Source organism: Taudactylus pleione, unplaced genomic scaffold, assembly GCF_031769625.1.
Source record: "Taudactylus pleione unplaced genomic scaffold, aTauple2 ptg000201l, whole genome shotgun sequence".
Classification (NCBI taxonomy): domain Eukaryota; kingdom Metazoa; phylum Chordata; class Amphibia; order Anura; family Myobatrachidae; genus Taudactylus; species Taudactylus pleione.
The window spans coordinates 50,008,408-50,063,981 of NW_028284603.1; the positions used below are offsets into that span (position 1 = coordinate 50,008,408).

At 46.2% G+C, this 55,574-nt stretch overlaps 1 protein-coding gene across 1 annotated transcript; it reads left to right on the forward strand.

Moving 5' to 3' along the window:
* The first annotated feature begins 1,913 nt into the window (after nucleotides 1–1,913).
* Nucleotides 1,914–32,033, forward strand: TTL (tubulin tyrosine ligase). Its single transcript, XM_088477376.1, has 7 exons — nucleotides 1,914–2,286; nucleotides 13,721–13,799; nucleotides 14,716–14,948; nucleotides 24,702–24,837; nucleotides 27,990–28,259; nucleotides 29,145–29,288; nucleotides 31,053–32,033. Exons 1-7 carry the CDS (start codon nucleotides 2,127–2,129, stop codon nucleotides 31,165–31,167), a joined length of 1,137 nt encoding a protein of 378 aa, XP_088333502.1. The 5' UTR covers nucleotides 1,914–2,126; the 3' UTR covers nucleotides 31,168–32,033.
* The last annotated feature ends 23,541 nt before the right edge of the window (nucleotides 32,034–55,574 follow it).

A 55,574-nucleotide genomic window follows, 5' to 3' on the forward strand; every position in this document is an offset into this window, starting at 1 on the left:
CCGTGTCATTGACCAGTGCCACCCATTTCTGGAAACGGAGTCCCAAGATACATCTAAGTTCTGGTAATTATTGCATTGGCCAGAGTCAGCAGATTAACCACATATAGTGATGTAAAGTTGGATGCTCAGGGATATCCCCAAAGTGACCTTTTTTAGGGGATATAGAACAGGAAAACATATCAGTTTTGTGAATGCCCTGGACAACTTTGGACCCAAATGACTGCACCCAAGCACTTTCCCAGAGGAGGTGCCAAAATGAGCCATTAACCATTTTGCATTTGGGACACCTGGAGTCTGTCCTACTCCCAACTCAGAGAAGACGGAGAGAAGTATAAAAAAATCCTATGTATAATATATATTGCATCTGGATATATCTAATACAGAAGCTAGTGTTTTCAACTCTAATAAGTTAAACATCCTATTTTTTTAGCAGTGGCCCAAGTTAGATTTCCTTTTAGCCCAAGGGGAGATTTATCAAACTTTCTAAAAGGATGAGTGCTGATGATGCCTATAGAAACCAATCAGATTGTAGATATATATCTAGTACATGCTATAAAATGATAGAATCTGATTGGTTGCTATGGTCATTAAAATGATATCTAGAATCTGATTGGTTGCTATGGTCAACACCTTTTCTTTACAAGCTTTATAAAGCTCTCCCTAAGGGAGAGAAGATCATCAGGGTGAAATATTGGAAGTATGTCTTAGTAGAGTTGAAGTGACTTACTAAAACCCATCCTACTAAAGAGCTTAATAACTGATGAGTGAATGGCGGGAGAGCTGCCCCAAACTGTTTGCCAAGGGTGAATCTGATTTGGAGGAAATTTTTAAAGAAATGGTATTGGAGACACCAAACTTCCTGCAGTTATTCAAAGAGATATGTGCTGCTGAGGTCACCAGGGCCTTTCCCAAGACCTATTACACACTTACCCAAACCAATTGCCAGTTTGGTAAGCTAGGCACACTAACCAATTGCCCGCTCGATGTGTCTGGCACATCACAACTGGGCAGGTATTTAAATGTCTGCCCAGTTGCGATGTCAGTGTGGGCGGTCCCTGCAGCCAGTGTACGGGCAGGAGGCTGGCCACCCGTACACAAAGCCGATATCGATATATCATGCATCAGCACGGACGACCTGATGTCTGTTAATGACGTCGTTCACAGACATATCGTGTGTACACACCTGCCGATTCACTAGTAATATATCGTTCCTTGACCAAACAATATATTGACAAGTGTGTACCCAGCATTACACACCCGCCACACTCCCACAAGACAGAATAGTTCCATGCAATCGCATGTTCGTCGTCCAGTTACTGCTCAGAACCGCCCATTTCACAGAAAGTGTCGTCCATCTCTGGATGCATCAACCCTAGCGCTACGGTCACCATCTGTACATGAGCAGGAGCCGATTTCATACTTTATGTGCAGTATGCTGAAATTACGAGATTCATGCGCATTGCCACTTGCATGTGACTCAGAATCAGCCACCTAGTCCGTATTGGCTGGTCCGCTGCACTATCCTGCAGGCCATAGCTAACTTCAGCTTCAAGCCCCACACCTCCCAGAGCCAAATAAACTAAATTCCATATAAAAATGATGCTTTCTGGAACTCCCAGTGGTTATTAGATACTGTATGTAATTCACGTTTATGTCCTGTGAGCCAGAACACCTGTGCCTATGGAGTGGATTGCAGCCAGTATAGATGATGACATGGATCTACATGACATGACGCCGTTTCAGCTTACAACAAGCCAGGGCCCTTCTCTGTAATGCCTTCTGGTAATTAGTGTGTGACTCAGTACTACAGACCCATGCTGCCAGGCTGCTTCCCTCCCATTGCTCCCTGACCCTGTGGCCCAGCCTCCAGTGCATGGGAGTGGTTACAACGTAACCAGAGCGATCCCCTGCCTGATATAGAAGAAGCTGAGAGGCTGCAGCTGTTTTCCTTCCTCCTATATGAGATCAGTATAGGAAGATCCCCATTAGGCAGCAGCAGTCGGGACTAGGTGACATCACACAGACAGATGGATCTGTTCCCTGAGCTTTAGCATGCTGCTGGGGAGAGCCTGGGATGCTGCACAGCAATAGCGACTAGGGTTATCAGCCAGCACTAGTGCGGTAGGATGATGTACTCCTTCGTGGTGAGGGATGAGAACAGCACAGTCTATGCTGAAGTCTCTAAGATCCTCCTGGCCACGGGACAATGGAAGAGGCTGAGGAGGGACAATCCCCGGTTCAACCTCATGCTGGGAGAAAGGAACAGGCTGCCTTTTGGAAGGTTGGGTAAGACACATCATCAGTCACTGGCATTCTCTTCTGTCTGGCTTCCTTTTGTTCGTACATGACCGAGTTACACTGATTTGCTTTGTAATGTGACCGATTAAACCACTTTGATCCCTTTAACAGCCCTTGTTCTACCACATGAGCTCAATATACATTAAAAGATTTGGGATCACGGAACAAAGTGACATCCTGCTGCATTCATTGTACTCCACATAAGTGCAAGGAGCTGCATTTGGGTGTTGCCTACTGCACCAAGAGAGGACTCTGCCTATGCAGCAGCAGTGCTGCCAGTGATTCCCTCCCTGTACTTTATAGCATCCAGTCAGCCTGTAAAGATTTATTGTCCTATATGAATAGGTAATATATACGTGTGGTACCCAACACCCCACACTACATTGATGCTATAATATAGCACTTTTATTGGAAACCGTTCCTGAGATATGTGACAATTGGTAGAGCTCTGTAAGGGCTTTCTTTCAAAAAAATATTATAGAATGATTATTAATATTTAAAGTCTGCAGTACTATCTGAGAATTCACTATAATGTGGATGGATGCTGGCATAATAGTTAAATCAAATATGAACAATGACACAGTTCAGTAAAGGCAGGAATCAGATTCCCAAATCGTATGAGATGGCATCGCTGTCAGAACGCGCAGCTCCATAAACATCATGGCTTGACTTGAATAATGCAACATTTACTTACAGCAAAAGCATAGTTATGCACTAAGTTTCAGGGGTAATTACCCTTTGTGGTGCAGATATAGAAGCCGATGCAAAGTTGAAAGCAAGTCGTCTGTAATTGCTCCCGCATTGTGCGGACAGAACTTAATGTATATATACGTACGTATGGAGAGCTGTGCCCAGACCACCCCTATCAGTACATTTGGTTTGATCGGGATGCGGAAGGCCCCCCGGGACTATGCAGATATAGAAGCCGATGCAAAGTTGAAAGCAAGTCGTCTGTAATTGCTCCCGCATTGTGCGGACAGAACTTAATGTAGATATACGTACGTATGGAGAGCTGTGCCCAGACCACCCCTATCAGTACATTTGGTTTGATCGGGATGCGGAAGGCCCCCCGGGACTAAAGATAGGTGTTGAAATGTCGATGCCTATCTTTAGCCACACGCCGAAATCCTGACGCCCGGCATCCCGAACGAGGTAAGCCGGGGACAGTTTAGGTTGTTGCCGGCAGGGGGAGGGTTAGGCACCCCCTGGGCAGGGTTCGGGTTAGGCTAGGGGAAAGGCGGGTTAGGTTTAGGCACCCCCCATTGGAGGTTAGGTTTAGGCACCCCCCCGGGGAGGGATAGGTTTAGGGTGCGGGGAGCGGGGGTTAGGCATTAGGGTTAGAGAGGGGAGGGTTAGCTACTTATGTGCCCCTGTTGTGATGTCCTCCAGTCGGGCTTCTGGCGTTGGTATGAGAACTGGCGGCTATTCTGCCGTCTGTATTTCCCACCGATTCTGTTTGATCACTGTCCTTATCAGTGCACACTTGCACCAGCCCTATCCTTGCTGTAAAATATTTAAGTGTACTCTCTACCCTGCATAGCCCACAATTCTGTTGAAACCCCCTCGCTTCACTTACACTACGTATGCACACCCCGTAACCACCAAGTTACGTGCCTTCAGCTGCAAGTGGAGATGCCACCCACCCAGTCGTGTACGTTCGGTTCCAGATCCTGCACAGTGTGAAAACACGCAAAGTACGTCCACAAAACTGACCTGCATTCAACTTTGTATCTGCCCCATAGTGTCATTAGTCACATATATATTGGATTGTTATTCATGTTTGCCATAAAATGTATCATTTGTTTTGACTTGTACAGCTTTGCTGGTCCCTTATACAGGATGTGTACGGGACGCCGGTGGTCAAAATCTTGACGCCGGCATCTCGGCAGGGTTAGGATACCGACACCTGTCAGTATGTATCCTAACCCTCTCCCTAACCCTCCCTCTCCGGAGCCTAAACGTAACCTCCCCCCCTGGTCCCTAAACCTAACCTCCCCCCCTGGTCTCTAAACCTAACCTCCCCCTAGTGCCCAACCCTCCCCCTAACCCCACTACTTACCTTTGGGATGACGGCGGCAGTATTCTGAAAGGTGTCAGGCTTCCGGCCCTGGTATTCTAAGTGCCAGCATACCCTGTGCCGGGATACTGAACGTCTCCCCCTTATACGTACGGTCAATTATGTTTTTATTTAGCTATGTAGAAAAGCTACTCAGGTATGCTTGTAACAAAAGATAGACCTCATGGAAACTGAAGCTGAAATTACAAAGCATTTTCATACTAATATTACTGGTACAGAGGAGCAGCGAGCAAGTTATTAATCTCTACAAAGTTACAGTGACTGGAACACCTTGCTAGTGTACGGCTGCTAAGTCTGCTTACTCTCCCTACTTACAAGTAATGCTATGGTCAAAGTAACAGGAGGGGACAGGGTGACAAAAGGTAGAACAAATCAACATTATTGCTGTCACTAAATTTACTGATAGTATAGAAAGAAGTCATATATTCACGTACCAGGAAAGGACAAATTAGCAAGTAGTAAAAATCAGGTCCCCTTCTATGGCAATACACACCGTGGGGCCTGATCCAGAGCCACACTCAATGGCGATGTTTATGTAGTTGAGTGATTTTTTTGCAACTGCGCATGTGCGAAAATTTCTGAAAAACCCCTACGGCGCATACGTTACACAGACGGAATCAGAAATGTGGTTGAAAAGTGATGGGCATTCCTGGGCGATGAATGGGAGGTGGCTAGTAGTGCACGCAAAAATGGACCGTTCAGTGGGCGTATAATGGGAGTGTCGCGGGTGTGTCAATACAAACTTCTGCGCGGCCGCAATCTTAGGAAGCCATGGTTAGATGGAGAAACCACACCAAGTTTTGTTATATCGTAATTAAACCTTGGCACAATCCTTCCTATACCTTCCAAGTCCTGCCTATACCTTCTAGAATTGACGCCATTTGCGTACGCAGTCATACAGTAAAATAAAAGCCTTCAGATTTTGAAATTTGTTTCCAACGCACAAAGGTTATTATTCAAATATAAAAACAGTAGGTTACACGCTGTGATCTAAAGACAATTTAGCTCAAAGAAATTATACAGACCCAAGGTACAGTTATTACATATGCATAAAACAGTGTTTAAACTTGAAACCATGAGAGAGAGAGAGCGCGCACATGTCCAAGATGGCTGATGAGGGGGTGTGCGTATGGGGTTGTTAGGGCCCATGTCCTATTGGTCTCCATTTTGAATGTAAGAAAACTCACATAATGTTGTAACTCTGTAAATCCTATATCCATTAAGGATTATATTTATAATAACTATAATAAACCTATCTGACCAAACTACAAACTTATTACATACAATCTATATAACCTATGAACAGGATAACACAAACTAGTTACAGATATCATATAGGCCAACCACTGTACAGTTTACTTAGCCATATTCCAAGTGTACTTAGGCCCTCATTCAGAACCGTACGCTCTGAGCATAGCGCACGCTCTGAATGAGGGCCGGCCTCCATGAAAATGGAGCGTCCTCCTGGACGCTCGTATAGCTGTGGGTCACCACCCACAGGCTATACGAGCGTGCATTTTGATGGCCGCGATGGTCGTGACCATCGCGACCATCGAAACTGCGAGCCGGAGCCTGCGGTTGAGGTTTTCAACCACAAGCTCCGGAGTGATTTTGGCTCTATCAGAGCCAAAATCACTCCCACTGACATCACTAGTGATGTCAGTGGGCCGGCTTCTGACGGGAGGCGTTCCCGTGGGAACGCCCCGTCAGGGAGGCACGCCTACCAAAGGGGGCGTGCTGTCAATCAACATCGACAGCACGCCCCCTTTGATCAGACACAACGAGCGAAGGACTTTCCTTCGCTCGTCGCGTCTGGCGCATGCGCACGACGGAGCTCCCTCCGTCGTGCGCATGCTCAGTCCAGAACATCGACCCACTTGCGAGCGGACAGCCGCTCGCAAGTGGGTCTGAATCAGGCCCTTAGTCCCATCTTGGCAGTCTTCTGGGGAGAAGTCTGCTGTCCTAAGTATCTCTCTGCAAGTGTGTGTCTGTCTGCGTCTGTGTCTGGTGTGTCCTTGCAAGCATGTGTCCACAGTGTGAATGCTATCCTGTGTCTCTGTGAAAAAGCTATTTTCCCAGCATTCAACCTCACCTGTCGGATCTTGCCCATAAAAGGACATTTCAAACCTTATTGTGTTGTGTAGGGTCTTAGGGCCTGATTCAGACCCACTCGCGAGCGGCTGTACGCTCGCAAGTGGGTCGATGGTCTGCACTGAGCATGCGCACGACGGAGGGAGCTCCGTCGTGCGCATGCGCCAGACACGACGAGCGAAGGACTTTCCTTCGCTCGTTGTGTCCGATCAAAGGGGGCGTGCTGTCAATGTTGATTGACAGCACGCCCCCTTTGGTGGGCGTGCCGGGGGCGTGCCTCCCTGACGGGGGCGTTCCAACGGGAACGCCTCCCGTCAGAAGCCGGCCCACTGACATCACTAGTGATGTCAGTGGGAGTGATTTTGGCTCTGATAGAGCCAAAATCACTCCGGAGCTTGCGGTTGAAAACCTCAACCGCAGGCTCCGGCTCGCAATTTCGATGGTCGCGATGGTCACGACCATCGCGGCCATCAAAATGCACGCTCGTATAGCCTGTGGGTGGTGACCCACAGCTATACGAGCGTCCAGGAGGACGCTCCATGAAAAAGGAGCCCGGCCCTCATGCAGAGCGTGCGCTCTGCTCAGAGCGTACGGCTCTGAATGAGGGCCTTAGGCAGGAAGTCGTCTATATGTGTGAATTGCTAAAGCTCCTAGCTAGGGTAAACAAATGCTAATTATGTTGTAGTTTCAGTTAGCCATTTCTATGTAAACTTGTTCTGGGACCTGACCCTCTGTACAAAATGCAAACAGGCAAACACAATCTCATTGGAGTAGCATTCAACAGTTTCTTGGTAATCTGTTACAGGACATTTAACAGGTCGATTCAAATGGACACAGGTCAGCTTCCAACAGCCCTTTTGTCTCCTTTTTCCGGCTGCATGCAAATCTAAGCTGCTAACATTACAAAGTACATTTTACTATTTTAACTCTCTACAGTCCATAAGTTGTGAACGCATGTCGCGATCTTCTCACCGATGACACCGGAAAGCTTTTGAGACAGAGTAGATCAGTACAACACCAAACACGGTTTACTTATCATATACTAAACCTTAGATATTAAATAATCTTTATTTCACAACGTTAATAATAAATGAATAAACCTTGAATATTACACTTTGAAGCTATGGAATCTTTTATGTGAGTGTGCAGTGTGTAAGTATTAGGGGTTTGGGAAAAGACGCTAGTTAGATATATGTAGTGAGGACTTTTAACTTGTGGCAGATGCGTACGCATGCAGCTAATAAACAGCATTCGCATGCAGGATATTATGCATTCGCTAATGTGCGTATTTTTAATGTGTGTGTGGGGTATGGTGAAATATGCAATTGCATGATGCTAATAATAGCATCGCTCTATGTACTTAAGTGTGAGTTTCTCAAAAATGGCACTGTCCGGCCATTCGCAAAATGGCGTCGTGCAGATTCTTATTTTTAAGATGGAGTCTGGTTGCCATTCGCAAGATGGCGTCGCTCCAAGCTAATTTTACACTGATTCTGTCTCAGCCACTAAACCAGCTTCGACAGTTTGGATGGCACGACTGATGGTGGTATGCATGTAAGGATGCACCGATCATAATTGCTGTGTGCACAGGCGCTAATACTGGGCACATTCGGCTGCACAGATATATACAGAGGAAGAACTTTATAGGCCATTTGCATAAAGTTACAAACGGGCGACCGCCAATAGACACTGCCGCTTGTGACAAAATCAGGCCCTATGTTCTCATCATAACTTGACTATGAATTTAGATAATTAGGGCCTGATTCGCAGTACGCACACAATCGGTTGATTTATTCGCACTGCACATGCGTGGGCATCGCAGTGCGCATGCGCCAACTAGCAATTGCAATGGTAACTGCGTTTGCAGTGGCTACGCAAGACACAGAGCAGAGTGATGGACAGGAAGTGGCGTTTGTGGGTGGTGATGGGGGGTGGGGTGGTCGGGCAAACGCAGGCGTGCCAGTGCGTTTCAACACCGTTGCAGGGGCATGTATAAATTAGAATGGTTTATTATGACTTATCTATAGACCTGTAATCCTTTCAAGGAGCATTTCAACTCACAATATAAGTAGGTTGTGTAAAGGGCATTGGTAGGATTAAGATAAAATAGCAAAGCATTTGTGGCACTGTTGAAATGAAGCCTGGAAATGCAACACAAGTCCTAGGCACCTGTTATGTATTATATAATGTCTATGAGATAAATGGTGAAGCTTTGAGTTGGCAGGGACCTGTAACTGGATATATTACATGTCATGAATGCTTACTGCTCCTTTCTTCAACACTTTGATTAAATGTGTAATCATATTAGTTGAAAATAAAGTTTCTATATACAATTATTTTGTTGATACTATTTGTAATGTGTAGAAATAAGTCAAATAAAAGTATTTTGTATCTTTTATTTATGACACTGACACAAATATATTTACTATAATTATTTTTCAGATTTTTTTTTTTTTTTAGAATAAAATATTTTAACCTTATACATTACTCTTATTTCTCACCTATATGAATCCTTCTGAGTAGTGACAGCTCTGAGTTATACTGAATATACTGAATAAGATTAATCATTATTTTCTTGTTTTTATTATCATTTTTATATTTTGTTTGAAAGGTTTTTTAATGTGTTTTCATTTTTTCTTTTCCAATTTATTCTTTTCCAATTTATTTCAATGACCATTCATTTGAATGTGGTTTCCAGCATTTGTGCAACATGCAGGAACCTCATAGGTATGAACTAAAAAGTTATGCTAAATAAATAAATGAAAATGTAGCGTTTTACCTGTACTTATTTCTTCTTCCTGCAGGGTGGTCACTTGTGATTGGCTCTAGACCTGCCAACCATCTCTTTGGGGCATTTTTGTAATAGATTTGTTCCCTTATTTTTATTCTTAAACAAATGTGAAATTTGAAAATTTACAATATTTTTATAAAATTATAAAACTTTACATAATTAACAATTCCTCAATCTTCCATCAACTCCTCTTTCTATGTATACTATTGTCAATGGCTACTAAATCATCCTTTCCTCGCCCTCCTTTTGGTCCTCCTACTCTTTTGTTTCCTCTTATTTGAAAAAGCTTCCTATTCTATCTCATTCATAATTTTATCAGTGATGCTACAATAGTCCGTCCTGGTTATAATGGACAATATTATGTTGTAGTAAGGTTTTTCTAACAAGACCACGCACAGACTATAGTAAAGGAAGGTCAGTGTCATGCCTGTAATTTTCAGGGATTCTGCTTACTGTCAGGATTGTGAACAAAGGGTGAGACAGAAACAGTGATAGCTTGAGACATTCCACTACATCTCAGCACAGTTCCATTGTATACACTGGTTGACTTGGCATCACATAACTTTCCTGACACTCAGCTGCTTAGCATCACTGATCAGCACATCGAGGGTTTGGCTCCTTGATTTATTGGTATCCAAACTTTTGATCACTTGCTCCAATTAAAAGTAGATTTATTTGTTTTTTAGGCCAAATAACTGAGTACTGAAGCTTTCTACCATCTGTTTTCCATATGAGAAACCCAGATCGCTAACGTTTGCAAGGATATCTGCTTTCGAGCACTGGTGGCACTATCCGTGCTTATTTTGCCTGATTTTTAATTTTGATTTTCTAAAATCTCAAGATCAATTTTGCTTTTGCTGATACCTGTTCTGGTGCGAATTTGGCAACAGTCTTAATTTATTCTGTTTGAAAGCTCAGCAAACACACTTTTATAACTATAAATAAAACACACAGAGGCCGCTGCAGAGTTGAACGCAAGTCGGCTATATTTGTTCCTGCATTGCGAGCCTATTTTTGACCGTGTGGAGTGTACGCATCTCTCTGGCTGGTCTGCATGTAATAAGCGCTTGTTTTGATACCCATCATCAGCATCGGTGATTACCGTCCCTATACTAGGTGTAAAGATCTGTCTGAAGACCGGTATATTTACACATAGTCTCAATTCTGCGTAGCCCACAGTTCCATTGACACGCCCTCACTGAACTTAGCCTATGGGAGACCAGTAAAGGTGCCCACACACATAGCGACATTTTAAAGGATTTGGCCGATTTCAACGAATTGTGACGACGAATCGGGTAAAAAAAGTACAAATCGTGAGTTTATACTCACGAGCACGATGCTGATGCGCGTCCCCGCTCGTCGTACATCGCATCTTCTGATCTGCCGTGCTGTAGGGCAGATTAGCCAATCTGGGATACAATGCATTGGCTGCAAGATAGATCTTTAGTCAGATTGGACATTTTTAACTCCAAATCGTGATCACGACGGCAAGGGAGCTCCCGTGAAAGTTCATGAGGAAATTGGCTATAAAATCGTATCGTGAGGACATCGGTATGTGTGTGGGCACCTTTACGCCACTTAAAGTGAAGATTTGTTTGGTTTGAATAAGACTCTGCTTTGTCTGTAGTTCCGTGTCTGGTCCTGGAGCATGCACAGAGCGAAAACACGCAAGATACCATGAGCAAATGGATTAGTGTTCAACTTTGCATCAGACCCACAAACCTTAGGAAAATATTTGGATGGGATTAAGAACTGGAGAGACGCAAGGGGAGCTGGAGAGACAGAATGGGGGGTGGAGCTGGAAAGACAGAAAGGGGTCTGCAGCTGGAGAGAGCGAGAAAGAGCTCAGACAGAAGGGGCGCTGGAGCTGGAGAAACAGAAGAGGTTTTTTTTAACATCAATAATACTTTATTGAAAATTTTAGTAGAGGGGGTACAGAAAGAAAAAAGGAAGTGGAGGGGAAATTGGGGAAGGGTACAAAACACAACTTGAACAATGTACATAATACAAATCTAGCAAACAATATACTGGTGTAAACCAATCAATGAATAAAGAAAGAAACAAATAATACCTTGACATACAGTGCCTTGCAAAAGTATTCACCCCCTTGGCTTTTTACCATTTTTGTTACATTACAACCTATATACAGTAAGGTTCATAAATATTGGGACATTGACAGAATTTTCATATTTTGGCCTCTATTCACCACCACAATGGTTTTGAAATGAAACAAACAAGATGTGCTTTAACTGCAGACTTCCAGATTTAATTTGAGGGTAATTACATCCAAATCAGGTGAACGGTGTAGGAATTACAACGGTTTCTATATGTGCCTACACCGTTCACCTGATTTGGATATAATTACGCTCAAATTAAATCTGAAAGTCTGCAGTTAAAGCACATCTTGTTTGTTTCATTTCAAAGCCATTGTGGTGGTGAATAGAGGCCAAAATATGAAAATTCTGTCAATGTCCCAATATTTATGCACCTGACTGTATATATATATTTTTTTTTTATCTTAAATTTATGTGATGGTTCTGCACAAAATAGACTCATTTGGTGAAGTGCACAGTAGTTACACTGCAGGAACGCTGAAATGGGTATAATAATGACAAATAAACAGATAAAATAAAAGCAGCTGTATAGGAAGAGGGTAGTCAGTCCTCAAAGGTATTAAACAAAAATAGAGAAAACAACAGCGCTCAACTAGAATGAGTACATTTAATCATTTAATAAGGCATACAAAATACCAATATGCATATAATCTAAAATGTGCAAAACAAGAGCATAAAAACAGTCCAATCCACCAGTCACATTGGCCTCATATAGATGCTGGGAGGCTTAGATGATAATCCAATAATAATTGATCCAATGGTACTGAGCATGTGCAGTTCTAAAAGTCAGTCCAGACTTATAATTACCAAATCCAGTGTCCGCTTGAATTTAGGGGTCCTAATTAGCAGTGCTGTTAGGCTTCCGTAAGAAATGGTACCCGGGCAGAGGTTTCGGCAGTCCTGTAGTGGATGGATGATAAGAAGAAGCAGCCAATCCTCAGGATTGGCTGCACATGAAGACATGAATATCTGCACTGGTGTTTGGTCTTGCCTTGTGATACTTGCCTGAATATCTTTGAGAAGCCACAAAAACCTGAATACATAGTAATTTCTACTTTACATGAGTTGCTTGTCCAGCCCATTGTAGTACTTCCTAGACGGCTGCTTTGCCTGGTACTCTCAAGGGCAGGATGAGCAACACATTGAAGTGATGATGCAGGGGATAACCTATTCATTTTATCCTTGCATGTCTTATCTACTATTTACACAGTGTAACCAATGTAGTGCAGCCAACATGGCTACCTCGCCTGGTGCTCTGTGGAATGATAAAATGCATGGCTCTGATGAACTCTCAAGGATCTCGCCTAGGAATTTTTTCTCTGCCATCCCAGTGTCATCAATTCAAGGCATTGCCTATTCTACCCAGTGTGATCTTGTGCAGTGTGCCTGCAATGGCTGCCTCACCAGAAAATAGTGTTCACGCTAGGTCCGGCGCAGGGCAGGGTGCCGGACCTAGAAAGGGGGTGTGGCCATGAGAAAAGGGGCGTGTCTTTAAGACTGTCTCCCTTTTCGTCACTCTTAGGGGCGTGCCGACACTTTCGGACATACCGCGCAGCCCCCAAGTTCTCCTGTCTCTGTGAATAGATGCGGGAGCATGCTTCCCAGATCGCTGCATCACAATTTTTCCTGCCCGTGGACCACTGCGATCCGTGGGTGGGGATGGCACCCACCATGTTCTAGCGGGGCACTGCCAAAAAGGCAGGGCGCTAAAACAGCCTAGCGAGAACGCTAAGAGAATAGTATAGTATGGTCCTACCATTGGCCTGTAAGTTGACAATATAACCGTTTTCCTCCTTGTACTCCAGCTACTAATACTTCATATAATGGGTTGGGTACTCAGATAGCACCCTTTAGTCCATTCTTCTAGGTTGTAGCAATAACTACACAAATAGAGGAATATATAGAAAGGTGGGCTGCATCATTAGGAAAATGAAATATTGGGGAGAGAAATGTCTTAGCTCAACAGATAGAAGGATAGTGAGAGATTTAACCCTTACAGCGCACTATTAATAACTAAATTACCATCAACTTTCATACTCAGAGTGGTTACTGATCAGTATCATCTCATCTTTATAACCTGGTAATCTAATAATGAATAAGAACAGTGGGAGGTACGGGCATCCACAAAGTTTTGGCTACAATCCCTTAACCTTCCACCGCCTGCCCATAAATCAGTGTATTGGTTATGAAATCTACTATACCTGACCAAAATATTCGCCTTTGCTTTATTTGCCTCTTGCCTGAGTGAGAGATTGGCAAACACGAAGGGCCAGCTAAGCTGCATTTTACCTATCAGGAATATTACCGTAATACACCACAATCTTATTTCTGCTGTTATTGTGCCCACAGGTCATGAGCCAGGACTTGTGCAGCTAGTAAATTACTACCGTGGTGCAGACAAGCTTTGTCGGAAGGCTTCATTGGTCAAGTAAGTGATGTCCATTTGTATTATTAAATGTTGTCTGTGTGCAAACAAATGTTCTGCTTTTATCTCCTGTTACTTTGCAGAACCACGCTATTGTAATATGCTATAAATGTATTGTAGCAACTTCTATTCCAGAATAACATTCTAATAATACTTTTATGCTTTATTTGTGAAGTAGACCTGTGGAGATCAGAATATACAGCACAATTTATGACCTCATTGAAAAAAAAAAAGAAATAAATTCTCCAGAATTATTATTGGGGCATTTAATCTGTGTACTGTGCTCATTGTTATTATAACTGTTTTAGTTCACACAATACGTTAAAATTGGGCCTGATTCAGAGTCGTACACAATCCCAATGGTTCGCGCATAGCTCCGCTGTTTGAAGATCTGTGGATGCACATGTGCAGATCTCCTGCTCCCTTGCTTGCAGTGTGCGGATGCCGCAGCTTGATTAACTTGCTGCGGCAGTTTGGGGGATGAGCAGGGGCAGTGTCAGGCAACGTCCCAAAAATGAAGGGGGGGGTGTCTGTTTTCCAGTCGTGCTGAAGCCAGTGGCTGCGTCCTTGTACACAGCTTCAACTGTGCATCCTGAGTAGCCTCAGATGACCGATGTTCACGCAGAGTGATCCGATGCTGCTTCTTCGGAGCAGCGGCGCATCACATAAGTCGGTGGGAGGTGTCTATTTACACAAGATGCCCCCTGCGGCATTAGCATAATTTTACAGTAGCTGCTACTGAGCGTGTACAAGTCTAAATCAGGCCCATTATCCACATCTTCATATTTGAAATATTGCTCAGATTTTTATATGAAAATATTTTAAAATGTACGGAATAGTGCGATGGGAGAGATCATATGAAGTTAGGCAATAACAGAATTTTACACTGTACAGTGTCTACATTGTACTTGTTTTCCAGATTAATCAAAACAAGTCCTGAGCTATCTGGATCCTGCACATGGTTCCCAGAATCCTTTGTGATTTATCCAACCAATCAAAAGTCCCCTGCACCACGTGCAAGGAATGGCTTCCAAGACATCACCAACAATCCCCGCACAGATGAAAGAGAAGAGTTTCTGGAATCATTCAATGAGAGGAAGGAGAGCGGTAAAGGAAATGTGTGGATAGCCAAATCCTCGTCCGGTGCCAAAGGTTAGATACAACCATTTTTGGTATGTTCATGTAGAGGTCATCCATATTACAGTAGATCTACACATGGGAAAGTGTTTATTAGTTTAACCCACCTGCTTAGTGAATCCCATATCTTTGAGAAATCCGGTTACTGTGGACGGATGAATATACAAACATTGATAAGTATCAGTATTTTATTTTTTTCTTTAACAAAAGGAAACCATTTTCAATATCAATTTCCACTGTCATTGAAGCACCGTCATTCTCGGCATGTACAACACAATATCACTATATCCATGGTTTTGACATATTATCTCTCGTTCATGTAGGGTGCAGATCATAGAATGTGGTTTGGAGGCATAATTAGTAAACCTTAGAAAAATGTGTAACAGTTGCGGTGGGAGCCCTACACCAGTACTCCCATTATTACATGATGCCTGGAGCTAGACCAGGGGAGCACAACCTTTTATTGTCCAAGGAGCATATTACATTAATTGAAGGGCCACAATAAAACGTTACTTGCTTGTACATGTAAAATACATACAATTTACTAGAGGAAAAGGTCTTGCAGCATTGGGAGACAAAAGTATGATGTTGCAAAGCAGGGTGCAGCACTGCTGGGGGTGTGGCCGTCCCACGTAGCAACACATTTCCTCACCTCGGAAGCAACCATCACATTCCCATAGCAACACATCCTCCTGCACTGTCATAATACTTTCTATGCTTGGTTCCCACTACTGTAGGGTCAGTAGTGGCATAGGCAAACACAGGGGGGGTTTCCATCTGCCTGGAAACCCCCCTCCCCAGCCCACACCGTGACCACAATAGAAATAGTGATATAATAGAATTTTACTAGTGCAGTATCACAAATGAAATAATTAGCACCACCTGTGGATCTTTTAACACGTAATAAATAACCTGTGCACCAACTAGGAGATCTGGAAACCATGCATTTTTAGGGATGTACTGTACTGCTATAGAGCCCAATATGTACACATATGTGCTAGGTTCTTCTGCTGCTCCCTCAGATCCTCAAACTTGGTCCAATGCTCTGGAATGATGCCCACATCTAAAATAAAAACATTCAGCTCAGGCAGGATGGCCCTACTGCCACATCTAATGGGTTACTGTGATTACTGGTCCTGTATATGCTAGAATTATGACACACAATATGCTTTGTATTAAAGCTGGATAAGTACTAATTATGCCCTCTTCATGGACTGGCCACACTCACTCTAAAATCAAGCATTTGGAAACCCCCCTCTAGAAATCCTGCGTTTGCCACTGAGTAGTGGTGCCATCAAACAGATGTAAACCTGAGGCTCTTATAGAATAATTGAGCTCTTTGTGACATTAGATTTAGGAAGATGTTTTTTTTTGCTTCAGTTATGTGATTAAATATGGGCTTGTGTGGTTTGCTTTAAAGTCCCAGTCTGGCTCTGACTATGGGAATGAATATAAATTATACAAAATTCTCTAAAATGCAATGTAACCAGACCTTTGTTGTTAGTAGCTATTTAAAAAAACTCTATAATTGTATCTACTTTTCTACTTCAGGGTCCATAGGGTATCCACAGGATACCTTGGGGTATAGGTGTGACGTCAGTCATCGGGCACCAAGAGTTAAGCTTTCAGCCTGCCAGGATGCACTAGGTCCCCCTCCTATACCCCGCCCATGAGCCAAGGCACCTCAGTTTAGTTTGGTGCCCGGCCGGAGTCGGGTGCACCTGTTGGAGTGGGGGCTAGAAGAGCCCCTGAAGCTTTCTTCTATGCAGCTGTGGCTGCACATCTGGATGTACAGCATGGACAGTCAGTCCTGACGTCCATGCTGTCTTCCCTACACCCCCGCCGGTACCAGAACGCCGGTACCGATCCGGGGATGCTGGTGAGCATCTGGGGTCACAGCTAGCGGTGACCCCAGATGTTCCGGACCATGGCCGGATTTAAGGGGGACAAAGGTAAGCAGCGGGGTCCCGCGGTGGGTCCCCGCTGATCACATGGTCCTGAGTCCCCAGGCAGGGGGCTCCCTGGGGACTGGCTGCAGCGTGGAGCCAGGCAACCAACCTGCGCTTCCACTACCCCCTGGGACAGCGGACCGCAGCAGAGCGGTAGCGCTGCGGCGTCCCAGGGGTTAAATGCATGCCAGGGGAGCGCGCCTTCCCTATCTCACAGCCGACGCCTCCCCCGCTGCACACAGCCCTCTCTGCACGCTGCCGACTGGTCCTGTGGCAGCGCTCCTCCCCCAGGCCAGCCTCCTCTCTGCTCCTCGGCGGCCATCTTCCTCTGAACGCATGGTGAACGCTGCTGGAAGCCTGGACGGAAGCATCGTGGTCTGGGTCCCCCCGCATACCTCTCCTCCGATTTGGGTCAGGTCTGTGTATGCTGCGCTGTGTCCTACCAGGCCCTGTGTCTGCGTAGTTGATTGATCAGCGCTGTTAGTGCAGGAATTTATATTTCTTTGCATTGTATGTGACTGTGCTAGCGCTGCTGCCTGTAACTTTTCTTCTAAACTGTCAGCTTTATTACCATCCCTGTTCTTTCTGCTAAGCTCTTGCGGTGCGGTGCTGCAGGGTGGTCTCTCACCTATTTGATATATAATTGGTGAGAGGGGTCACATACTTGGTGCCATCATGTCTGAAAGTGATTTTCCTCTCCGGCTACAGTGTACTACGTGTAAAGTACCGTTAGCAGAGGGGGAGGGTAGCGCGGAGGGCCTCTGCCGGCAGTGTTTGTCCATGGCGCGGCCTCTTACGGTTACAGCACCGGTACAGGAGCCGCCCTGGGCTTGTTTCGCTCAGGCGCTTACAACCTTAGTGGGCCAGTTAGCTCCGCAACCCGCGTTTACACCGATGGGTTTGTCCCAGCAGTCAGTGGTGTCGTCACCCATGCAGGGTTTCCCACGACAATTGGTGGTACCCCACAGTCCCCCTATTTCCCCGCTCCCGGTTTCTCAGGAGCCGGCGTGGGTTAACTCCCTGACGAGTTCTGTACAGCACTTGTCGGATGTGTTGCAAGGGGAGTCTGTGATCCGGCCACATAAACGGCCGGTGGCGTCTCTGTCGGCTCCTTATGAGGATGATGAGGGGACGTCTGATGATGGGGAGATTCTGGATCCTTACTATCAGGAACCTCTCCATACTAAGGACGCTGACGCTAAGTCCAAGGTATATATTCCTGGACTTATTCGGGCAGTCCGCACAGCCTTGGTGATTGAGGACGAAGTTCCCCCAGCGGCTAAATCTAAGTACGCCTTTTTTAAAGATGTGAAGGGCGATGCCACAGTCTTTCCTCTTTCAGGCCAGTTAGTGGACCATTTAGAGGAGGTGTGGAAACAGCCTGGCAAAAGATACCAGCCGCAGAGGCGCCTGGCGGTGGCTTATCCGTTCGCGGATAATTATTTTGCAAAGTGGGAATCCCCTCCACAGGTGGATTCTCACGTGACCCGTCTTGTCCGTAGTGCCACATTGCCGATGCCATCCATGTCCTCCCTTAAGGATGCTACGGACCGCAAGGTGGAGATCTGCCTGAAGTCCACTTATTCCCTTGCGGGGGGGGGCAGCACGACTGGCTATGGCCATTTGCTGGGTTGCCAGAGCGATGGAGTGCTGGGCGGATTCATTAGAGGCATCTTTTGATTCCGACTGTCCGGCCGAACAGGCGGAGTTGATTGGTAATCTCCGTGATTTGGCCACTTATATCAACGAGGCGGCCTTAGATATTAGTACTCTGGTGTCTAGAATTTCTTCAGCAGCGGTGGCTGCTCGTCGCACCTTGTGGCTGCGATCCTGGAAGGCGGACGCAGATTCCAAAAGGGGTCTGGAGGCGTTGCCATTTACCGGAGAAGTTCTCTTCGGTCCGGATCTGGATAAGATTGTGGCCACGCTGGCGGCAGCCAAATCGGCTTGTCTCCCGTCGGCCGCTGCTCCTTCTGGTTCTGGACCATCGTCCTTTCGGTCATCTAGGGCCCAGGGCAGGCCCAAACCACAGTCTTTTCCTCGACAGGCTGGCCCTAAGAAATCGGCCAAGCCCCGGAAGCAGGCATGGAGTACCAGACGTCTGGCCCCCAAGCCGGATGACAAGCCTGCGGCCTGACGGTCCGGGCCTCCCTTTGGGGGATCCCAAAGTGGGAGGCCGCCTGCTGCAGTTCGCCCAGTGTTGGTCGGTCACTACGACAGACACTTGGGTTCTCGAGGTGGTCTCCCACGGGTACGCCCTCTCCTTCCGGCACAGACCCCCGGCTCGATTCTTCACCACGGGTCTACCATCAGACCGGAACAAGGCTACGGAGCTGCGGAAGGTATTGCCCACTATGCTCCAGGCTGGAGTTATAGTGCCTGTTCCATTCTCCCAGAGGGGCCAGGGTTTCTATTCAAATCTTTTTTTGGTACAGAAACCCAATGGGTCGTATCGTCCGATTCTCAACCTCAAAGCTCTCAACAGGTCTTTGCGGGTACCGAAGTTTCGGATGGAGACCCTACGGTCCATCATTCTGGCGCTGGAACCTGGGGACTACATGGTGTCATTGGACATACAGGACGCTTACCTGCATGTCCCTATTCTTTTGCGCCATCAACAGTTCCTCAGGTTTGCAATCCGCAGCGACCACTTCCAGTTTCGGGCGTTACCTTTTGGCCTGGCGACAGCACCATGTGTGTTCACCAAGGTGATGGCGGTCATGGCGGCTTCTCTGCGGCTGCATGGAGTCCGCATGTTGCCGTACTTGGACGACCTTTTATTGGTGGCAGGATCTCCAGAGCTCCTTCTATGCCACTTGGGCCTGACCATTGCGCTACTGCAACGGCACGGCTGGATAATCAACTGGCAGAAGTCCACTCTAATCCCGTCTCGGAGGATTCTGCACCTCGGAGCCTTATTGGACTCGGAACAGCAGAGGATCTTCGTGACGGAGGAAAAGATCTCTGCTTTACAGTCGAGGGTGCGCAGTTGTCTGCTCAGTCGCCGTGTGTCTCTACACTCGACGATGAGGTTACTGGGCTCCATGGTGTCGGTGTTCGACATGGTGGAATATGCCCAGTTTCACTCCAGACCTCTGCAGCACCTGATTCTGTCCAAGTGGAACGGGCTGCCGCAGTCTCTGAAGTCCCAGACAATTGTGCTCACCCCGGAGGTTCGCCTGTCCCTTGCCTGGTGGTTACAGACGACCCATCTCAGCGGGGGACGTCCGTTCTGGGTTCCAAATTGGGTCCCGTTGACAACGGACACCAGTCTTCGGGGCTGGGGAGCAGTTTCGGGTCCACACTTGTTCCAGGGCAGGTGGACGCCGACAGAAGCGGAGCTTCCAATCAATATCTTGGAACTCCGTGCGGTCTTCAATGCTCTCCAGCAGGCACATCGGGTTCTCCAGGGTCGCCCGGTACAGGTGCAGTCGGACAACGCTACCACCGTGGCCTACATAAACAGGCAAGGAGGAACCCGAAGTCGGGCGGCGCTCGTGGAGGTCTCTCGGATCCTGGTATGGGCGGAGCGCAATCTTCCGGCCATATCAGCGGTCTTCATCCCGAGAGTGCTAAATTGGGAGGCGGACTTTCTAAGTCACCAGGACGTTCATCCGGGGGAATGGTCCCTGCACCCGGACATTTTTCAACTGCTGGTGGACAGATGGGGTCATCCAGAGATCGACCTCATGGCGTCCCGGCACAACAACAAGTTGCCGGTGTATGGGTCTCGCACAATAGACGAAGGGGCGTCTCTGGTGGATGCTCTGTCCGTCCGGTGGACGTTCCGGTTCGCATACCTGTTCCCTCCGGTCTCCCTTCTTCCACGGGTAATCCGGAAATTCAAACAGGAAGGAGGGACGCTCCTGTTGATAGCTCCCGTGTGGCCCAGACGGCACTGGTTCTCAGACCTTCAGGGTCTGTCCGTGGACAGTCCTCTGCGGTTGCCGCTACGACCGGACCTTCTGTCTCAGGGTCCCTGCCTTCACCCGGACCTGACTCGGCTGTCTTTGACGGCGTGGCAGTTGAGACGGCCATGCTGAGGTCCCGGGGGTTTTCCAGCTCGGTAGTGCGTACCATGTTGCGAACTCGGAAACCGTCTTCCGCGAGGTTATACCATCGCGTGTGGCATACATTCTTCCAGTGGTGTCGACCGAGAGGTTATGCACCGCGGGAGTTTCGTCTGTCTCGGATTCTCGCCTTCCTACAAGCAGGACTAGATCATGGGCTTCGCCTTGCTTCTTTGAAGGTACAGGTTTCGGCCCTGTCTGTCTGGTTTCAACGTAGGATTGCTACAATCCCGGATGTGCGCACCTTTATGCAAGGTGTTCTCCGCATTCAGCTGCCCTTTGTTCCACCTGTGGCGCCTTGGGATTTGGCTGTGGTCCTGAGGGCTCTTCAAGGACCGCCGTTTGAACCACTGGGCTCAGTGGATCTTAAATGGCTGACAGCTAAGACTGTTTTCCTTCTGGCTATTGCTTCGGCCAGACGTGTTTCTGATTTAGGGGCTCTTTCTTGTAGACCCCCTTTCTTGGTTTTTCATGGGAACAGGGCAGTGCTCCGCACTCGGCCCGAGTTTCTTCCCAAAGTTGTTTCCCAGTTTCATGTTAACGAGGAAATCGTTGTTCCGGCCTTTAACTCACCGGGTCTTTCCGTGGGTGAGGCCTCTTTGGATGTTTTGCGGGCCTTAAGGACTTATGTTGACCGCACTTCTTCATTTAGGAAGTCGGACGCTTTGTTTGTCCTCTATGGCTTCCGTAAAAAGGGTTGGCCTGCCTCAAAGCAAACTTTGGCAGCCTGGATCCGTATGGCTATTTCTGAAGCTTATCTTCATGAAGGCCTATCGGTTCCTCCTTCTCTGAAGGCTCATTCCACTAGGTCTGTGGGTCCTTCGTGGGCAGCTCGACGTGGTGCCTCTGCAGTCCAGATCTGCAAGGCTGCAACGTGGTCCTCTGTCCATACCTTCGTGAGGTATTACAGGTTTGACACCTTCGCCTCTCAGGATGCTTCCTTCGGGCGGCGGATTCTCCTTTCTGCACAGGAGCGTCCCCACCCTTAAAGGATACTGCTTTGGGACATCCCCAAGGTATCCTGTGGATACCCTATGGACCCTGAAGTAGAAAATATGAGATATGGTAAGAACTTACCCTTGTTATCTCTATTTCTATGAACTCCATAGGGTTCCACAGGTCTCCCGCCCTGTCTCCCCTGTGCTGCAGATGGGCTTTGCTCTGGTCACCGGTTTTTCCGTCTCCCTCTGGTGAGAATGTGATTCTTGTGTGTGTCCAGATCTTTTTTCTCTCTCTTCCTTCTCCTCCTCCGGCCTATGGCTTGGTAACTAACTGAGGTGCCTTGGCTCGGGGGCGGGGTATAGGAGGGGGACCTAGTGCATCCTGGGAGGCTGAAAGCTTAACTCTTTGGTGCCCGATGACTGACGTCACACCTATACCCCAAGGCATCCTGTGGAACCCTATGGACTTCGTAGAAATAGAGATAACAAGGGTAAGTTCTTACCATATCTCATATTTTATTCTAATTAAAAAAATAAAAATTGCTAAATTCATAGTATGATCATTTGACTTATTCCATAATGCAATGTATGATAACTTTAATAATGATAACATTTGTAGATCCATTATAAGAATATACTTGCCTGGACTAAAAGCTGTGACTCAGTCTGTCTGTCGGAGTAGAACTAGAGTAGTGGGCAGGAAAGCGCTTAGTGGCAATCTCGCAATATGGAGACTGAGAGCTCTGCGGCCACTTCTGTGCAAAGACAGACACATGGCAGCTAGTTTGATTGGCTACCAGGCTGCCTGTCAGAGCCATGTCTGTTTAGTCCCACTCTGATGAGTAATCCCCCATATAATGGGTTGCAGGTTTTGTATGACTGCGCCAGGCTGCCCTATGTATTTCAAAGTAGTTCCTGCAGTTTACAGTGCTCTTTTCTGCTTTGTTGCATTGGACTTGATAATGTCCTCCTACACTGTGGGCACCAGCAACTGCATTAGGATGAACTGAGATGTCAGATAACACAGCTACAGCCTAACTTTATTACAGAATCCCTCTGAGGCTTTAATTCCACCTGCACAGCCAGTGTAGTAGTATCTAAAAATTGCCAGAACCTTGGCAGCACATTTTTCATATCTGAGCCACAGAGAACTTTATTGTAAGGCTCATTAATCATATCATCTGCCTGATTGTCTTGTAATGAAGGGACAGAAGAGTACACTTTTTATAACTGTGTTTTCTCCCAAGCAGTGTGATAGAAAATAAACCTGAAAACTCAGCTCTTCAGACAGGCTTATTGTATTCCAGAACCACCCACATAGCCTCCATAATCTATCCTAGCCAATTACATCTCCTCTGTACAGTCCATACATAACTGTACATACTTTCTCTTCACGTTCACATCCCGCTGACCATAGACCAACATTCCTGTGTGACTGGGTCATACAGCCAGGGCTGCTGACAGCTCTGACGGGCGTTGCCAATTGGGAAGGTGTGGCCAGACCTTTCCCTTCCGGGGGAAAAAAATGACCGTGTTCACGGCGGCACACACCGCATAGGGTGCGCATGTGTCAGGCGGTGGCGGCGCAGTCATTCCCCCGAAACGCATATAACGCTGGGAGAGAGGTCTGACTACGGCTGCAGCAGCCTCTCTCCCTAGCCCGGCGGCATGCAGCATGTCAGCAGCTTGTGTGCTGGGCTGGGGAGAGAGGCTGCTGCAGAAGAAGTCATTCCTCTCTCCCTGCTGGCCGAACTTCACGGCGGCGGCTGGGGCAGGTTGGGGGCCGGGCTGTAGGACCCGGGCCCCTTCAACAGGCCCGTCCCCGAGTAAATAGTGAACAGTGATAAGGTACCAGCCAATCAGTTCATAACTGCCATCTCACAGGCTGTGATTGAAAAATAGCAGTTAGGAGCTGATTGGCTGGCACCTTATCACCATTTACTTTATCTCCTAAAACAGCTTAGTAAATAGACCCCTATGGACCTTCAGAAATAGTTTTTTTTAGAGGATGGACCCTTTAGTGTATACTAAACCTGGACTTTGTAAGATGCTGCTCTTGACAAGCCATAGGCCATCTCCTGTGAAACCTTTTATGTACATAGCATAGGGGCAGATTATGGGCCTGATACAGAGTTTGGAGAAAATCAGAAAAAGGCAAATTGTATATTGGCAAAACCATGTTGCACTGCAGGTGGGGATGATCTAATGTGCGCAGATAGATTTATAGTTGAAAAAGAGGCGTGTCTGATAGCTTTATTCTAAATGTCAGTGTACAAACAAAGTAGTTGTGGGCTACGTGCAGAAGCAGCCACATTTTCCATGGAGGCAAAAGAATAAATGCGTATTCACCGCTTTCATTGCAGCATGGTTTGGTCCAGGAGCTGTTGCTGTTTTTATTTACCTGTAATTGTGAATCGGGCCTTATGTCATCCTTGCCTACTCTCCCGGGACTGTCTGGAGCCTTCCGATAATCGGGTGCCGCTCCCGACACCCCAAAAGAGTAGGCAAGTCCACCGCATTGTCCACCGGCCCTCCGCGACCCTCCGCACCTGCTGAATCGTGTCATCGTAGCCTCGCCCCCTGCTTTGCAATATCGGCATTATAAAGCAAGGGGCAATGCCGTGATGACGCAATCGCGCTGACACGCCCCCGCTCCGCCCACTTCAGCCACCCCCACCCTCCCTGCTTCACCAACCTGGCAGCCCCCTCCCGGATATGCCTTAGGTGGATTACATGAAAGTAAGAAAAGCATTATATGAAATAAAAGGTGTTATAGCATTCATTTCATTTCTTATTGGTCTCTTTCAGGTGAAGGGATTCTTATATCTTCTGATGCCACAGAGCTCCTAGACTTCATAGACAATCAAGGCCAAGTTCATGTCATTCAGAAATACCTAGAAAACCCCTTGTTACTAGAACCTGGACATCGCAAATTTGATATCAGGTGATATTTATGGTTACCTCTTGCAAATATAGAATTTATTAGGGTAAATGATGAGACTGCTTACTTCTGACAATGTAAATGCCTTATATAATATTTACTGTAGCCTTTCAATGTGCGTTTTTATTCCAACATCATCAAATGCTCTTAAACATTCCACAATCTGTTTATTCCAAAGCACTTTGGGGAAGATGTATCAGACCTTGGAGAGAGATAAAGTACCACTCAATCAGCTTCTAGCTGTCAATTTTCAATCAGCTTCTGTCATTTATCAACAAGATTTAAGAGATTTTTAACTCGTTACATATGTAAATGCTGCTTCTGCTATTTAACGTCCCTTTATAGCACTGTTTTCCTGCTGCTTTTCAGCAGCGCTATTTTGTTTACTGACTCCCATTTAAAATCTATGGTAAACTGTATTTACAAACGAGCAGTATTTTGAACTTACCACTCGTTGTCTGATTTGGATTTGTCCCTGCTGCAGTGCTTGTTATCTAGCTCCGACGAGCGCTATGGGGACGGCTGGGGGAGCATCCGGGTCCTTACTCACAATTCACTGCTGCAGCTCCTTTTCCGCCCCTTTCATCCTTCTTTCCGCCCCTTTCATCCTACTTTACGCCCCTTTCATCCTACTCTCTGCCTCCTAGTCTCCGCCCCCTCCCTGATTTTCATCTTTGATTTATTTTTAATTAATTTTTATTTTTTCCGGTGGCACACCCTTCCTCCATGGCTCCCTCCAGCAGCAGCCGGCAGACTGCCTTCCATTCTTCCTGCACCTCCTTCCACTCTCCCACAGCAGCCGCCTGCACCATCTTCCTCCCTGCTCCAGCAGGAAGAAAGAAGCTGGAGAACCCCCCTACCACACTACCGCAGCAGCATACGGCACCCCCTTCGCAGCAGCCGGCAGTCCACCCTCCCACAGCAGCAGGCTGCAGCCCCTTCCTCCCTGGCTCTCTCCCGCAGCAGCTGGCGGCACCCCATACCTCCCTCCCTCCTGCAGCCCAGCAGACGGATGGCTACAGCAAGATCGCTGTGAGGCAGTGGGAGCAGCCTCCTTCCCCAGCCCAGCACACAGCAGCTTGTGCCAGGCAGCAAGACGCCCACTTGCGCACGTCATCTCCTGGAATTGCTTGAAAACATTGGTACATCGAGCACCAGCTGCTGCGATCGCAGCGTTTGAGGTTGACTATACCCTGCCGCAAGCACTGCGAGCACTTCAGTGTGAAATACAACCAAGTGACGTGTCCTATAACGCTGCCTTTTAATTATGCACGCCTCTGAAACGGCGTTGAAACAATCAAGCACGCCTGCGTTTGCACCTCCACTCCCCCATTTCCAGTGGACTACACCTGTCACCACCCACAAACGGCTTCTCCTGTCACTCATTTTGCTGAGCTGTCTATGCGCAACGAGCGAATGCATTCTGATCTTTCGCAGTGGTTTGCACACACGCATTGCGATGGATACGCATGCGCAGAATGCAACTGTCGGTCAGCTACGAGCGTTTGCATCCTAGCAAATGGGTCTGAATCAGCTCCTGAATTCTAAAGGGTGAAATTTTTTCCCCACAAATAATTTCATGTTGGGTCATTTTGTTTAATAAGTAAATGAAAAACTGTATCATTTTTGTGTTTTATTTATTGGGTTCACTTTTATTTATTTTTATGACTTAATGAAGATCTGATCACATTTAACATATTTATGGTCACTATTATGCAAAAATTATGACATTTTACAGAGTTAAAAATTTGTTGAGCATCACTGTGTATAAGCGTGTCTATTCTGCGCAAGTGCACCAACATTACACCATATCTAGATTTGTGCGTATCTTAGATATGCATTCCCTTCCGCCTTCGGAGGTGGAATCGTGAGTTGGGTACAGTAATGGCATGTTCAGTTCACTTGGAGATGTGACATAATAAGACTTCGGTGTGTCCCTCGATGCCTCTTAGGAACCGTATGTTTTGCAGGCATTGGAGACTTGATACAAAGATTCTTGTAGGTGATGATGATGCCTGCAGGCAGCACAGTCAAGCCGCTTCTGATTGGCTGTTTGTGTATTGATCCCTCTAGTAATTAATTAGTATCACATCTAGATTAGTACAAGAAAGAAGATTCCCATTGGATTTTTAATGAGTAATCATCGGATTTTGGTATGTTTGTATTTCATTACAAATGAAGGCAAATGTGACATTTGGAATTCTTAATAACACTATGAGGACTCTCTTCTCATGTGTTCTATATATGACATTCCACTGAATAACACTGTGTACCAATGGATTAGTACGACTTTTGACTCTCAAATTTACTGCTAATGCAATGAAGTAGTATTTCTGTGCTATTGTTAGTCGTAAATATGCACGTACTGTAACAGAAATACTGATGTTTTGGGGTTGAACATTTTGGCACACTTTTTAGCAACATAATCTTTAAATGTACATTCAGAGCGCAAAATGTGTAAAATTTAAACGAGGCCCAAAGAGTTCTTTATTCTTCAAATGGCTTTCTTACACTCTTGCAAAGATATGAAAAACCTTGAAGTGAAAATGTAATTATCATTATGGGTAGGATGGATGACGCATCGTATTCGAGGTGCGATGCATCCCACCACTCATCTCATGCATGCTGGCGTTGGTAACGCCAGTATGCATGAAGAAAATCACAAAGGACAGCTTTCTCGATAAGCGCTGTCCTTCGCGAAGGAGGGACTTCTGACACGTGCCGCGGAGGGTGTTGGGAGGGATCTGATTGGATCCCTCTCACGGCACTCTCTGAATAGAAGCCCAGGCGTTACCCACCGCATCCAAGCAATGCACTCCGGGGCTTGGTGCATATGAGAAATGCAGTCAAACCAGCATTTTGGGGGTTTAAATGCATTTCTCCCATTGCTGTATCCCGCCCTATATGTCTTCATAATAGGACCAGAGTGTCTTTTATTTTATTATATTTAATAAAGTGCCTGTCTGAACCCTGCAGTGGTGATGTGGTTTGGAGTTTGAATACACATAGATTGATGTGTACATATATAAATGGTGTACTGCAGATCATATAAATGACATTTTAAAAATATTTTTTCTGTTAAATGTGGATCAGCGAAAGAGTTTTTTTCTTTAGCATTTCTTATCTTTCTATTGTTTGTTGTTGGTGTCTTCTAGGAGCTGGGTCCTTGTGGACAATCAGTACAACATCTACCTGTATCGAGAGGGTGTGCTCAGAACGTCCTCTGATCCGTACAATGACGCTGACTTCCAGGACATGACCAGTCACCTAACCAATCACTGTATTCAGAAGGAACACTCTAAAAACTATGGGCGCTACGAGGACGGGAACGAGATGTTCTTTGAAGAATTCAATCAGTACCTTGTGACCTCCCTTAACATTAATCTAGAAAACAGCATCCTTTGGCAGATAAAGCAAATAATAAGGTATTAAATTGTTTTGGCCAGACTTTTCATGGAGGGAACCACATGAACCATGCAAAATATAATAAGAAAAAGGGTGTCTGTTTGCCTATTACTGAATACAAAACCTGTTGTTTTGCCAACTAGTGGTGTTTGTAGCGTATACAAAGCCCACTGGGTGGCAACGACCACCAGTTATACCATACAGTTCTTGCGGCTGATGCAGAGTTGGAAGTAACCCGAGCGTACATTACTCAGAGCAAATGTGCACGGAAATATGGTGTATTATTGCCCAAATGCAGAGCTGTGTGTATCTTGAGATGCGTGCACCTCTTCATTAGCATCATATTTACCTGGTTTACTACTAATGGTTACTGTGTACTTGCACTTGCTCTATACTAGGTAAAACAAAATGGGCCTCTTAACAAGTGTATTTGCACTTATGTGCTGGTCTGCAGGGCTCACATTTACATTCTCAATGACGTTTGCCTATGTGAGAACACCTCTTCCCACCCCAGTTCCGCCTCTTCAGTCATAAGGGATGATGCATCCATATTACATATGACTCTGCATAGCCACATTTTCGTGGCCTCATTTTCTGAGCAGACACAGTGCAAATTCACGCAACATACAATTTGCAAACTGGCATACACACAACACCGTATCAACCCCATCAACATTAGCTGCAGTACGTTCTAGTAAAGAGACCCATGAGTATGCTTTCTTACTTTCTCCAGTTTAGCTTTCAGTCAGTTGTTGTGTGTTGGTCCATCTTTATACGCTAAACCAAACTTGACACTGCGGATCACACTGTTGACTCTCTTCCATTACCCTGGTAATAGACAGATTGTCCTGGTTTAGATGTATAAGATTATTTTGTAAAGCATCCATAACTCTCATTCCATTCAGGATCTGTCTGACTTGTATAGAACCAGCAATCAGCACTAAGTATCTGCCCTACCAGAGTTTCCAGCTCTTTGGCTTTGACTTCATGGTGGATGAAGATTTGAAGGTCTGGTTGATTGAAGTCAATGGTGCCCCAGCCTGTGCACAGTAAGACATTTTGTGGATATATTTCATCCAATGCTTCTTTTCCTTTGTGTTCTTAAAATGTTGTGAATTTTTCTAAGGAACTTGCCTTTGTTTGGTAGCGAGGGACGTAACGATTTGAAGGTTAAAATTGTAAATGGAGCTAGTTTCCTAAACTTAACACCATTTTTTGGAATTTTTACATTGTGTGGATCATAAAGACTTTTAACACTACGCAATGCTGCATATACATTCCTACTTGGAAGAACCGCAGTATAAAACATAGAAATATCTGCATATATCATTATTCTAATCACAGCTGCAATATTTTCCTAAAGCATGTCACTTCATTTCAGTGGGATTGTGCATTACATGTAGAGACACCATTGAAATGAATGTACAATTGGCATGAATGCCACTTCCCAAGGATTCCCCCCCCCACATAATATTTTGACGTCTTATTAAGGCAGGGAACTCCTGGTGCCCCCCTTACCAGCAGCCAAGCTTCTTGTGCTTCCCACATAGCTACTAATGACACTATGGGTCAATTTATTATTCTGTCATTCTTCAGTGGGACTCCTAACAAGCAGATTGCAGCATCTCATAAGTTTAGATTTTGTTTTCCCTTGTGTTACAAATAATGAATATACCTCTTGGATTACAACTACATAATATATATATATTTATGAATACAATTAATATTTGGTGGAGTTTTCAGTTTTGACTTCAATAACAGTTGATTAAACCATCATGGGTGTGTGTATTATTTACATATTTGAACTATTTTGATATAATAGATATGGGTCACCATAACATTATACTAAGACCACTAAGGTAACAAACTTGCCACTCCAGTGGTTGCGATATTCCTCATTACTTTGGCCTCCTCCAACCCAGGAGGCCGAGAGGACCCTCAATGCATTTCATTGCAAATCTTGTAATCCCTGCATTGACCAGTCTGGCTGGTTTATTCTGTGACAAGAGTACCCCACACTGATGGTCTCTCAGGTGTAGAATGATTACCTTAACATTCACTATAGCAGATGGGACCCCATGTTTATTGCCCTTTTGTTTTGAAGGGAACCAGCCTTGGCTATATAGTGCTGGGGCTGAATGAGGAATTTGTAAGGGGCGCTGCTTGATTTCAATTGTCCATTCATTTCAATAGGGTTTCTGCTTATATCACACATACTGCAAACCCCATTGAAATAATAGGTATTTAAAATTAATGGGAAACAAAATCAGTATATCTTACATACTTGTGACAAACATATCAACCACATAGATGTTTATCAGATGTGTTTTCACATGCAGTTTGCACTTACAAAACACTAGTGGGTGAGGGGCCAAACCTGAAAAAAAGAAAAAAGAGATTTAGGGTTGGGAGGGGCGTGACCAACTCAATTCAAAATGGGAGTGTAGAAAAAAAGCTGCCCAATATTTGTGGGCTACATGCAAAAGCAACCAGTATTTACCCTGCATGCAAAATAAAAAATATATTTTCCCCCCCTTGCATTGCACCATGGTTTGTCTAGGTGCTCCTTTTATGTTTTGATATACTCCTAATTCAGAATCAGGCAGTTAATGTTTTGAATAAAGTTTATTTTCTGTGTTTAAAATAAACTAAATTACATTGAACATGACCATGCCTTTCCCTACATTGTCCCTGGTATACCCTATAGCTCTGCTCCTCATAGTGACTGTATGAGGAAACTTTAAGATAGTATTACAATACTGAGGATACCTTTTGACAGACATCTCAGTATCTTTACTGTTTACCATTTATAGGAAGCTGTATGCAGAACTGTGCCAAGGTATTGTGGATCTGGCCATCTCCAGTGTCTTTCCACTCAGCGACACTGAGAAGAAGGAGACCCAGGATAATATATTCATCAAGCTTTGAAGTCTCTGCTTTATCTACATTCACAAGCACTGCTGTCCCATATTTATTGTTAGAGATTCAACTCAATGTTCTCACCCTGTATCATGCCAAATGGACGGATAAGAGGTCTTTTCTAGAAGACGATACAGTGAAATTGTTGGTGAAGACTCCAGGATGAGATGAAGTACACTGGACAATGCCTAGCTTCTATGTTTTTGCAAGCCAAACCTTTTTTTTATATACAGTACATATATTATTTTTAACTTTCCATTTTTTTCTTAATTAAAGAGTAAATGAAGGATGCAGATGTAGTCTAAGCTTGAGTGTTTTTTATGGAAGTATAGCGCACCGATACTTTCCTGTCTGTGAATTTAGGGAGTTTGTAATCATCTATAAGAAGCAAAGCCCACAAGAAAGAGAATCATTTGTGACTCCAGTCTTCTTGTGGGGTTTATTGAGCGGAAACTTTCTTGATGCAATTTAGTGCCTTAGCTTCCCACTGCTTTTTCAGCTTCTTGTCCTAGGTTTTTCTTTTTCTTTCTTCTTTGGGTTGGGTGGGAGGTGGATTTGGATGATGAGTTCTCTAGAACAGACCACAAGTCAATTTGTGTGTCTTACAATGTGTTTGAATTGAATATAAGTATTTTATTTGTGTATACATATTTATTTCAATAACACACTGTCCAGACCAGTTCCCTTATTAAAGGGATATATACCTGATTTATAAATTGCGCTTTGATATACTTTTTTTTTTTTTACTTTTTGGGCACAAGTTATTCAGCACAGAGTATTCAACTTCTTTCTTCTTCAGGGTCCATAGGGGGTCCACAGGGTTGACCTTGGGGTATAGTTTGGGAACCAAATCCGGACACCACGCAGTTAAAGCTTTCAGCTCCCAGGATGCACTGGGTCCACTTTCCCTATAACCCCGCCCCCAAGCCAGAGGCACCTCAGTTTAAGTTGGTGCCCGGCCGGAGTCGGTCACCGTTAATGCAGGGGGGCTGATATAGCAGCCCCTAAGCTACTTTTACTTTAAGAGTTTTGATTTAATTTTATTTCTTTTTTAACTCTTCAGAGCGGCAGCGGCAGACTGTCCAGTGGACGTCTAACCTGCCACTCCTACACCCCGGCGGCGCTGCGACGTCAGTACAGATCTAGGGATCGCGGCGGGACCCCAGAGTCTGTACTAGCTGGGCTCTGGAGGTATCCCAAGGCTGCAGCCGGATCGACAGGGACTGGCAAGATCGCGGGTCACCGCTTGCGGTGACCCATGTGTGTATCCTGCAGTCTTCTGCCTCCGGTCTCTGGGGACAGACTGAAGGCGCTAGCAGCGGCGGCTGGCCTCACCTCTGCGGCGTGTGACCGCTAGACCACCAGGGAGTTATGCCGGCAGCGGGAAACGGCGTCCCGGGGGTTAGTTAATTGCTAGTAAGTGGAGGCAGCCTTCCCTGTCTAGCGGCTCCTCCCCTTAGCTCAGCGCGCCTTTCCAGCGCATGGTCTGGCGTCCCTTAGCTGCTTCCTCTGTGGGCCACGCTTCCTCTGAGGTCTCCAGGTGGCCATTTTCCTTTATGGATGCAGCAGATCTCCTAGGATGTCAGTGAGTCCAGTCCCCCTGCGTACCTCACCGTTTGGGTATGTGTACACAGCGCTATAGCCTTCCCAGTCACTGAATCTGGGCAGTTGAATGTAGCGACATTTGCAGTATATTATATGTAATGTTTATGTATATATATATTTCTGCATTGTATGTGACTTATGCTAGTGCTGTCTGTGCTTTTTCTCTCACCTGTCAGTGTATATCTATCCCTTTTCTTTACAATCTACCTTAATACAGGTGTACCTAGGGTGGTTCTGAGACCTCACATATATATATATACTTGTCAATATTTGTGAGGTTGGTCACATACTGTTGCGTGCTGCGCGTTGCCATATTTTAGATGGAACTGTGTGTTGCATACGCTGATAATGGGTCCCTGCAGCTAATCCTAGCGCCAATCAGGACCAGTATAGCGCTGCTTGATATTTCCATAATGATTGTTGGTCAGATATGTCTGACCAGGAAATAGAGCATGATACTGCACCCATTTTTGCTATCCTGCATGTCATGTGCTGCAGGTGTGTGTACGGAGGATTTGACTCAGGAAGGGTTGTATTTAAGGTGCCATCAGGTACCGGGCCCCTTACAGGACCCCCTTGGGCGGTTTGTTTCTCAAGACCCAGGCCTCCATTGCGGATCGCCTGGCGGCCCCCATAGTTGTAACCCACTTGGGGTTACCTCAACATGCTACCCTTCCCTCTCAGGGTATTTTGCAGTTCTTGCGGTTTACCCCTGTGACACAGACTATCGCTCCCTACCGGGGGTTTTTCACAGTACATGCAATTCCCTCAGGCACCACAACAGTCTGTCATTTCCCTTGCAGGGTTTATCATAACAGCCACCCTGGGTGGATGTCGTTTCTACGAAACACAAGATGGCGTAGTAAACGCCCTGTGGTTACTTCACAGTCTGCACTGTCTAACACAGATCGTCAGCTAAGAGAGTATTGGATGATGTTTCGAACTCCTATCCCTTTCACACGAGGGGGAGCCTAAAACGAGTATTGTTATACCTGCTTGGGTGCTGGTGGTCAAGTCCATCTTAGTTATAGAGGATGTTGAACCTGCACCTAAAAAAATCAAGCATTAAAGTGTCTTTGGCTGTTTTCCCCCTCTCTGACCAGCGGGTGGATCACATGGCGGGGATCTGGCAATCGCCAGATTGGAGGTATCACAAAAGCGTTTCGCCTCTTGTTACTCATTCCCTGACGGTCATTGCGGGTAATAGGGGTCACCTCCGGGGGTGGATTCTCATGTTACTCGTCTCATTAAGAGCATTACTACACCTCCCATCCCTGCTCTGACGGATTCTACGGATACGTAGGTGGTAGCTTTGCCTGAAATCAATATACTCTCTTTCAGGGGCTGTCACTTGCTTGGCTAATGCTATTGAGAGATGGGCTGATGCATATGTAGACCGTTTTTCCCTCAAAAAACTTCTGGCGATCAGATGTCTCTTGCTGCTCACATTCAAGATGCAGTTTTCATATGTTGGAGTAACAACATTGGATACCAGTCTCCTAAACTTCAGGGTTTCGGCTGCGACTGTATCTGCCCACCACCCTATGGATGCGTTCCTGTAAGGCAGAGATGGACTCCTAGACAGGCTTTAAAATGGATTACCCTATAATGGGGAGATCTTGTTTGGCCCTGACCTTGACAAGATTGGAGCAAAGTTGGCAGTATCACAAAATTACATTTCCGCCTTCAGCTACTTCCACTACAAGACCTCGGACTACATCTGTTTAGTCCTTTTGTCCTCAAGGAAAGCCTAAAGGCCAGTCTTTTCCTAGACTGTCGGCCTCCATGAGGCCCGCTATACCCGGAGCCAAGCAGACCTGGAACTCCAGACGCCCTGCTTCTAAACCTGAGGATACACCCTCCGCCTGACGGGACAGGCCTTCATCTGGGGGATCCCAGAGTGAGATACCGACTTTTTCAGTTCGCCCAGTGCTGGTGTCCGGTCAAGACGGATGCTTGGGTAAGAGTTGAAGTCTCTCACGGGTACGCCTTCTCATTGCTCAGATGGCCTCCCCACATGTTTTGCTACACATGCCCTTCTTCAGACCCGAGCAAGGCCTTACAAATCCAGAAAGCTATACAGTCCTTGCGCTAAGCAGGGGTAATTATGCCAGCCCCACTATCTCAGTGAGAGACTGGTTATCCTATTTTCTTTCTGGTGCAGAGGCCGAATGGTCCTCATTGGCCTATCCTCTATCTGAAATCCCTAAACCAATTCCTAAAAGGTGCCTAGGTTCAGGAGGGAACCCCTATGCTCCATCATACAAGCTATGGAACCTGGGGACTTTATGGTATCACTGGATATTCAGGACACGTACCTACTGGTACCTATAGAGCCCTCTCATCAGCATTACCTTAGGTTTGCTGTGCCACAGCAACACTTCCAATTTTCGGGCTCTGCCCTTTGGACTGTCCACAGCCCCACTGGGGTTTACCAGATTTATGGCTTTTATGACAGGCCATCTGTTCAGGGTATCCGACTGCACCTGTATCTGGACGGCCTCCTGCTCTTGCAGGATCACCAGGCTGCTTTAAAGCCATTTCCAGTTAACCATTGCTTTCATTCACAAGCACGAATGGTTAATCAACTGGGAAAAAGTCCTCCCTGAATCCCTCACAGGGTATGATTCATCTGGGAGCCCTGCTGGATTCTCAGAATCAGAGAATCCTTCTGAGGATGTCTCCTCAGTCGACAAGTGTCATTACACTCAGTAATGCGGTTTCTGGTATCCAGGTTGTCTACCTTCGGAAGGGTGGAATATGCTCAGTTCCATTCCAGGCCTTTGCAAAAACTGATCCTCTCCAGATGGAACGGGTTTCTCCGTCGGATTACTATTCAGACGATGATGCTCTCTCCGGAGGTGCGTCTGTCTCTATCTGGGTGGCTATGGCCATCTCATCTCACCAAGGGTCACCCCTTTTTGGATCCCGTACTGGGTAATCCTTACAACAGACGCCAGTCTCTGGGGCGCAGTGACAGGTCCGCACTCCTTTCGGGGCAGTTGGACGTCTGTCGATTCCACCCTGCAACTCAACTTATTGGAACTTCAAGCTGTCTTGGGCCCTCGCTCTGGCCTAACACATACTTCTCGGTAAACCTGTAAAGGTTCAGTCCAACAATGTCACAACAGTGGCTTACATCTAGGAGACACTCGAAGTTGGGCAGCAATGACAGGCATGTCACACGTTCTGACATAGATCAAGGGTCTCCTCCCGGCCATCTCTGCAGTGTTCATTAGGGAGTTCTCCATGGGGAAGCGGACTTCCTCAGCCGTCACAACGTGCATCCCGTGGACTGGTTTCTTCTCCAAGAGAGGTTTCTACTCCTAGTGAGCAGAGTGGGCCTCCCAGAGGTGGTACTCATGGCCTCCTGACTCTTATCACGCACAGCTGGTGTTAGGGTCCAGAACTGGGGGTACTGAAGCCACCTTCGGTGATGCGTCACTGAAGTGGTCCTTCCAATTTGTGTACCTGTTTTCCTCTGGTCTCCCTTCTTCCTTAAGTTCTTCGGAAGTTCAATCAAGACGGAGGTACTGTCCTGCTGGTGGCTCCAGATTGACCCAGACGTCACTGGTTCTTAGATTTGCGGAGTCTCTCCATCGACACTCTGTTCTTGCTGCCTCAATATCCGGACTTGTTGTCTCAGGGTCCTTGCCTTTCCTTGGACCTGGATCGTTTGTCTTTGCCTGTGTCTCTACTGTGGTCCTAAGGCTTCTCTGGCTCTGTCACCATCGGGATGTTTAGAGCACGTAGGCCAGCTTTTTGCTGAGATCTATTACAGAATGTGACATAATGCTTATGGTATCGTACCTGTAGCTATGATCCTCAGGTGTTTAGGATTTCCAGAAGTTCTGGCATCCTTCCAGCTGGCTTAGGTGTAGCCCTCCGCTTGGCCTTCCTGAAAGTGCGGGTCTCTCCACTGTCAATATGGTTCGGATGTGGAATTGTTCCACTCTCGGGTATCCAGACCCCCTTCGGGGTGTTTTCTGAATTCTACCTCCCTTTATCCCCCCTAGGGGCTCCTTGGGATTTGGCAATGGTTCTTCGTGCCTTCCTGGGGCCTCAATTTGAACCACTAGTTTGGATAGCCCTTACGTGGTTTGTGGCTTCGACTCTCTTTCTTATGGTGTTTGCATCTGCCAGGAGAGTGTCGGAATTGGGAGCGTTCTCATGTGGCTCCCTCTGCTGGATATTTCACCAAGACAGGGTTGTGAGTCGCACTTGCCCTGTGTTTCTTCTTAAAGTGGTTTTTAAGTTCCATATTATTCAGGAACTTATTGCACCAACATTTCAGTCTCCAGTTCTCTCGGCTGGGGTGGCCTCATTGACTGTGGTCCAGCCTCTCCAAATTTACGTGGTCCGTTCAAGTTCCTTCTGGAAATCTCCTTATTTGTGGTCTATGGATTTCACAGGAAAGGATGGCCGGCCGATAGACATACGAAGCCATCTAGCCAATGTCTGTTTATCTCAGGGCCTACACATAGGAAGGCCTTTCTGTTTCTGTTGATGCTTATTCTACTTGGGCTGTGGGCCCCTCGTGGGCGGCTCGCTGTGGCGCCTCTGCTGTTCTGCCTTGCAAGGTGGCCACATGGTCTTCTGTCCACACCTTCACAGGTTCTATGCATTGGATTCCTATGCCTCTCAGGATGCTTCCTTTGGGTGACTGATTCTCCTCTCATCACAGGAGCATCCCCTCCCTTATAAGGACTGCTTTGGGACATCCCCAAGTCAACCCTGTGGACCCCCTATGAACCCTGAAGAAGAAAATGAGAGATATGGTAAGAACTTACCCTTGTTATCTCTCTTTCTTTGAAGTCCATAGGGTCCACAGGGCACCCGACCCTGACGCACCTGGCTTCATATGGGCTGTGTTACTGGTCACCGGTTTCCTGTCTCCTTCTCTGTGAGTATAGTTCTTGAGTGTTCCAGTCTGCTCTCTTTCTTTCCTCCTCCGTCCTTTGGCTACTTACAAACTGAGGTGCCTCTGGTTTGGGGGCAGGGTTATAGGGAGAGTGAACCCAGTGCATCCTGGGTGCTGAAAGCTTTAACTGTGTGGTGCCCGGATTTGGTTCCCAACCTATACCCCAAGGTCAACCCTGTGGACCCTATGGATTTTGAAGAAAGAGAGATAACAAGGGTAAGTTCTTACCATATCTTTCATTTTCTTTCTTATTCCATTTACTATGAGAGGTGGTGGCCATACTGCTTCCTGCTGAGCTAAAATCAGCTATATGCGCTGGAGCAGTGCCCTCTGTAGCCAGTTTCATGCAAAATGGCAGAATATTTCTTGCCTTTATGAAGTAGCAACTTTTCAATAAATCCTGTATTAAACATGCAAGTATCCTTGTTTTGTTATGGAGGAGCTCTAAAACATATTTTTTAAGTCATTTATTTCCGTTTAATGTACTGTTCCTTAAAATAAACCAGGCCACTTATGAATTTAATAATCACTTATGGAGGAATTGGTATGAAATACAGATGGACGGGAAGCCGACTGTCAGTACACTGGCAGCGGCATCCCGATGGTTCAAATCCCGACAGGGGAACGGTAAGTAATGTCCCTCTGTCCTATTTACCCCTAACCTTCCTTTCCTGTATCCTAATAGTAATCCTCCCTACCCCGCACCCTATCCCTCACGGTAAGTGCCTAATCGCCCTCCCCGGTGGTGCCTGAACCTAATCCCCCCTGCCCGGAGCCTAAACCTAACCTCCCCCCTGCCCGGAGCCTAACGCTAACCCCCCCGGGGCTCCTAAACCTAAGTCGTTGTCCCCCACGGCTGATACTCACCTTTCCGCGATGTCCTTATGATCGGGATGCCGTCTGTCAGGAACCCGCCGTTGGCATCCCGAGTCATGTCGGGATTTCGGCGCCGGTGTTGTCTCGGAGTTCAAGATTCCGATGCCGGGGTATCGGCAGACGGCATCCCGCTTGTCGGGATCCTTACCGCATCCCCTTATGGAGTTAGCCATTGTTCATGTGTCCTGAGTTTCTGACATCCACTTCTTTCTGACTGTTTCATCCATATTGTATATAGTATATATACTATATGCCATATCTCCCAACACTGGGAGTTTGTAAATGGAGGCATGGCCATCTCAGGTGTATATAGCAAAAAACTAAATTGCCTGCCATTTCTAGGGTGATACACCCCCAGTACATCAGACTATCCCTCTGTCCTAATCGCATGACAGTGAGATAGTCCCCTCAAGTTGTGACTTTTCCACCGAAATCAGAGCAATTGGAAGGTATATGCCCTTTTATTCCATGACGCCAACGCTTACCTGAAGCTAGCAGCTGCATTGCGTTAGGAAATGAAGCACTTAGTTCATCCTTTTCCACAGAGTTAAATAGTGTTTCTGTTCAGCTCTTTTGAAGAGAACTGGATGGTCTGAAAAGCTCAGAGAGCAATTCCGTTCTAGCCAGACCCCGGCATCAGCAGGCTATACCCACCATATAGCAAAGCCTGCTGATACCGGGGTCTGGCAAGAAAGGAATTGAAGGAAAGTCTGATAGATTTCCAGAAATAGATAAGGTTTAAAATAAGAAACATTCTAGCTATAACCTAACAAAAAGTTGCATGAAAGTGAATTTATTTTTAGATTTATTTTTTTTGTCTTTTAAGACTTTATTTTTGGAGATGCAAAATTATAAGCAGGCTGTCGATCGGGAGAGTAAGTACATAGTCGCTCAAATGTGTGAGATCCCGTAAGATCTAGGGTGAGATGTACTAAGCCTTGTAGAGAGAAAAAGTGGAGATAGATACACTACCACCTAATCAGAAAAATGACAGGAGCTGATTGGTCGGTACTTTATCTCTCTCCACTTTATCTCTCTCAAAGGCTTAGAACATTTTCACCATAGTCCTTTAATCAGAATGTAATAAAATTGAAGAGATTGAGGGCCTGAATCAGAGATGCACACTATTGCATGCGTGACTGCGTCTTTATGCTAATGTCACAGCAACGTTATTACTACAGAGACTCCCACCGGCTGCGGCCCACTGTGCTCATTGAGATGCACCATCGCAGATTTCACCAATCCTATGGAGGCACAGAATCTCTGTTTGAATATGTCTTCTGTTATCAGTGCAACTGCGGTAAAAGACAGTCATTGACTGCGATGCGCCCGCTTCTGGCTATCAGCCCCCTGTTACCACCCTGACACACCCACTGATATTCCCTCTCTCTGCATCCAAATTTGCGGCTCCTGGCGGTAACCATTGAGACGCATGTACAGACTGATAACATTGGCCACTTGTGTGCGCAAAGCGACATCGGGAGCACCTCTGATTCAGGCCCTGAGGGAGGTGAAACTTATCGTGTAAATCGCAAAATTAAGGAGGTACAGGTGGTAGATCAAAAAGGAAAACATGGGTGTTCCCAGATAGGGGTGACAGGAGGGGTACTTGGACAAACTAGATTGACAATATGAAAGTGACAGAAAAATGTGCAGAAGTCGCCGATCTGAGTGACCGAGGGAGCCAGGGAAAGTGAAAATTAAGACATAACAATTTACATTCTGTGGCTAAAGCCTTTGATTTAGAGCGGTTAATTTTATACCCAGGACACAACCTTTATGAGTCCAATTCGGCAAACAGGCTAGGAAGCAAGATGGAGACCAGGTAAGAAGTACATAGGGACTGTTTCAGAGATGGACGTTTTTGCACAGTAGCTGCGTCTTTGGATGTAGCTGCTGTGCAAAGATGTGGTAATGCATGCAGGAGGCATCTGAAGGAAGGAGACGCCTCCTACTGACATCTCAGATACTGTGCTTGTGTCCGGATCGGATCAACAACAAAACCATCTGTTTGTGGCATCAGCCATCGGAGTAAGCCTAAACTTGCTCAGAACGGTCACCTCTTGCACACTTGCATGGCCAGTAAATCTGCATTGGAAGATGCAGACACACCTCAGCACTCCCAGGTAACGGGGCTGACACTCCCCTGTTTTCTGGTAACGCAGGCAGCACTGACTACTCCCTGCCCCCAAATGGCCGCAGCATGTCAATTGTCCTGCGGCTTGGGGGCACTGCGTGCGGTGGTGCAGGACCCAGGGGCATAACTAGAACTTTGTGGGCCTCATAGCACATTTTCAAGGGCCCCCCAACTCAGGTCTCAACCAGTGTGCATACAAGTATATTAATGTGTGTATATATATATATATATATACACACACAGGTGCATAAATATTGGGACATTGACAGAATTTTCATATTTTGGCCTCTATTCACCACCACAATGGCTTTGAAATGAAACAAACAAGATGTGCTTTACCTGCAGACTTTCAGATTTTATTTGAGGGTAATTACATCCAAATCATGTGAACGGTGTAGGAATTACAACGGTTTCTATATGTGCCTCTCACTTTTTAAGGGGCCAAAAGTAATGGGACAAACTAAACAATCCTAAATCTAACTTTCACTTTTTAATACTTTGTTGCAAATCCTTTGCAGGCAATTACAGCCTGAAGTCTGGAACGCATAGTCATCACCAGACGCTGGGTTTCATCCCTGGTGATGCTCTGCCAGGCCTCTACTGCAAATGTCTTCAGTTCCTGCTTGTTCTTGGGGCATTTTCCCTTCAGTTTCGTCTTCATCAAGTGAAATGCATGCTCAATTGGATTCAGGTCAGGGGATTGACTTGGCCATTGCATAACATTCCACTTTTTAGCCTTAAAAAACACTTTGGTTGCTTTTGCAGTATGCTTCGGGTCATTGTCCATCTGCACTGTGAAGTGCCGTCCAATGAGTTCTGAAGCATTTGACTGAATATGAGCATATAATATTGCCCGAAACACTTCAGAATTCATTCTGCTGCTTTTGTCAGCAGTCACATCATCAATGAATACAAGGGAACCAGTTCCATTTTCAGCCATACATGCCATGACACTACCACCACCATGCTTCACTGATGAGGTGGTATGTTTTGCAGTTCCTTTCCTTCTCCATACTCTTCTCTTCCCATCACTCTGGTACAAGTTGATCTTTGTCTCATCTGTCCATAGGATGTTGTTCCAGAACTGTAATGGTTTTTTTAGATGTTGTTTGGCAAACTCTAATCTGGTCTTCCTGTTTTTGAGGCTCACCAATGGTTTACATCTTGTGGTGAACCCTCTATATTCACTCTTGTGAAGTCTTCTCTTGATTGTTGACTTTGACACATATACACCTACCTCCTGGAGAGTGTTCTTGATTTGGCCAACTGTTGTGAAGGGTTTTTTCTTCACCAGGGAAATAATTCTTCTGTCATCCACCACAGTTGTATTCCATGGTCTTCCGGGTCTTTTGGTGTTGCTGAGCTCTCCGGTGCATTCTTTCTTTTTAAGAATGTTCCAAACAGTTGATTTGGCCACACCTAATGTTTTTGCTATCTCTCTGATGGGTATGTTTTGATTTTTCAGCCTAATGATGGCTTGCTTCACTGATAGTGACAGCTCTTTGGATCTCATATTGAGAGTCGACAGCAAATGATTCCAAATGCAAATGTCACACCTAGAATCAACTCAAGACCTTTTACCTGCTTAATTGATAATGAAATAATGAGGGAATAGCCCACACCTGTCCATGAAATAGCTTTTGAGTTGATAGTCCCATTACTTTTGGCCCCTTAAAAAGTGGGAGGCACATATAGAAACCATTGTAATGCCTGCACCGTTCATCTGATTTCGATGTAATTACCCTCAAATTAAATCTGAAAGTCTGCAGTTAAAATACTTCTTGTTTGTTTCATTTAAAAGCCATTGTGGTTGTGAATAGAGGCCAAAATATGAAAATTCTGTCAATGTCCCAATATTTATGCACCTGACTGTATATATATATATATATATATGTGTATAATCCTTGGTACTCGGCACTCTATAGCTTCATGTAGATTCACTTTACCGGGTGTCCTCCATAAAAAAACATGTATATACACAGACAGTATGGCGGCACTCTTGTATATTCTCAGAAAGGATCACAGAGACCTCAAATGTGGCTTCAACGTTTCGGTTTATACAACCTTCGTCAGCAATCAGTATATAAATACAAAATCTTACCTTATATAACAATTGAAAAAAAGGGTTTTCCCTCCAGCACACTGCAACAGTATCAGCAAAAATACTTGAACCCTACATAATAATAGAGATTCAGAGGTATAAGTTGCATACATTTGCAAATATATGATTAAGCGCCGGGCCAGCGTCAAGGCTCCTCTATACCTGCATCCCTATCATTCAGGGGTTCACGTCTGAGGTGCAGGGCACCCCAAAAGAATCCAGCCAAGGACCATCCCCAGGGCATCACACGAAAAAAAGGTGATGGTGAAGTGTAAAGTATAGATGTGTAAAGATAATCAATAAGTGTTAATATAGTAAGAAATAATTAAAATTACATTAATAATATAAACAAACAAATAAAAAGGTGATTTGAAAGTGTATCTATGTGAGTTAAGTGGCGATGCCCTTAAGAAGCCCAGCCAGATCAACCCCGGGGGCCCCACGCCCAAACGCTCACCCCAAAATAATTAATGCTACCTAATAGCAGCACCCACTCTGGGTCATATAATTACATATTAATGTACTGCATAATAACAGCACATATATAAATATATATAAGCCGAGAGCTGACTCACCTAGGAGGTACCCCAGAAACCTCCAAATGGCACTATATGAACTAGCACATCCTCCCAGTGCTGGCTCCCTTTATGCCTCTCAGAACTGCAATAAAAAATATAATGGTCGCTCATATCAGCTTAATGGTATTGCACAGGTGCTTGTAAAGGGGGGGGTTTACTCTGAACCATATAACAAATGTAATCACCCCGTGAATCTCAGCTGATAGCGTGACCGGGAAAATCCTGCTCGTAATGTCATGGCTTGGCGTGCACCTGGACCCGGTTGTGGGGTCGGATGGCGAGTGAGGGTCGTTTGCTAGTACTTGAAAGCAGCCGGCCTTAGGGGGGTATGACTCATGAAGGAATGGTTTACACGAAGGGGTGAGACAGGTTGGGAGACACTGGCGGCACTCGGAGAACCGGGGTTGGCTGGGTAAACAATGGGTAGCCGGTGTCAGGAGACAGGTAGTAACAGGAGCAGAACCGCACCAAGGGTGAGAGATGAATCTGCAGGAACACACTGGAGCAATGGCACTTTTAAGGAGCAAGGGAGCACAGAGAACTAGCCCACAGCATATGCTGTGATAGACGTTGCACTGGCAACTAAGGAGCCTCTTGACAGCCCTTTAGTACCCACAGGTAGTGCAGGATTGGCTGCTAGCCTCCCTAGCCCAGGCTGTTACCTGATTGGCCCATATCAACATGTGACCCAAATCCAAGATGGCCACGCCCAGTGGTCAGTGTGCAGAAGCACTGTCAGATTCAACCTCAATTCACCTTCCTCCAGATGGAAGCCCTTAGTCTGCGGAGGCTCACAATACCCTGCGCTGCTCTCCAGGTCCCTGCACCCCCGCCGGAGACGCCATGTCAGAGCGCCTGGAGCTGTAAGGACCACGATCTCGGCAGCCTGTCAGCCCTGATCGTGACAGTACCCCCTCCTTTAGGGGTGGCCTCTGGACACTTCTTGGGTTTGCCAGGATTTTCAGAATGAAACTTAAGCACCAGGCGAGGAGCATGGACATCCTCAGCTTTCACCCAACAACGCTCTTCAGGACCATAACCTTTCCAATCCAGCAAATATTGAAGCTGACCATAACGAAAATGAGAGTCCAGGATTTGTTTGACCTCAAACTCTACACCCCTCTCAGTTAGGACTTTGGGAGAGCGTGGCAAGACTTTGCGAAAGCGATTCAGGATGAGAGGTTTCAGCAGGGAGATATGGAAGGAGTTTGGTATTTTGAGATAGGACGGGAGTTTCAATTTGTAGGCCACTGGATTGATCACGTGATAGATGTTGCACTGGCAACTATGGAGCCTCTTGACAGCCCTTTAGTACCCACAGGTAGTGCAGGATTGGCTACTAGCCTCCCTAGCCCAGGCTGTTACCTGATTGGCCCAAATCAACATGTGACCCAAATCCAAGATGGCCGCGCCCAGAGGTCAGTGTGCAAAAGCACTGTCAGACTCAACCTCTCTCACCTTCTTCCAGATGGAAGGCCTTAGTCTGCGGAGGATCACAGTACCCAGCGCTGCTCTCCAGGTCCCTGCACCCCCGCAGGAGACGCCATGCCAGAGTGCCCGGAGCGGTAAGGACCGCGATCTCGGCAGCCTGTCAGCCCTGATCGTGACAGCTAATATGTATCTATCAGTGGATTTTTTATATTTGATTCTGTATTGACAGTTCCTTTCCAGTCTGTTGCTTTGGTGATGGTACTCATAAATAGTCCTGGAAGTTCCAGATAGCTGGTGTCACTTCCGTCGAGTGTGGCGCTGTTGATGATGTCAGCAGGATTTTCCCGGTCACGCTATCAGCTGAGATTCACGGGGTGATTACAATTGTTGTATAAGGTAAGATTTTGTATTTATATATTGATTCCCGACGAAGGTTGTATAAACCGAAACGTTGAAGCCACATTTGAGGTCTCTGTGATCCTTTCTGAGAATATACGAGTGTGCCGCCATACTGTCTGTGTATATATATTGTAATAGGATCGGGGTAGGAGGTCCCTCTCCTAGGGTAGATGGACACCTCCAAACACACAGCAGCCAGGAATCAGCACACCAGTCGAGGTTTTTGTGCAAACTAGCCGCAGCTAGGTTTTATTGTGCAATATAAAACTAAATAATAAAAATAAATCCTAGCCCGTCTGGGGACTAACTAAACAGCAGTTTCCTTCTCTCAACTTTCAGGGCATACTGCCCTCACCACAACATACTGTAGGCATATTCACAGTACTTACAAATGGTACAGCACAGTGTCTCTTGAACAAGTTTGCCTGCTTAATCTCCCCAGGTAAATGATATCCTGAACTAAACTCTCACACAGCTTATATGAGCCTCCCACAGCTGCAGATACTAATCAACCTGAAAGCCAGAAAGGCCGAAGCGGCCTTGTGGATGGAGCCCTCCCTTCACTCTCTCATCCATACACCCAGGACCTATTATCCGACTTTTTCTAAAAGCCGACACTCTAATCTGTTTAGCAGAACATACTTTTCCCGGGGGTTTAAAATACATTCTGCAAAAACCCTATATATATAAAAAAATGGCGGCACTCTGGAGACTTAAAAAAATTAGTGGAACAACATTTTGTTTAATATTGACGTTTCGGGGTGCGGCAACCCCTTCCTCTGAATACACAGTCAATCAATAGTGACAACACATAATACGTGCATTTTAATACCTTACCCCTCCAGTGCCCTCAAGCAGCCTCAGACAGCAACATCGCCCAGCATCCGGATTAACCACTTCCGGTTGTGGCAACCCCCGGTACCCGGAAGTGACATCATCCTGTCCCAGTTGTTTGGTATAGGAGCACTGTAAACAAAACAGTGTGTGAATAAAAGATACATGTAAAAACAAATATAAGCATATAAGTACAATGCATGTATAAAGTGAAAACCACAAATGTATAGTACCTTTGTTACAACTTTAAATATGGACAACTTTTAAAACATCGTAAGTAGAAGCTCTATGGACCTCATTCAGAGTCGGTCATTGCGGGCACTCGGTCGTACGCCACCAATGTTCGCTAAACTGCGCATGCGTAAAATTCGCAATGCGCGTGCGCAAACTAGCTATTACGATCAGAAATTGCACTCTCCTTGAACACAGCCAGGTCGTTAGTTTGAGTGACAGGATGAGGCATTTGTGGGTGGTAACAGGGGAAGGTGCTTGTGAATGGGGGAGTGGAGATCCGAACGCAGGCGTGCCTGACTATGCAAACAGCGTTTTATGGGAGTGCATAATTAACTAAGTAGTGTCATGGCACATGTGACATGGGTGGTTTTTACACTGACTTGATCGTAGTGCTTAAGAAGGTATGGTCAACCTTAAGCTCTACAACCAGCTCCGATGGTTCCCGATGGTCTCGATTAATCCTCATATGCCCGAAGAGATGACGTGTATTGCGAACGAGAAGGGGGCGTGTTTTTAGTCTTCCGGCCGCATCCTCCCCTTGCTCGTCCAGCTAACGATCCCATCTTAACGACGCAACTTGCGAGCGCTTCATTTGCATATCCGGCCCCTTTTACCTTACGACCGAGCAGCCGCAACGACCGACTCTGAATGAGGTCCTATGTGAGTCTGTGTAAAAATGAAAAATGAGCCAATAGCACCATCTAGTGGTCAAAGTGAAAAAAGTACTGATTAAAAAAAATATATGAATTAACAATGTATGGGGGCGATTCAATTCAAAGCAAATTCAGTGCGCTGTGTGGTCGGAGAATGCTGTTTATGGCACCTTAACAAGGGTGTTAAGGCGTGTTAACCGGCATTCTCTGACCAAAGTGTCGGGCGCGCGGCTGTTAGCGCCGCGCTAAGCAGAAAAACAGTTGCGGACCCGGCACTTTGGTCGGATTTCGAATGTGCACAATCTAATAGCTACGGTCAATATGGGGAAGACTACTATGAACAGATCAATAGTATTGATATTAAATACTTGTAAACAACAAGAGGGTTATGTGACACATATGTTACTCAAAACATTTAAAACGCATTATAGAAAAGCATGAACACAAGAATTTGTAAAAAAAAAGGTTTATAGAAAACAGTTAAGTCCTAAAGAATCGTTCAACCCCTATGGGTATAGGGTGTCCAGACGATGTATCCATCTGGATCTAGTTGTAAAAGTTTTTTGGAACGATTGCCTCCTCTTAGAGACATTGGAACATGGTCCACTATACGACATCTAAGGGTGGCCATACTGTGTTTTTGTTGGGCAAAGTGGCGAGCCACTGGCTGCTCACTATTTCCACTACTTATTGCGGCCCCGATGGCTGACTTGTGTTGGGCCATTCGTTCCTTGAATTGTTGTTCAGTCTTGCCCACATAAATGCAATCTGCATGGGCAAGAGAGAACGTATACCACAAATTTTGAACTAAAGGATAAACTCCATTTAATTACATATTTCTTCCCTGTATAGGGGTGCGGGATAGTATCCCTGTAATCAGGGCCGGACTGGGACTGAAAATAGGCCCTGGCATTTTAAAGCACACAGACCCACCTCAGTGTCAGCATCTGGCTCCTGACATAGACTCCTCCCCTAACTATTCCTGACTCCTCCCACATCTTAGCCTATGCTCTTATAATTAATATTAGAACATAAAAGTGTACATCATCTCTGTTTTAAAATACACACAAAAGAGCACATCATTTAGGGGATTCAAACATGTGCCATACTTAACATTTGGTATTTGGTTGGTTCTGTTAGGTAAAGCTGACACTATATTGGAAAAAGGTCACGCACAAAGTAAAGGTAAGTCATTTTCGAAACTGACCAAGCCCTGGCTTAGCAGTTGTAGATGATTAGATAGTGTTCACTGTAGGAATTTTTTAGGGCAGGGTTGCTGAGCACAGAGAAGGACACATCTATGCACACCAAAGCAGAGCTGTTACTACACATATTGATGCCCTTGGGACATAAAGAGCATTGGGGTCCCCCTCCACAATAGAAGCAGGGAGGGTGCGCGCCTTAGGCACGCATCGAAAAAAATAGTTGTGGGCATGCTGGGAAGGGGCATGACCACACAATAGTACCCCCAATTCAAATTATGCCACACAGTAGTGTCCCATTGTCACATTACACTGCAGAGTAGTGCCCTCATTCATGTTACATCACACAGTAATGCCCCTTACACCATATTATGCCCCACGCAGTTATACCCCACATACATTATGCCACACTAATGTGAAGGCAACACCAAGCTTTAAACTTTCTCAATGGTGGATGTATTCCTGCTCATTGTCAGGGGTTTTATGGGCAGCATGCCCCCTTCCTGTTTCATGCCCGCTGTCACCGCTGTTCGCACATGTACTCTTTTACTTTATATTATGCATTATGTATAGACAAGATGTAGCATGCCGCAGGTTTGAATCCCGACGGTGGAAGCCCAACACAGGACTTAAGATAGGCATCGAAATACCAACGCCAGAATACAGACAAGACGCCAGCCCAAACTAGATAGGCCGGATGCATCTTAGCTGTTAGGATTGGGGGGGGGGGGAGGGGGAGAGTGTTATGTCGAGGTGGCATAGCAGGGTTAGTGTTAGGTTTTGGGGGGGAGGTTAGGCTACAAGAAGGGAGGATTAGGGTTAGGGGGAGAAGGGGGAGGGTAAGTATACTTACCCGACCCCTGTAGGGATACCAACCATCGGGATGCCGCTGTCGGTATTTTGACAGGAGGCATCCCGACTCCTGTATACAAACCGATGTCTGTATAGACTCCTGTGCTCATCCCTTACTTGCTAAATAAAGGGCTGCCTAAATGGACAAAAATATTAGGGGTCCCCTTTCCTAATGTGCAGTATAAATCAAAAAGTGTAATTGTACCATTGCACAGATTTGTATAGCCAACAATGGGGGAGATGTATGAACCGCCAAAGCGGCACCAATGCATGTTATGTGCGCTGATACCACTTCTGCCCATGTATGATTGTGGGGCTGGGTGGTAATAAACAGTGGCGCTATGCACCCCTGTCATTATCGGCGCTGCTATCTACAAGGCAGGGCTATGTATGAACGGTCAGTTTGCCTGACCGTTTCGCCCGCTGCAGCCATTGCTGTCGGCAGCTATAGCCTTGCGATGCCCTATCCCCACAGCAGGGACCGCGCTGTCCCTGCTGCGGCGGCTGCAGTCTCCAGGGCTGCATGCGGGATCTCACGATACTTGCGAGATCCCACGCATGCTCAGTGGAGCCGGCTGGGACTGTGACACAGCGCATCAGCACTAGGCTGCTGCTCTGTGGGCTCTAGCAGTGATCGCCGGAGGGGGGAGTTTTCACTCCCCCGCTCCGGCCAATCAGATGTTCTTACATCTCATCGTTAGTGCTTCCTGCTTCACCTTGGTAAATCAGGAAGCATTATAGCGGCACGTTAAGTGCCGCCCCAATATCAGTTGAGCAATAATCATATCATAAAAAAGATCTAACAAATACTTTATTGCAGCACATACTTAAAATTGCTATGCAGTATGCACAGCTGGTAAATGCTCTTTAAAAACAGTCAAACTGGCTATTAACCATTGTATGAAACTTAATGTTTGTAAAAGGTTCCATAAATCAAGAACTTATATATATATGAAAAAAAAAAAATAGTCAGAGGGCCTGATTCAGACCCGGACGGTATCTGCAGTCCGTTCAAAATTGCTGATTGTTGCTAATCTGCGCATGCGTATGCATCGCAGTGTGCATGTGCGAACTACACCGTGCGATCACAGATCCCTCGCTCGCCCTGCACAGCCAGCCCAGCAGAGTGAGTGACAGGAGAGGCCGTTTGTGGGTGGTAACAGGGGCAGTCCAGTAAAAATGGGGGGTTGGAGATGCGAACGCAGGCGTGCTCGAGTGTTTCAACGCCGTTTTAGAGGCGTGCATAATTAACAGCCAGCATCATAGTACACGTCACCAGCCATTTTTTTCCTCAGTTTTCCTCGCAATGCTTGCGGTAAAAAAAAGCTACCACAAGCACTGCGTTCACATCCGATAGTGGTTGATGTACTAATGTTTTCATAAACTTCCAGGAGATGACGTGGGGCAGTGGGCGTCTCTGCATTCGCTGAAGGGGAGTCTGCATACACAAAGTGAACTCTCGAACAGGTACGATGGGCGTGTTTATGCCTTGGTGAGCGATCGCTCCCCGCCGCGTCACTTTCAAATATTTGCATACGCATCATGCGAGCGTACTCTCATAGCGACCGGGTCTGAATCAGGCCCAGAGTCCTCAGTTTTTAAAATAAAAAAAATTGTCAAAAAATGAGAAAAAATCTGTGTATATATAGTTCACATTAGAAGTAATGTGTCCAAGTCACACAGTAAACAACTCTCAGAGACGGCTGTTGCTGTGGATATATAAATAAGCATAAGGAACATTACCTTAGCTTATCTTAAGTCCCATCAGCAGCTGCTTTCAGCACCTTCACAAACATGGTCCTCTATCCTGCCCATGCCCAGCCACCAGCAGCTTGTAATGTAATCCCAGCCACTGGTTAGAGGTGGGGAGGCAGGTCTTCCCGGGGCTTTTGCCAAGGTAATGTCTAAATCCCCTTCACGGAGAGGACCCTGACGTCATCAGCCAGTGTCCAGCGTCATTCCCTGCCATCCAAGTGGGCATAGAGGGGGATGCGGGCCACCGTGACCGAAGTGTGGCGAGCGCAGCGAGCCCGCGAGGGGACAACAAACTTGTTTAAGTGGGGACAAAGTACTTCTTTAGCTGGCTGTCATGGGCAGCAACTGCACTTCCACCCTCACTTACGTCACTTCCAGGTCCCTAGCAAGAAGGGGAAATACAGCCAACCCTTTTGCCAATCAGCTGCTCCCTGTTACTAGAGGTACAGCTGGTCCTCTAGCGTCCGCCTGCATAACATGGGAAATTAAACTCTCAGATTACTATGTGCCACGATTGTCTCCTCTGTGGCGGGGGACATTTTGGTAGAGACAATTTCAATAGTATCCAAGTAGTGTAGATGGACAGACCGGCTCACGCAGCCATCGGCCCTTCTGGCATTTGCAAGAAGTGCCCGATGGTCAGTCCGGCCCTGGCTGTAATCATATAGTTACAGGTTGTGCAACCTAAACATTTGTAACATCCTTTTTTCCGTTGTAAAAAAGTAAGTTGACTGTTGGATGGAGATTTTAGTCCTGTTATGTCTGTCCTAACTACCCAGTCGCGTATGCTATGACTGCTAGCACAGCTGGACATAATTCTTGATTTCTTTAACAAAGGTAGTTCTGAATCTGTGGAAACCAAAGGCCACAATTGTTTAGCCTTTCTATTATCTATCTATATATATATATATATATATATATATAAATACACACACACACATACAGACTAACATACACTACAGTGTCAAATAATATAGATATATAATCTTTTGTCAGTGCCTGCATACCTTTCACAGATGCACTGTCATTTGCTCAGGCTAGAGGGAAGGACACTCTTAGTGGTCAGCAGCAGCTGCCAGAAGGAGGCGACACCCCGGACAGCAGCCATCCATCACTGCAGGACTTCCAACTGACACCCCAGGATCAGTCACCTTGCCCGGCCATCTTCAGAGCTGAGCACGTCCTCCCCGGCTGCTTTTGGGCGCAGTGGTGGGACTGCGGGTGACACATGTGTGACATCACACGCTGTTATGTCACATGGCTGCCATTTCTAGTGTTTTAACTGGCGGTGGCCTGGGCGAGGAAGGTGTGTGTCAGCCCGCTGGAGTTTGTGAAGAGGTGGGTGCCAGCCTGCCGGGGTTTCAGGGAGGCAGTGGACAGCCGCGGCGCTAGCAGGCAGCACTGCAGCAGGGACCAGCAGGCTGTCCATCTGCCCCATTGTTATACCAGCTTGCTGGACTGGCTATCCCTAAGCCGCCGGGACCCATAGCAAGCGCACCCCTTGCACCCTCTGTAGTTACACCACTGGCAGGACCTGTTCTGTACATGTGCATAATGGGTCATGTGCTGTCCCCCCAACATCAGAGATATACGCAAACCATTTCTAAATCAGGCCCATCATCTGCAGAAAGGGATGTCTTATATTGGGGTAAGTCACCACTATGGTATTCCCTTTGATATCCGAATTTAGTGGAATCCTGGCAGCCAAAGGTTCAATGCATAATGTAATTGTAATTGTATCTATTGTATCGATACATTCACATGTGTGCCACATCATTATAGGAGATGTGCTAAAGATTAATCTGTAGACACCCTTTCCATTAACTAGCATGATGTTGCAGGTATGCATTGTCTGAGAAACCACTGTGCTCAGGGGAGTTTTAAGAGAGGAGGGGACCCGTGTGCAGCCTCCGTTTGGGCCCCCTCCTCTCTGACGGTGGCTCAGCTGCACTGAGCGTTGTAGATTCTGGCTTCATACCAGAATCTACAGCGCATGCCCGGGTCTCCGGGAAAATGGCGCCCGGGCCTTCTTTCCTGGGAACATATTTTATGGTTGGAATTTTTTTTGGGGTGCCTTGCTTCTCGGACGTGAACCCCTTAATGCTAGGGACGCCAGGATAGAGGAGCCTTGACGATTGACCTGGCGCTTATTCATATATTTGCAAATGTATGTAACTAATACCTCTGAATCGCTATTATCATGTAGGATTTAAGTATTGTTTTTGCTGCAGTGTGCTGGGGGGCAAATCTCTTTTTTTTCTGTGTTCAGAGTAAACCCCGCCCTTTACAAGCACCTGTGTTATGCAATTAAGCTGATCTGAGCAACTACCATTTTTTTTGCAACATATTTTATGCGCAGATCACTGGGAAAATGGCCGCCGCCATTTTCCCAGTGAGTGTATGCTGCTCTACAGCACCAGTCCGGCGCTGCGGAGCACCATTTTGGGAATTGGCGGAAAGGTAAGTATAATTACCTATGGGTGCAGGCCCTACTGGACCCAGGGGCCCAGTGTGCACCGCACACCTTGCACCCATTATAAAGACGCCTATGACTGTGCCACTGGAACTTGACACTGGATCAGCACAAAACCTAATGCAATACCCTTGTTTTCACTAGAGACATTGGGCCTGATTCAGCAAGGATCGCAGTTGCTAATATGCATGCAATCGGCTGATTGTTGCGTACTACAAATGCTTATGCATCTCAGTGCGCGTGCGCGAGTACTCCACTGCGATCGGTGCCGTTTGTGGGTGGTGACGGGGGCTGGTCGGCAAAACGCAGGCATGCCAGTGCGTTTCAACACTGTTGCAGGGGCGTGCATATATTACCCACTGCGATGCACTACCCAGCCTAAAGACTCATAACGTGCACTGAAATGAGCTGCTACCTAGCGATTCCACGGCGTCATGGGCATGCATCCAAACACACGCTGACCAGTCACAAAGAGTGCATACAGGACCTCATTCAGAGTCGGTCGTTGCGGCCGCACGGTCGTACGCCACCGATGTTCGCTATACTGCGCATGCCTAAAATTCGCAATGCGCGTGCGCAAACTAGCCGCTACGATCAGAAATTTCTCTCTCCTTGAACACAGTAGTTTGAGTGACAGAATGAGGCGTTTGTGGGTGGTAACAGGGGAAGGTGCTTGAAAACGGGGGAGTGGAGATCCGAACGCAGGCGTGCCTAATTATGCGAACGGCGTTTTATGGGAGTGCATACGGTTTATGGAAGTGCATAATTAACAAAGTAGCGTCATGGCACATGTGACATGGGAGGCTTTTACACTGACATGATCGTAGAGCTTAAGAGAGGGTATGGTCAACCTTAAGCGCTACGACCAGTTTCGATGGTTCCCGATGGTCTCGATTAATCCTTATATGCCCGGAGATGACGTGCAATGCGTACGAGAAGGGGGCGTATTTTTTTTAATTCCGTCCGCTTCCTCCCCTTGGTCGGCCAGCTACCGATCCGAACTTAGGGACGCAACTTGCGAGGGAATCATTTGAATATCCGGCCCCTTTTCCCGTACGACCGTGCGGCCGCTTCGACCGACTCTGAATGAGGTCCACAGTAACATGAACATAAAACATTAATCTATGCTCCCACATGAAGCATGGACCTTGTCTGATTTGACAGGGATTCATGGACAAAATAATTTTCTTAGTTCAGTAGATAACACACCTTGGGCCTGATTAAAATTTAGGAGTAAATGAAAAACTGAGCAATTTGCTCCTGGAACAAACCGTGTTGCAATGCAGAGAAAAACTGGCTGTTTTGTATGCAGCAAACAAATACTGGGCAACTTTGTTTTTCTTATTTGGTGTATGCTGGGTACACACTAGCCGATATGTCGGCCGTTCAAACAGCTGATTTAGCGTGCGTGCATCAGCCAGTCTGTACTAGACGAACCTAATCCCGGGAGGTGACAGTTTATGCCCCATTTTTTGTGAACTTCGGTGTGTGCTGTCCTACACCCCACAATATCTGGTACGCTACTTAACTGTTGGATGTGTGTTTTAATGGCTATATTTTAATGCTAAAATAAAAGCTGTACTTCACTATATATATATATTTTTACCCTTTTTTCGAGGAAAACAAATCGGTTTCTAGGAAAGGAGTGTCTTCTGTACAAAGGGCCTGATTCAGAGCCGGACGCTATTTGCGCTCGCTCGTTCAGAAAAAAGGGGTGGCTATTCAAATGAACCGTTCGCTCTTTGCGGTCTGTCCACGCCTCTAGGTCTGAACGAGCGTACAAAACATGCGGTCGTTTTTTTGAAAACTACGCCCCCTGGCTGCTCGAAACCTACGTCATGTCCGCTATTAGATTAATCGAGTACATCGACCAGCGTCTAAACTGCTCGCTATTCTTGTAGTTGGTTTTTCCTACCGCAATCTTGCGAGCAGTTCTGACTATAAAATAACCCAGTGACGTGGTCAATGACGCTGCTGTATTAATTATGCACACCCATAAAACGCCCGTTTTGACCTTTAAGCACCCCTGCATTCGGATCTCCACTCCCCGTTTTCAAGCACCTTCCCCTGTTACCACCCACATGCGCCTCCTCCTGTCACTCAAAATAGCAGGCATTCGCTATTTAGCGAATAAACTATTTTCGGCCACACTGACTGGTTCGCGCATGCGTATTACGATCCGTACGCATGCGCAGTTGTGCAAACATCGCTCGGAAGGAACGAGCGGCCGCTTACAAGCGGCTCTGAATCAGGCCCAAAGTTTCTTCCACGTATGAAAAATTAAGAAGAAACATCGCAGGATTTTTTTGGGACATTCTTATCCCTATACTACTTAAGAATTGGTCCTTACCTCAGAAGAGCGCAA

What these genes read in the sequence shown, in the direction of transcription:
- TTL (XM_088477376.1), top strand. Translation starts at nt 2,127, where the DNA reads ATGATGTACTCCTTCGTGGTGAGGGATGAGAACAGCACAGTCTATGCT. An exon ending in GCTGCCTTTTGGAAGGTTGG is followed by an intron (nt 2,287 to 13,720) that starts GTAAGACACATC and finishes TTGTGCCCACAG; the next exon opens with GTCATGAGCCAGGACTTGTG. An exon ending in CATCGCAAATTTGATATCAG is followed by an intron (nt 24,838 to 27,989) that starts GTGATATTTATG and finishes GGTGTCTTCTAG; the next exon opens with GAGCTGGGTCCTTGTGGACA.